At 31.6% G+C, this 72,089-nt stretch overlaps 2 protein-coding genes and 2 long non-coding RNA genes across 4 annotated transcripts; 1 reads left to right on the forward strand and 3 right to left on the reverse strand.

Moving 5' to 3' along the window:
* The first annotated feature begins 393 nt into the window (after positions 1 to 393).
* LOC657089 (serine protease HTRA2, mitochondrial) lies at positions 394 to 2,040 on the forward strand. Its single transcript, XM_008192637.3, has 3 exons — positions 394 to 570; positions 631 to 1,770; positions 1,831 to 2,040. Exons 2-3 carry the CDS (start codon positions 734 to 736, stop codon positions 2,000 to 2,002), a joined length of 1,209 nt encoding a protein of 402 aa, XP_008190859.2. The 5' UTR covers positions 394 to 570; positions 631 to 733; the 3' UTR covers positions 2,003 to 2,040.
* A 121-nt stretch (positions 2,041 to 2,161) lies between these two features.
* Positions 2,162 to 2,660, reverse strand: LOC103312308 (uncharacterized). Its single transcript, XR_511344.2, has 3 exons — positions 2,522 to 2,660; positions 2,341 to 2,474; positions 2,162 to 2,286 (listed from the first exon to the last, which is right to left on the reverse strand). It is a non-coding gene; the product is annotated as an uncharacterized LOC103312308 (long non-coding RNA).
* Positions 2,661 to 11,776: 9,116 nt separating this feature from the next.
* Positions 11,777 to 35,178, reverse strand: Kni (knirps). The gene is made up of 3 exons (NM_001128495.1): positions 34,778 to 35,178; positions 20,829 to 20,906; positions 11,777 to 12,738 (listed from the first exon to the last, which is right to left on the reverse strand). The coding sequence occupies exons 2-3, from the start codon at positions 20,904 to 20,906 to the stop codon at positions 11,824 to 11,826; spliced, it is 993 nt and encodes a 330-aa protein (NP_001121967.1). The 5' UTR covers positions 34,778 to 35,178; the 3' UTR covers positions 11,777 to 11,823.
* Positions 35,179 to 68,886: 33,708 nt separating this feature from the next.
* Positions 68,887 to 71,134, reverse strand: LOC107397539 (uncharacterized). Its single transcript, XR_001574625.2, has 3 exons — positions 69,996 to 71,134; positions 69,506 to 69,945; positions 68,887 to 69,448 (listed from the first exon to the last, which is right to left on the reverse strand). It is a non-coding gene; the product is annotated as an uncharacterized LOC107397539 (long non-coding RNA).
* Positions 71,135 to 72,089: the final 955 nt, after the last annotated feature.

Consider the following 72,089-nt stretch of genomic DNA (forward strand, 5'->3'; position numbering starts at 1 on the left):
TATTTTTTATTTACTATTCTATTTTTATTTTCTTTGTTTTTTTTTCGCTTTTGTCTTACTTTTTTTGTTGCCCCAGTCGACTCAAACTTTTTTATTTTTGCTTAAGAATCCGTAACCTATGGAATCGTTATATAAAAGCTTCTGTTTTTTTCCGCATATTCTTTAAAAAACAGTACTTTTACTATTTTTATTATTACTTTTTATTGATCAGGACAGTTACGAGTAGTGTCTTGAATAAAACAGTACGCTAATAAAGATAACTTTATTCACATTTTTTTCATCACTGTGTAAAACGAATTTGAATATTCCCCTCGTATATTTTTAAATTACTTTGAGTGTTATGTTACACCCACGTACAGGATTGTATTGTGGGTTGTCTATCTCAAATGTCAAAATACAGTGACATTTGATTCGCATTTTGACAGTTTTTTAAATAATTGTCACGTTTTTGTAAAAAAATTATGAAAACACACTTACATAAAATAAGCAGCTAGGAATTCGGTTATTTAACCAATTTGGGGTAGGAATAGAAGATTCAGAAGAATATTCAGATTAGACTTGGGCCAACAGGTATGAAGTGCTTTTATGAGGTTACAAACTGTTTGAAACTCTTATTATTACATAACGAAGAAATACCAAATAAGTTCTGTCAGGGCCCTGTGGTCAAACCATGCCTTTTACTCCAATGACGCAACTATAATGTTTTAAATTGGAGTTCAAATTTTAACTGAAAATGTCTCTATTCCGAAGAGTTTTTCTTCGTAAACACGCCTTGCGCACCCTTTTTGATAATAATTTCAACCACAAGCAAACAAGAGTTTTGTGTATTACACCAAATAGTCAAGAATCAAACTCAGAAAATGCAACGGAAAATCGCCTAAAATATCTCTTCCTGGTGGCAGCCGGCTACTTAACTTACAGATTATTTAACAAAGAACACTTGTTCCCCACCGCTTTAGCGGCCTCTAATTTAAAAAGTCGCAAAAAGGAGCTTAATTTCGTTGCTGACGTGGTTGAAACTTCCGCACCTGCTGTGGTCTACATCGAAATTAAGGACACCAGAAGGGTTGATTTCTTCACAGGAAGACCCACCACGATATCAAACGGGTCCGGTTTTATTATCAGGGAAGACGGTCTTATCTTAACAAATGCGCATGTTGTTGCCAATAAACCGCATTCTAAAGTCGAGGTGAAATTACACAATGGGGCGACTTATAACGGATACGTGGAAGATTTCGATATGAAAAGCGACTTAGCCACTGTTCGAATCCCTGCTAGAAACTTGCCCACAATGAAATTAGGCAATTCGTCTGAACTGAGGCCTGGAGAATTTGTCGTAGCTATAGGCAGCCCCCTAGCTTTGAGTAACACGGTGACTTTTGGGGTTATCAGCTCAACACACAGGGGCTCAGACGAGTTGGGGTTGAGGGGCAAAGACATGGTGTATTTGCAGACTGATGCCGCTATTACGTTTGGGAATTCAGGGGGGCCTTTGGTTAATTTGGACGGGGAGGCGATTGGTATAAACAGTATGAAAGTAACGGCTGGGATTTCATTCGCTATTCCTAGTGATTACGTGAAGGAATTTTTGAAAGAAAGTCTTAAAAAAGCGGGGAAAGTCAAACACTCGCGGAGATACATGGGCATTACAATGCTCACTTTGACGCCCGAAATTCTAAATGAGTTGCAACAAAGAAATCAGTTTGTGCCAGCTGATGTCAAGAGTGGAGTTCTAGTCTGGAAAGTTATATTAGGATCACCTGCTGACAAGTAAGATAAATCCCCGAGAGTGTAATGAATATTTTTGTTTAAATTTTGCATTATCTTCAGTGGAGGTTTGCAACCTGGTGATATTGTCACACATATTGATGGGAAAGTAATTACTGGTGCTAATGATGTGTATGGTGTTCTTAGTGGAACAACCAATCGGACTATATCTATGACTGTTAGTCGCCGTGGGAAAAAACTAGAAGTATACGTAACGCCCGAAAATTTAGAATAATGTAACTTGTACTGGAATAAATTAAGATTTACATTGCACTCGACAGTTTTTTATTTGAATACCAAAACCATGTTTTTGTTATCCTAGAAGGCAATGACTGTTTGACAGTGAAATTGTCACATCATCACAGCCTGCTAGCATTAATTCATTCATTCACTATTTTTTATTTGCAATATAAAAACTTTATTACTTTTTACATCTTTGTTTTAAGAATGGTAACTGCGTAACATTCCATTTCTTTATCGCCATTATTTGCGTAGGAATATGAAAATAACAGACTTCGCCTAAAATAAAACTGCAATTATTATGCGAATTAGTTAAGACACACACCACCCTACACTTAAATACGTTCAAAATGGGCTTTCTTTCGGGCATAGGCTCCAAGACAAGCCAAAATCCCGATGCTGCTGATAAAAAGGCCAAGAATTAAGGCCAGAGTGTCTCCGGAATCAAACATCTTATGCTCAGATACCTAAAAAATTCGTGGTTTATTGTAGTTCTGCTGGGGTTATTTTTTACCTCAAGTGATAAGACCTTTGATAAGTTTTTTTGGTTTGTTTGTTGATTTTTAACTTAACCTTTAAATTTTGACGTCTGTCAGCTCTGCTGTCAGGTTAAGTCGTTTTTCGTAGGGGGCGCCTCCCCAAATTTTTTTTAGAGACAACTTTAATAAAAATCAAGAGATTGAACATTGGTTCCAGCCAGAATTGGTGTTTTTACATTCTTTCTCGACGTTTTTGTGCGTGAGGTGAATTTGAGGTTACGTTATACATGTGGTACTGCTGCTGAAGGAATTTTATGATTATTTTTTCCACAATGGAAGAAGCCTTTGGTAGAGTTGTCCAACACATTTTTAGCAATTGGACTGCGCTTAAATTGGCTGTGGAATATTCAGAATCTGGGGGAAACCCTAAAGAGGTAAAGCCGCCTACAATGTAATATTTTAATGGGTTATATGATGAATAAATTTTAGGTCGTAAACGACTTTATCAATTATACAACACAGTACTGTTTATATGAGTCCAATGTAGACCCAGATGGGATTCAAGAGGCTTTAGACGATATTTTAGATCAGGAATTTGATACCATTTGTGAAGATGGGTCAACAAGAGGTTTATTTCGTATTAAAAGTGTTTTTATTTATTTATTTGGCTTTCCAGAAATCGCACTGGTTCTGTACCGCTTTGTGGATTTACTGAAACAAGGGAATACACAATTGTTTGAGGAAGAATATCAAAAATTGCCTATTGGTGCTATGAGTTCTGTTAAGAGTATAAAATCACCAAGTGAAGAAGTCACTGAAGTTTCTGAGCCAAACACAAGTGAGCCAGATAGTGAAAAGAGTTCACAAATACCAATGGAGGAAGATTCAGAGTGGACAGAAGTAAAATCAAGAAGGAAACGTTAAAAATAAAATACGTTATCAATTTGGAAAACAAATTATTTATGTATGAACACATTCTAAAGATACACTTTGTACGAGTAACTTACGAATAAATTATGTATTTGAAAAAAAAACTGTGTTTTTATTTACATTATAATATTGTCTGCCTAGAATTTGTAGTTTTTGAGTTTATTTCAGAATATAAAAATTACTACTTCCTTGAAAAATTGTGAAAAGTAGTGAAGACCTTGTTTGTAATCAGGTATCGTTACAAATAAGGAGCATATAAACAGTTTCCAGAATATGATACAAATTTTGATTAAAAGCGCCTGATTCTAGGCAACCAGTTTTACTTCTTATTTGGGGACTATTCGGAAAGTTCAGAAACTGTGAAATTGCTAAAATGGCCTGAAATTCAATAAATGCATTTTTTGTGAATTCGCTTTGTTACTAACAATGATTTTATTTATTTATTAAATAAAAAAAATAAAAACAATGCAATAATATTTAGTTCGTCATTAATATCGGAATTATTTTTAATGAGAATGGTTTTTTCTATTAATATTTTTTGTAGAATTAGGGCGAATCTGAAAAATTATCTTCGCACTATTTCACTGTATTGTTTCCAGTGATTTTACCGAATCGATTTTTACTTGCGTAAGCCTATTTTTTTATTTTTTTAAAAAAGTTATTTTGTTTGATTGTACTCATGTTTGTTTTGTAATATTTAATTTATTTGTATTGGAGTAGCAAATGACAAAAACAAGTTTTGTTTTTAATTTTTTGCGACTTGTTATAATTCTTGAGCCGCTTTCTTGGTTGATCGGAAAACGTTGATTTAGACTTTAATTTATCAAATTGTTATATTGTCCTATTATTATCTGTGTGTAGGTCCTAAAAAATATGGACCTACGAACTTGTAAACGTATAATAACTTAACCCGGTCATAAATTGTGTTGTAAGTCGTGGTGGGACTTAAATTTCGTTCTGTTAATCGTTAAATTGTTCTAAATGATGGGGTCGGAGTGGGAAATCTGTTTTCTGACCACAAATCATCGAGCAAAGTGTGAAATCGACCAGTTGGACGCAATTGTTCGCGACAAATGACGGGAACAGGCGCGAGACCCCTGCAGAGTCCATAAATTCCGCGCTCCACGTGAACTTCGGGTAATTACCGGACGTGATGTATGACGCGGGCCAGGCTGGGCCCACATGCCACCCTTAGAGGAGCATAGCGAGCGGTCACGGCCCCCATTTATTGCTCAGCACTTTGCAGGATGGAAAATCGCACTGAATTTTAATGCCCTTGCACTAAAGGTGGAAATTGTAACACCCTCTCATTAAAACAAAACACCTTGTGTAAGTGAGAACAAATCACTACGTTTTGATTCAAAGCCGTCTGTTATTTTTATTGGTTGCAATTACACAGATTGCTCTCTAATAAAATCAATTTTTTAATGAGGAGCATAAACTTGAATAGGTCTGTCTTATAAAGCACCATAAAATAACATTTTGTATGTTCCTGGGCAATTTGATGTGAGCGAAGATGAGAATTCAACAGTTAAATACTATAAAGTTTTATATAGACTATAAATTTCTAATGCGAAATTTGAAAACTTTAAAATCATCTCATGTGTATTTATTGTCCTTATTTAATTCAGTTTATGGTCCATCATAACTCATGCATTATACAAGGTTTAGGAGATTTTTCTTTGGTAACAGAATACCTCTGCTGCTTACGAAAGTTATACGATGCCATTATATTCACTTTTACAGTCTTTCAATTGTATTATGATCAATAATAAAGTACGAAACTATTTTTGAACAGCTAAATTTATTGACACTTTTTCAGATTATCCACTTACGCGTATTTTATGTCAGCTACACGCAGACATTTTTACTCACATTGAATTACAATTTATACGAAGCTAATTAGTTGTTTTGGCAATAAATTGTTAATCTTAAAGAAAATTTAGGGAAAATTTGAGCGTGTTCTAAAATATTTCATAACCCTAATTCTTAGAAAGAAGACATATTACTGTTGTAATACGAATAATAAAATTTGGCATTCAAAAAAAATCTACTGTAAATAGTTTAAAGAAGCGTCATTAGTCATTAAGTTAATTTTAATTGTTTGCAATGTTTTTGTTTAGTCGGTACAACTTTATATGTCATGTATTTTGGGTTGCATTTCAAATTCCGCCAGGCTCACTACTATTCGTGAAACACGCTGTATTTACTCCACAAAAAATGCTTAATTTTTTTTTAAATTGCTTGAAAATTTTTCAGGAGCAATTTTTAATGTTTTTTTTTTTGAATTTACCTAATTCCTTTTAATGAAGATTAGTCATTGACCTACGAATAAATAGGTCCAGTATGGTCCAGAACGGTCTAGACGTCCAGAACATTTAAAATTACTTTTAGTATAGCAGGGAATGAAACAATTTAATCTTCTGTATTTATGGTACAGTTTAAGAAATTCGTTTGTATAGGTTGTATAAGCTTTATTTCAAAAGTGTATTCAAAAATTTTTTGCTTTGTTATGTGGTTACTTTTGAAAAAAAATTAGTAACTTATTAAGTCGAATGCGATTTAAAAATTTGAATGCATATTTTAATATTTCGTAAACTAGCTCATAGTCTCAGATTTTTTTTGCATTTTTTGTGATAAATACTTTTTCGTTTTCTTTTTATTTGTGAAAATTTATAAAAAAAATTTTGGCCTTTTTCTGTGTAGGTTTTGTTCACATTTCACAGAGTGACTATTCAATGATGTTTTGTTGCTTTAGTTTAATATTAATTAACATTAATTGTTGTTGGACTAAAGTAATGCAGGAATAAATAACTAATAATAATTGGGCACATTAAACAAATATTATTTTACTTTCTAGGGGACAATAGACTGTCCATTAGCTGATAAATGATACTAGTAAAGAAAGTAGTAAATTCTTTGGTTTTAACTGGCGTATGAGGCAGTTTGACCTCATAATAATTATAATAAATTATTCAACTAAACTGTTGAAACAAATTTCGAAAAGAATGTATGTTTGTGCACTTTGAATGTAATAATTTTATTGATTGAAGGCATTAAGAACAGTAAATTGAGAATCTTATAAAAGTATCATTAGTAATGAATCTTCATCCGTATCCGTATAAGAGGATGTCTCTGAACATCTTCTATGCGAGAGAAGAGCTAAAGGTCATGACCTCTTGTATGTGGCACAACACCTCTAACTCAGGCACTCCCACTAACATCTCTCATATACATAAATGATATCAAATATCTAATTTTACTACAGACGCTTATTTGTGCGTAAATTAATTATTAAAAATTACGGTTTGTTTCATTCCCATGCTTTCTCAAAAATTTTTTGCCTAAAATCGTCCAGCGAAAGTCAAAATATTGGCAACTTGTACTAATTTATAGTGCGGCTTCTAACACCTAGACCAATTGACATATTTTAAAATTGCCGCAACTTTTTAATTTCTTTGGTCATTATTTCTGAAAAAATAAAAAGTTCAGGTTTGCATTTTTCACGCATTTACATACATATTTGAGATTCTAACAGTGATATAATTTACCATTGCTTAAAATCTGGTTTTAATGTTTGACATTATCTTTGAACGCCACAATAATAAAGTTTCACTTATCTGATTGTCGCTAACAAATAATTAAGAGAGTAGGCAGATAAAATGAGTCGAGCAAGCGAATAATACATTTATAAAAAAATATTTTATTTTCTTGTCTTGATATTAAGTTTAATTAAATTATGGCCGTCCCTCTAACGATTAAAATCTATTGTGCATTTTTGCCAATATTCTCTACTCACCTGTTCATTAAGCAAGCATAACGTCTTATGAAATTTGCATTAAAATTATTATTTTTTAAATAATGCAAAACGTGAATGAACCGTGCTTGAGCTTGATTCTCTGAAATTGCTTTCACATCCGAACATAATAATGTACCTAACCTGGATTAAAATACAAAAATGTTGACGTGACAATACTCTGTAGACATACGCCGTCCTAAATACATACGTGCCCAATTATCCGCTTCTTAAATTGTCAGTCATCATTAGCATCGCATGTGTAAAAAATATTTAAAACAGGTGAAGTAACACGAATTTGTGTAACATCGCCTCGTTTTCTCAATTTCTCTCGATTAAAAAAAATCGATATTTGTTGCGTTTTTGTTCACATGGAATTGTAAGTAGGCAAATTATAGGGGGTGGTTCATATCACATTATTTTGTTGTACTCGGTACTTTATTTTAACCTTTCGGACCGTAATTGTCAGTGAATTACCAATTATGGAAAATACATTACCTATTTGCATAATCAAAGAGATTGAAACAAGTGGAACTTATTGGAAAATTTTAGCCTGTGTCTTGGGAAGGTGATATAATTGATTTACCATTTTAAATTCGAGACTAATCAACGAGATGGTAATGATACATACGCACATCATTTGCTGATTGCAGGAGTCGTAATTCTCACACTAATGTGGCGATGCGAATGCCTACCGTACTTTACCCAACATTTTTTTCTTAAACTAATAATTTATTATTTTTTTATTGCAGTCTACATTTTTTCGTTTTTTTTTTAATATTTAATGTTAAATACTTTTTACAAAAAAATTGCATATCGTAGACGCATTTAGAGTAAATAACAGGATTTTCTATACCTATTCAAAAATTTAGTGCGGCAAAGTAAAATCAAGGGTGCTTTGAGCATTAGACCCCCTCAGCTCAAAGTAGTTCTCAACTAATTTAAATTTAAATTTAATTAGTTTACTAGAACTTGGAAGAAATAGAAAAGTTAAGCATTAATTAATTAATGCTTCGAAAAAGTGGTAAACATTTTTTTTTGCACAAATACAAGGAAAATATAACAAAAAAAGTTGTAGATAATTGAGTTTTTTGGTTTTTGATGTGTTATATGAAAGATTTTTCGTTTCAAAGCAAAGAATCTTTTGAAATATGCTGTTTTCAACCAAACTGTAACTCATTTTGTACTTTTGTGCCTGAATAAAGTGTTTTCAGTCTGTAATTACAAGTTTTCTCGCTTCTGACTAAAGAATCGTCCGAAATAAGCTGTTTTCAAACAAACTATAACATAATTTGTTTTTTTGAGCCAGAATATAGCGTTTACATTCTGTTTTGTAAAAGTTTATTTGTTTCTAAGCAAAAATCGCTAAAATAAGCCGTTTTCGTCTAAACTGAAACTTAAATAAGGCGTTTTCAGCCTGCTTGATGTAACTTTTTTTGTTTCAAAGCAAAGAATCGTCCGAAATAAGCTACTTTTCTCAAAATTACAATTTTATTGATTCTTTTGAGGTAGAATAAGGCGTTTTTCTGCAATTTTTATAAAGAAAAATTAAGCAAAAAAAGTTCAATATGATTATTTTTTTTCAAACTTGTGCATAAACCGAACTTTTAAGCAGAATAAGGCGTTCTTAAAGGCTTTTTATTTTTAAGAATCGCCTGAAATTAGCAGTTTTCGAAGAAAATACAACATACTTTGTTTTTTTGAGCCAAACTATAGCGTTTTTATTCTGTTTTGTAAAAGTTTATTCGTTTTTAAGCAAAGAATCACCAAACTAAGCAGTTTTCGTCTAAACTGAAATTTAATTCGTTTGAATTTCAGTCTGTTTGATGTAAGTTTTTTTGTTTCAAAGCAAAGAATCGTCCGAAATAAGCCATTTTTGTCAAAATTACATCATAATTGGTTCTTTTGAGACAGAATTAGGCGTTTTTTTGCAATTTAAAAAATAAAAAATTAAGCAAACTCGTGCATAAATCAAATTTTTAAGCAGAATAAGGCGTTTTTAAAAGTTTTTCATTTCTAAGAGTCGCCTGAAATAAACAGTTTTTGTCCTAAATGAAATTTAATTCGCTTTTTTTGTGTCTGAATAAGACGTTTTCAGTCTGTTGTAAGTTTGCTTGTTTCGAAGCAAAGAATTGTCCGAAATAAGCCGTTTTCGTCCACACTATAACATAATTCATTCTTTTGAAGCAGAATATAGCGTTTTCATTTACATTTTAAATGAAAAAAATTTTCATCTCTAAGCAAAGGATTGTCTGTAAATTGATGTTCTGACCAAAATAAGCCATTCTTAGGGTTTTAAGCAAGAAATGGTTCAAGATTAACCACTTTCTTCCAAACTGGTTCAAAAACCATATACTACGCGAAAGCTATAATCGGTTTTTAATAATATTATTATTAATATTGTGACAATAATGATCGATGTTTTCGGTTAGAATAATTAGTCAGAACAGCCAATACTTAAAATTATCTGGATTTTATTAGATTAAAATAGTAATAATAATAAAGAAAATCACATTTTAAATATTGTTAATAGTTTTTAGGCATTTCTCAATAATTTTTTTCGTTAACAAGCAGAACTTTGTTAAGCAGAATGGTAATAAGCAGAATGAATCTTTTCTTTCTAAGCTAATCTTTATTCGTCTGAACTAGAATAAAGCTTTTTTGTGTGTTTTGTGAGTGTTTTCTCATTTCTAAACTTTTCATAGGAAATTTATTTCTCTACAACTTTCTTTCAAACACTTTTGTGTACTTTCGATATATTTGTAGCGTTTTGAAAAATATGGAGCAAAGCGAATAATTGTTTTTTTAATTTAATTTTGGATTGTATTTGTGCATTGTTTTTATTTCTTATTACTTCGAATTTAAAACTCTACCTGAATGTCCTGCATTGTGTTGCTTCGGATTAAAAATGTCAAAAAAACGGATATGTTATTTGTAAAAAAAGTTGTTCGCTGAAAGTTTTCGTAAAAAATCTACACTTGTTTACAAAAAAAATCTTATAATTTATATGATACTAATACATTTTCTTTTTTTTCCAGGTAGGAAGACGTACTGTAGAGCATACATTTCCAGGTAAAAAGGATAAACCAACTATTTAAGCAATGAAAATTAATTATTGATTGAAAGTTGAATTCGGTAAGCTGATATTGCCTTATCATTCGATCTCCACTCTGTTGGTGGCACATTTAGCTTCGTTTCGTTTTTATTTTCCTTAGAAGCGATGCTGTTGCTTTTTGTATCAAAAGCAGAGTTTACAATCATTAATTAGCGTCGACATTAGTGAACATATAACAATTTATGTTATTAATAAAAATATCTATTAAAACTTAATGTCATACTGCGAAATAATTTTATGATGCGTATATTATGGTGTAGAATTGCAATTACCGAAGGAAGTAAACCGGTTATCCCATTATAAATTTAAATTTTCGCGTTCGAATAGGAATTACCACTTGGAAGATTTCGATTGATTTTGATTTATCTCGTTAACACCGTAAATCTTCCGACGTTACGAATCACCGCAAATAGGTGGAAAACAACGCTTTTATTAATCGATCGTTGGCGATGATGAAACACGAAGGAATGTTTTATGGTTTATTTAAAATTTTATACAACGGTTTTGTACACATGCACGCATGCCATTCGTTCCCGCACATTCAACTGGCCCAAGTCCCTGATCATCAAACAGGAATTGCAATCATCAAAAGATCAACAACGATAAATATATAAAATACAATTACGTTTTAAATGCCCATCTAACTGTGGCCTCTCCAAGTGAGTGAACTAGAAACGTAACAAAGTCGTATTAACTAATAGGCGCCGGGAGGCCGGCCCTCAATATAAATAAATTAAAAACAGATCAAGATAAACCCTAACATTGCACTGTTCGTTTAGACTATGTACACAATAATTACAAACAATTTCGCGTAAGCTTACAGGATACAACTACATACTGGCCAACTATATTCACATTTCGTTATTTTTAACCTAAAGTATCACTAGAAGGTTGATATTGGGGGAAGCTAGTATTTACAATTTTCTACAAGCATCAAGGTATAAAAGAGTGACAGTTGTGCCTTACAACTAGAGTAATATACTTCATGGTAACATAAGATTTTCGTTCGCGTTTGAACACGGATTGGGACGACAGTGGGCTTATTGGGGCCACCCAAAGATTTCGTCCTGCTAATGCAAAATACATTATGATGCAGTTAGGCGCACACGATCGACGCTAATAGCTGCCATCATCGGGGCAAGATTAATGGTCTACAGTCGGCTTAATAATTACGTTAACGATACGTTTAGATTGGAAGTTGATAGACGATTAGCGAGCTGCAAATAGGAGCGAATATGCGATGTTTTGTGCGATACACAGATAGCCAGCCCATCAATCAATGAAGGGGTCAACCCAATTGTGCGGCAGGTCAACACGTTGATTAAGTCTTGCACATTAATGCCGTATTGTTCCTGGTTGAGCTGGGGCATCCGTCAACGTCAGCGCATCTCCCAATTCCCACGCTGTGATTAGACCACTTCCAGCCATCGCCTTTTTTATTAAATCAATCAATACTCGAATGGAACACAGTGGTAATTTAGCAAAAACACTAGTTATCACACTTTTGTGGTCAAGTCCAACGGCGCGGGTCTGACTAACTTTATCCTCTTCAACTCCTTCTCCGACTCGCAATCGCTCTCCTCATCAGCTTCACTGCCTGCACCTTGCTCGGTTACAACCGAATCCGAGCGATCACTGTGAGCCGGTGAAGACCCCCGCTCACTCATAGTCTTCATACTCAAGTCTATGGGGTCCTCCTGCAGGGGCGACGCCACCGGCGGCGGCGCCTCCACCTCCGGGGTGGGAGACCTCTGCGATTGCAACACCGCGTCCAGGAACACCCGCTTGTTGAAAGCTTCAACTCCAGGGTTGTGGTTGCGCATCAGCCGGTTGTTGTTGTTGGTGGGCTGGAGGAGGCCGGGGTACAGGGGCGGGTACCCGGGGGGGAAGAGCAGGCCATGAGGAGGTAGAAACGTCGGCGGGAGGAGTCCCGGGAAGAGGGGTATTCTCCTAGCGTCGCTGATCTCGACCGAAGAGTCGGAGTTGTGCGATTCGGGAGAACTGACCGAAGGCGAAGCGGAGTTTTTGTATTCGTCGAGTCCAAGAAGCATGAGCTCTTCTTTGGTTTTGGTGATGTGGTGCATGAGGGGGTGGCCGAAGGGCTGGTTCAGGAGGCCGAGGCCGAGGTGTTGGTGCGGGGATGGGGTTTTCTGGGGGGGTTTCAGGCCGGTTTGGATGCCACCACCACCGGCTTGTTGCTGCTGTTGTTGTTCTTGCAGTAAACAGTGGATTTTGAACCAGTTTGATCTTCGGCCGTATCTTGAGCCACTTTTTGACATACCGACCATCAGACATTTCCGCAGTCGGCAGGCTTTGCAAGCCGTCCGATTCTTCTTATTGATGACACACTCGCCATTGTTTTTGCATTCCGAGATGGAGCTGAGGTTGTTGTACGACCTCCCGAAGAACGACTGCAACAAAAAGGCGTGGTGAGATTATTGTTTGACAGAGCTTCCGCAAAATAGACCAAAGGCATTTGGTTTAGATTTCAAATTTTCTCTCGGAAATTAGTCACAGCTCAACTCAAATTGTGCAGATTTCCTTTTGTGGTTTGATTTCCTCTCATTTCTTCTTCTAAATGATTTTTTCGTCTGTGTGCAGGTTGGAATTTAATGACTTTTTTAACTAAGTGCAAGTATAATGAAGTATGCCTATGTATAGGTATACCTACTGTGATTGATATCTTTACATGCTTAACCACTATATTTTGTTAAGAACTAAGGATTTGGGGTAAAAGTAATTTGTGATTACTGAAAAGTAATTATTAGCCAAAACATGCTGCTTTTGAATAAAGTTTGAGAGAACGAGACAAATTTTTTTCCTATCTCTCACAAAAATGGAACACGAGACAATAAATAACTACATATGTAATAACTGAAAATTATAAAAAAGGTCCGTCTTATTGGTGATGAATAGAAAAACAGTGCCATTTGTAAAGGAAGTCTAAACATAGCCACAAATCAGTGTAGATTTAAATAAAGAAAATGTTAAAGATGGATTTTTTTTATAAATCTTTTACAAATTGGATCTAGTCTCCATAGATAAATAGGTAGGAATTAGTTTGTGACAAAATTTAAATACTGATATAAAATAAAGAATTAAAACACTGTACATTTCTAACATTTATTATTGTAAATTCTATAGCTAGCTCCTTTATATTTTTATTTAAACGCGTCGTATTTAATATTTTATGTTTAATTGCAATAGTAGACAAATTATTGCTTAACAAAGACTGCAAATAAACTTTAATAATTTTTAATCTAGAAAAAGATTGTTTGCGAGATAAACTCAAAGGGTAGTAACAGTGAGATAATTCAGGATTTTAAAAATTTGTTTTGTTAAAAAATAAAAAAATTTGCAAAGTTGAAAAACATAATCGTTACTGAAGAATTGATACTAATCGCTTTCGGAAAAATTTAACAATGCAGTGGCTTCTGAACCACAAAAATTACTTGACGTTATTGTGAATCCATTATATTTTTATATATCTTTAAGTGTTATGTCTAAGCCTTTACAATTAAAAAAAATGTCTGAAGAATTAAACAAATCATTAAAAAATTCAAATTGATCATTAATTTTTTAAAGGCAAGTGTATAGAAGGCGAATTAAAATTAAATTCACTGTTAAAAATTAATTTCGAGAATGAGAGCAACTCATTCGGCCTGAGAAAGAATGGAATACAATTTCACTTTATCCATGATCATATGGCGTTAAAAATGTCAAAAAATATAAAACATAAAACGAAATTACACTTAAAAAAATACAGTTGCAAACAGAAAATATTCAAGCCTAACTAAAATAAATTTAATTAAACAATATATCACAAAACACCGAGTGACTGTTGGTAAATCTCATTTAGGGTATTTTATTTAGTATTATTTTGTTTAAATTTTTTCTGCCAATGGCTACTGTCTTGACATCGGAAGATGCTGCAAAATTTTAATAGCTAATTTTATTTTTTAAGCTTTTTTGGACTATTTTTAATTTTTTGTAGGATAGAGCAGTTACGTAGAAATTGCATTTCTTTAAAAAATTTCGGTTCTTTTCAATAAATAGATTTTTCAATAAATAGAATAAAGATGTTGTATTTTTTGTTGTACATGATGTTTGCAAGCTGATACCATTTCCATTTCTGTAGCGTTTTCTCAAAATATTTACATATAATTCCGTATTTGATGGTAGAATTTTCGTATAAGAGTTATAAGAGTATACTTATTAACGTTGTTCCTTAAGATGCGTAACTGGTTGCATAGAGAGCTTAATTTAGTGACAATTTTTTCAATATGTGAACCCCAGGTCAGTTTTTATCAAGAAAAACACCTAAGAACTTTACTGTGCCACTAGCATTTATTATACTTTATAATACAAAACTTGCTTTAAAATTCTGCAAAAAAATATTAAGATTATTTTTTTTGGCATTTAGCACTATTATATTATAATATTTTATACTATATTATTTATTATTGTTATTACTATTATTTATTAAAGTTTTATTTATAAAAATTTGATTTCTACATTCATTAAGTTCATTTGAGTAACTATTTTAATAATTGCTCAGTTAAGAATTTATCAAAGCGATCAACTTTTAACAGCGGTTTGAATTTTAATTGAGCTTTTTATATACCGATTTTTATAATACCACACTGCTTCAGTACTTAGTTTTCTAAAGGCATTTACATTATTTTTTAATAAAGTGATGTCATACCAGATTATGCTGGAGCTAGTAAATTTAGAATTTCATAAATTTAAAGCAAGATGGTTTTAAATATTTTCAGTAGAACATCAAAAATTTTTCAGAAATTTGTGCTTGACAGTTAATACAATACAAAAAACCATCTATCTAAGGGAATATTTTTATTTTTTTGTATTATAGCTGGGTATATTTTTCCATTGCCTTCATACCTATCACCAGAAAATTAATACTGTTTGCAGTTTTTTTGAAGTAATAATTTATAAATTATTTATTGAATTTGTTTTTGCAATTTTTTGTTGCCTGAGCAAATCAACACGTCTTTTAGAAAATATGTTACTGGCTCCGCGTTTTTTGACTTAGACGTCCTGGTAAACTAAAGGATCAGTCAAAATTTTGGTCCCAATCAATGGTTCTTGAATCACTACTTCCATAAATAAATAATCTGAGTATTGAAAAAATGAATGATAAAAACTCAAAATGCGTTGGTATTTTTGGAGATGTTTCTGGTGCTGTGGTAACCGGAGCGGAGGCAGTGCCTAATCGTTCCTTCCGGAGAATATATCGAAGCGAGTAATGGTACTTCCGGCCAAGGAGGTTGCGTAATGCTTGTTACAATGCCACAATAAAAGTGAAATTGTGCATGCATCAGGTATTGTAGTTGTAGGGCGGCATTGGCGGGCCGAATTGGCCCGTTGGGCATGTGGATCACTGGGTCGGAAGACGGATGACGTAAGGCTTGCTCGGGTTAGTTCGCATGCAACGCACTTAGCACTTTCCCCGCACCTAGCGCTCTACTACCCAACTGTGTAATCGTCGGTTAATTGTATGCAATTATATTCAAATTGAGACGGCCTGCTGTTATGCAAATGAAGAGTACGATTCAAACACTTTTCTGCACCCACTAGCAGATTTGGACTTGGCTCAGGCTCGTGGGCTGACCGTAAGGATGCTTCAAACTTATTATTGAGAGGTGCTTTCAGCGCTCTGGCCAGTCAACTGTTACAGCGCTTAATGAAGCTTTCAATAGCTCGAATCCAATTTTTTATTACAAACATACAATTTACATTATTAATGCGGCTCTCATTCAACTTATCTAACGTTTCAATGCCACGTTTCAGCGTTTAGAGTTTTATGTGATGCAGAAGAGTGCATTTCTGATTATTTTATACTGTTCTACTACCATTTTATATTATTTTAACCACTTTAAAACTGACGAGAATAAAATTATTTATTACTTTCTCATCAAGGATTTATTACGCATATTGATGTAGGAGTTTTTTCTTTTATGAATGCATTATTGTGACATTTATGTGACATGTTAATTATCTTGGGCTTAATTTTAATTTTTAATATAGTCAAAAATTTGTTAATTTTAAATATTCGTAAGTTGGTAACTTTACAACAATTAGGTACAATAGTTTAAAAATAATAAAATATTTTATTTTTGGATGAGTTTGCAAAAGTCAGGTATAAAAGTTGGTTGAAGGAATGAATTGACATATTTTAACGCGCTTTAGAATAAGAAGAAACAGTCTGTACATGAAAACAGGATGACAGTAATTAATGGTTTCATTTTTACAACAAAAATTTTGCTCATCTAAACAAATTGGGGACTACACTGATCTTTGAAAGTTTCTTAATTTTTAGGACAAGCTATTTTGTTTATCAATTTTTTTTGTCATGGTTTTGTTGTCAAATTAGAAATGATGAAGGTTTCAAAAAGAATACTAGTATTTCATTGATTTCAAAAACCTTATGTCTTAATTAAAGATTATAAATGAGAGAACTTGTGCTGAAAAATATGAAAATTGCTTGCTCAAATTTTTGTCTAATTAAATTGCTGTTTTTTTTAATAATTTATTATTATCTATATTAACATTACAGAAACATTGATCCTTGATTAAAGGTTTCAATTTTTAATTATTTCCTGAATAAAAATTCAATAAATCTACAAAAGATCTTACCTCACGTTGGAAACTCATCTACGCTCATTCGATCCAGAATAATTCCAGTTAAATATATGCTAAATAATTCTAGAACATCTTTACTTACGTAGTTTTATTAGACTCATCTTGTCATCTCGTACGTGTGTGCACGTGTGCTCCATAATACTGCATACAATCTTCATAAATTTCACGTTAATGAGTACTACAATTGTTCAATGGTCTTGAACTAATAATTTCACTAATAAAATGAGAGAAATAATATAATATCCATGTCTTGGTATACATTTTTTTATGTAATAGTAATTGAAATGTACATCGTAATTTAATTACACTCTACTGTTAAAAATAATTGAGCTAAAATGAGCAGACAGTTACAGGAAACATTCTCTTTGAAAAGGTAAAACTTTAGCAACAAATTTTGAAGTCCAAAATACCGATGCCAACAGTTTTTATGGCAACTTCGAGTACTATTACTATTTTTTCACTATTCTATGTTTTTTTTCTTTTAGAAGGTACTCACTTTTTTTTAAAATGAAGGAAAATAAAAAGTTCCGTTTGGTTTCAGTAGCAAATTCTGGGGGTCGCAAACTTAATTTTTATGGCAACTTCGATTACCATTACTATTTTTTAATATTCTATATTTTTTTCTATTAGAAGGTACTCACTTTTTGAAAAAATGAAGGAAAATAAAAAGTTCTGCTTGGTTTCAGCAGCAAATTTTGAAGTTTGCAAACTTAGTTTTTATAGCAACTTCGATTACTATTACTATTTTTTCACTATTCTCTATTTTTTTCTATTAGTATGTACTCACTTTTTTGAAATACAAAGAAGGGAAATAAAAAGTTCAGCTTGGTTTTAGCAGCAAATTATTATTACTATCCTTTCTATTCCATATTTTTTTCTATTAGAGGGTACTCACTTTTTCGAAAAAAATTAAGGAAAATAAAAAATTTAGCTTGGTTTCAGCAGCAAATTCTGAAGTTCGCAAACTTAAGTTTTATGGCAACTTCGATTACTATTACTATTTTTTCACTATTCTCTATTTTTTTCTATTAGAAGGTACTCACTTTTTTGAAATACAAAGAAGGGAAATAAAAAGTTCAGCTTGGTTTTAGCAGCAAATTCTGAAGTTTAAAAGGTCGACGCAAACTTAGTTTTTATGGCACTTCGATTATTATTATTATCTTTTCTATTCCATATTTTTTTCTATTACAAGGTACTCACTTTTTTGAAAAAAATGAAGGAAAACAAAAAATTTAGCTTGGTTTCAGCAGCAAATTCTGAAGTTCGCAAACTTAGGTTTTATGGCAACTTCGATTACTATTACTATTTTTTCACTATTCTATATTTTTTTCTATTGGAAGGTACTCACTTTTTTGAAATACAAAGAAGGGAAATAAAAAGTTCAGCTTGGTTTTAGCAGCAAATTCTGAAGTTTAAAAGGTCGACGCAAACTTACTTTTTATGGCACTTCGATTATTATTATTATCTTTTCTATTCCATATTTTTTTCTATTAGAAGGTACTCACTTTTTTGAAAAAAATGAAGGAAAATAAAAAATTTACCTTGGTTTCAGCAGCAAATTCTGAAGTTCGCAAACTTAGGTTTTATGGCAACTTCGATTACTATTACTATTTTTTCAATATTCTCTATTTTTTTCTATTAGTATGTACTCACTTTTTTGAAATACAAAGAAGGGAAATAAAAAGTTCAGCTTGGTTTTAGCAGCAAATTCTGAAGTTTAAAAGGTCGACGCAAACTTAGTTTTTATGGCAACTTCGATTACTATTACTGTTTTTTCACTATTCCATATTTTTTTCTATTAGAAGGTACTCACTTTTTTGAAAAAAATTAAGGAAAATAAAAAGTTCAGCTTGGTTTCAGCAGCAAATTTTGAAGTTCGCAAACTTAGTTTTTATGACAACTTCGATCACTATTACTATTTTTTCACTATTCTATATTTTTTTTCTATTAGAAGATACTCACTTTTTTAAAAAAAAAGTAGAGAAACAACAAGTTCAGCTTGGTTTTAGCAGCAAAATTCTAAAGTTCAAAATGTCGATACAAACTTGGTTTTTATCTCAATTTAAAATTTTTGCATATTTTTTAAGTAGGTATATCCTACATTTTTTCTATTACTCACTTTTTCAAAAAAAATGAGAAGTAAAAAATTCTGTATTTTGAAAATTTAGCTTAGATTCTCTCCGAATCCTAAGCTTTGGTGTTAAAAGCTGCTGTGCTTTATTCGGATACAGTTTGCATGTTAACTATTTGTAGTTTTGCGTTCGTCTGTTTATTTCCATAAACAAGTAGATAAAGGCGCTGATTTTTTAACACTCTGTTAACAAGCCGGGTTGAGGCTCTTTGAATGAGAGAAGCAAAAGTCAGTTGGTGTAAAACCGCAAGTTACATGCTCTAGTTCTTTCTTGCGATTCAGTAGTGCGCCGGACGCACGCACGTCCTGCCATCGCACGTGACGTATGTCCTCGCGTATTACGTCAGTCCCTCGATTTCAGACCCATTGTACCATGAAAACTCGGCCAGATTATTCGGTTCGTAATTCTCTATTGTCACCAAAATGGCTAGTCTTCATTGCAATTCTATTTATGTATAAGCTAGTTGCGTGCTTTGTTATGTAATATCTGTGATATAGGAAAAGTAATCGAAATTTTATAGTAGTCATTAATGGATTACCGTAGTTACTTTAATATGGTTGATATGTCTCGCAATAACAAAAACAGGTTAATGATAGTGATTTGATTTACTGTTAGGTTCAATGACGTATTTCAGCAAAACTATTGTTAAGACTGAAATACGATGCAACTGCGGATTATTCAAGTGGAATATTTTTTGAATTTTTTGCCAAATGGAAATTGAGAAACGCCCCACTAAAGCTAAAAACCGACATTAGAGGTTAACCGAGTTTGAGTAACAATATTTAGCCTTTTGTTGCCGTATTACAAAGCATCTCAAGGACTGAAGGATTTATGGCGACAATAAATTACTTTATGAATTCGTATCAAGACGTCCAGAAAGAGAACAATAACAATAACCCGTGCGGCTTTGTTTCTAATAATAAAACACAGTTTACTCAAGTTGACATGAATTTTTTAACACTGCATTGTGGCAAGAAGCAATGACATTTTCTTCTCATTCACTGATTTTACAATAAATTGTTGCCACTACCGGCTGACACTTTTGTAATCTAAACAATTAAAATGAGGTTAAAGTTGTGAGACAATATTGCAAGGTTTCACAAAAAGCTCGGCTGAAATACGCCAAACCTGCAAAAGAAACCAGGCTAAGATCACTTCGAAATTAAAATATTCGTAAGAATTTAATTTTTTTATTTGACAAAAGCTTCTATTTTTTGGCTGGTTTTGTAAGTCACTTGTGCGCAAAATATTAAGTGGGCAACGAAATTGCAAATAAATTTTTAATAAGTGCTTATTATTTTTTTCAGGCTTGATTGTCGTCGCCGTTAGTTAATATTCTTGCATCGGCCGAAGTTTACGTCACTTTACGTGACAAAAAACGAAAGTTATTCTTATCACTAAGTATTCCTAGTGCTTGGAGGACACTGCCGATGTCCTAACATTGTTGACTGACTTTAAATAGCACGCGGTATCGGACTTTATGCGGCCGTTGGTTTGCTAATTGAAAAAATAAATTGTATTTCAGGCGATACGTTTGTGTGCTCAAGAAATTAAATGATTTTTTTACTGCTTTGCGAGGTGTTAAAAATCCGGTGAGAGGAAGCGGCTCTTCAATTTACAAGTTATTCAATCATTCTGCTTCCACCTTTATTTGCTTTACATACTTATTCGGCTAATAATATAAGTACATTGCTCGACATACTGACCTTACATCCTTCGCACGTGAAAGCTCCAAAATGAAATCCTGCTGCTGGTTCGCCACATACTTTGCACGTTTGGTTCATCTGCAAAAATAAAAAATCAATTGGTGTGTCTGACAGCTTGATTAAAGTTGTAGTAATTAATTTACGATTCCTGTAAAAATAATTTTAATTGCGGATGAATTTCTACGATGTGTCTGTCATCTCATGTTGTTAAAAATCGAGTTGAAAGGTCATATAATTAGCGCCAAGTAGTACATGTCATATTTGAATTATGTCCGTTAATTATTTTGTCGTCTGCAATTTGGCCAATGAGCATTTTTGGGTCGTCCACATATTTTAGATGACGATCTTTATGAGATATTGAGGTCGCAAAGAGGTCACGACACGGATAACAGTGAGGATTAGTTTCATGATTTCATTAAGGACGAGCATCTTCAGGTTCGCTGTTAATAGTATATCTTATTGAGGCCATAAAATCAAGTACGTTTATAATAATACAACGCAAAAATGATAAATATTGAGGAAAATTGCTCTTTACCTGCTCGTGACTGTACACATTACAGGCAACGGATGAATTTTTTATTGCAGTGATATAATGAGGCTCAAAATCGTAGCCAAGTTTCCGACTATTGTGCGATTGTTCAGTCGAGCCGCGCAAAACAAAACTAATAAATTACTAATGATCCGGGCCTCAATAAAACGGCATTTGACCGTGATAAGTGTAACACAGAAAGTCTCTGTTGTGTAAATCCTGACACGGTAAAGCGACTGCGAAATCAAAAGTGCTGCTTTTTCTAGCGGAACTGCAAAATATTGTTTGATGCCGCACCACCCGCATCACGCCAATAAAATTCACAAATTCCTTCCAAAGCTGAACCCGTTATTGTGATTTATTTCACCATACAATTTGTGACAACAACCGCCTGTGTCATCATATAAATTATAAGCCCGTCATTCGGCGATGCTTTAACAATGGCAATTGCTCGCGATCTTACCCATAAATTCAAGCCGAATATCTTCTCTGGCAGAATGAGGGCGATCGCGCGTTTTGTCCAAGATTTACAATTACAAAAATTTCAAGGTGGTTATCAGTGCGGATGTTTTTTCAGTTTTAAATGTAACCGCCAAAGAAGAGACCAAATAAGAATTGATAACATTTATGCCCGATATTTCAGTGCTTGGTTAAAATCTAACCCTGAAAAAAAATTCGTAATCCAACACATTTTCTTCGGTAAAGATTTTAAACTTGGTTAAATCATAACCAAGCACTGAAATATACCAAACCAGGAAATAAATTGGTAACCAAAATATTTTTGGTTTAACCGTCAACTGAAATACTGGACGTAAAAATTTTAACCTTCGGTAAATTATAACCAACACTGAAAAACGCCAAACCAAAAAATAAATTGGTTGCCAGAATATTTTAGTTTAATCATCAACTGAAATACCGGGTGTTATTTGCTTTAAAATATCGTCTAGTGAATATATATATTATGCCCAAACAATTTTTGTTTTGTTTTTTGTACAATTATCCTAATAAATCCTAAGCGATCAAATGGTAAACGTTTTCATCAAGATTTAAAGTCTTCTATAAAGAGGTAACCAATGGTTAACTGATAACTGTTGGTTACAATAAGAAAAACTGGTGCTAATCATTGCAAAAAAATTAATCTGATAATTTTTAATTTTTCAAAAGTTTTGAATCAATCTTTTTTGTGATGTCTTTGGTATTCGTTATTGACGTGATTAACAAATTGTTAAATATTTTATTTGCTTTAAAATATCATCTGGTGAATGTAAATTAAGCCCAATCAACTTTTTCTAGGTTTGTGATTAAATTATTCAAACAAAACCTGAGAAGCTTAAGCGATGAACGTGTCAGACTTTGGGTTAACTTAACACAACAATTGCGCAAAATTAAAAAAAAAAAAATAAGCTAATACATCACAGAATTACGCCAAAAATTTCATTATTCTGAGGATTTAAACTCGGTTTTAGACCAAAAATAAAGTTTTTTTCCCTATTTTTATTAAACTAGAATTAAAAAATCACTAAATTTGGTCGAAAATGACCAAAAATTTACCTTTCTTAAGCGTGTATTTAACTAAATTATTTCACAAAATTTCTGAAAATGTGCCAATAAATATCAGAATTATATTAAAAATGACATTATTTTTGCAAGTTTTTAAGATTTACACAAGTTTTTAGACCAAACATCTAGTTTTTTTTCTGTTTTTATTAAACTTGAACGAAAAAATTATCAAACTTGGTGGAAAATGATAAAAAATTTACCATTTCCATGCGTTTATTTAGCAAAGACTTAATTATTGCGCCCAATTTCTTAAAATTCAAGCCGATAAATTTAAAAATTATGTCAAAAATTATATTATTTTTGTAAGTTTTGAGTATTTAAAAATTAAGCTTTTTCCCTCTGTTTTTATTAAACTTTAACAAAAAAAAAATAATTAGATTTCGTCGAAAATGGCCAAAAATGTAGCTTTTCTATGCGTTTATTTAGCAAAAACTTAATTATTCCACCCAATTTATTAAAATATAAGCCAATAACTTAACGAATTATGTGAAAAACTACATTATTTTTGCAAGTTCTGAGGATTTAAACAGGATTTTAGACTAAAAAACAATTTTTTACAGTTTTTATTAAACTATAACGAAAAAAATTAACAAATTTGGTTGAAAATGCCTAAAAATATACATTTTCTAAGCTTTTATTCAGCAAAAACTCAATTATTGCGCAAGATTTTTTAAAAAGCAAGCAGAGTTATGTCAAAAATGACATTGTTTTTGCAAGTTCTGATGATTTAAACACATTTTTTCTACTTTGGTTTCACAAATCGTTCATTTACAAAGAGAACTTTTGTGCAACTCCTTTTAGTACTCCTGGGTGTCATCAGTCATCACTGTTATTTAGTGTGTGGTCTGTCCACAGCGTCCAGTCGTTTATTGATAGAGCTCGAATTATTAACAAAATTAAGAAGAAATAATTTGAACAGATTTTGATAAGTTAAACTTAACACAAACAACAGAAAAAATGTTATATTACACTCGTTTTATAACACTTAATTGTGGCACTCCTTCGTCGTGCTCCAAAACCATCGTACCACAATAGAACGTCTTATAAAATTCGTATAATAATATACTATTTAGACCAGAAATCAAGTTTTTCTTTCTGTTTTTATTAAAATAGAACGAAAAAATCCCTAAATTTATTTATTTATTTAATCAGCAAAAACTGAATGATTGCGCAAAACTTCAAAAACCGTGGGCCAATAAATCACTGAATTATGTTATATTATACACATTGGTTTCATCTATTGGATAGTGTAACTATCCTTGCCGTAATCCATAAGGACTCTTGGTGGTTTTCAGCCAAGAGCGGCTTATCTATCGCAAAATCGGATCGAATATGCTAACAGGAATTGTGTTATTCGTTATTAGCATAAATTCAGTGTTTAATTGTTACCTTGTTTTTGTTTGTTAATTAAAACGTAATCTTGAGTTCTGATGCACTTCTTCCTTGCAATTAGGCTCAGGGTTAGTGCGATTATAAGCAGAAAATCAGTTAACATTATATAGCCATTGCAAAATATCATCACAATTGCGTGTTACTAAACGTGCATTGTAATGATACGTCTTGTCAATTTGCCGAATCTCGACTAGATAAAAGGTTTCCAAATTTGCTGAAAGTTAATGTCGCCAAAGTTGAAAAAAAGTCATACAAATAGTCGGTTGCACTTGTGCAATTACTATAAATAAACGACTTTAGTTTTGCAATCCTATGGATAGTTATTTAAACGATATATAAAACAAACTCAAGGAAAGTGAAAACAATTGTTTACTTAAAATAGTTTGGTTCTCATGACCTACCCATTTGCCGCGGTTAAAGTTTCATGCATGGTCTACCCAAATGCTATTATTTTCGTGTGTAATTAGGATATGTGAAACATGTCGTAGCCTTGTCTCTTCACTGAGTCGATTATTACGGCGGTTTCATAAATTTTTCGCTTTGATTGATTTTGCAAAGGCTTTTGTAACGTCTGGCTAATTAGATGGTAGATCGGGTCTTCCCGCCGCCGTTCTGATGACCCATTTACTTATGAATATTTCTCTCGTTAAGCAGGGTTACCGGGAAGTTACTTCATTTTCATAATTCACAACGAGGCCATCTTATGTTGATCTCTTTATGTGTTTAGAGCCATTTATAAGAGAGAAGAACGATTTCGAGATAATAAATTACGCCGAGATGCTTCATTATGAAACCAAATATCTTTTTAAATTTTAATTAACTCGGCTTTTATCCGGACGAACCATTTCGACGGGACAAAGTGAAAAGCATTCATTACCACCATAATTACATAATACTCGTTAATTCATGGAAAATAAAGTTTATCGGAACAATTCCACCATATATGAATTTTTATAATTAAAGTTACTGTCGCTAAATATGTATTTAACTGTAAAAAATGTTTTGCGCCGATATGAATATATTATACAAATATGGACCATGTTCTGAGCGATCAAAATGACAGTAGAAAAGACATAATACGGTGTATATGATAATGAGTCGTTTAAAAAACGAAATAAAATAGTCTTGATATTGCAATACAAAGAGCCGACTTATAAAATAAACCAAATAGGAATATTTATCATTCATGTGATATTTATTGTATTTGATATTGTATTTTTATTACCCAACCTAATTGGATAACTCTGTAGCTATAAAGTAATGTGTGGTCCTCATATGAAATGCTGATATTTAAAAAAATGTCAACAAATAATTACATTCTCCGGATGACACTCCTATATTAATTTATATTCAAAAAAATTTATTGCCCAATAAAAGTCCATACGTTTTATGTAATTCACCAAAAATGAATCTTCGCCATGAATTTTTTCGTGCAGATGGAGCTTCTAAAAAGCTTAAGGGCCGGTTTGCGTGATTAACTGGTCAGGTGACCAAATTGAACAAATTTGATTGGTTCATTCGCTTAACTTTTAATAACAAATTAAATTTAACAATGCTTTGTATAACCGGTCTTAAATGTTCTTTTTTGATTATACCTTCCACTACAATCATTTTTACAGTAACTTTAGAAAAAGTTTTAACTTAAAAATATAGTAACAATTTTCTTTAAAAACTATCAGAAAATAAAATTATAATGGGATTATTTATACAGGTTATGATTTTATTTTTATTTTTTAAAATTACAATTTTTTTTTAATATTATTTAGTGTTATTTTCAATATTTTTGTGCAAACAAAAAAAGAGTGCTTGCAAAATCTACAGGTACCTGCAAAAACTAGTGAGGACGTTTTAAAGTTAAAAATTTAGATGTATTTAGAACTTAAATATCTGATTCAGTAAGAAAGTATATTTTATTAAAAACCTAAACAGATAAGTTCTTTTATTAACAAAATGCTTTAGAAATAAACGGCAAAATGTAGGTATGAAAAAAAAAGAGAAATTATGGTAAACGTAAGAAGACAATTGTTATACAACGTGTTAAGTAACGGTTTAGCAAAAATTTAAAGGTAGATAGAAAATGGAAAGACACATCGATTAAGCAAAATTTATTTATATTTTCCCAAAAAACTGTTCTGAAATTAAAATCCCAAATTTTGAGAACCGCTGAACTAGAATTATAAAAATTAGCGTAAATTTTAATATTATTGACAAGACAGCAGAAGTAAATTAATTTCTTGGACCACTACGCTATTTTTCTATTTCAATTTGTGTTTTGTTATTAAATTTTACGAAAAAAAAAACCAAATTTTTTTTGACTGTATCGGGATTCGAACCTCTCACACAAATGAACACGTTAGCTACAATTTTGAAAAATTGTTAAAACGCCCATGCGCCACCATCTTCATTTTGTTTAATGAAAAAAAATACTGCTAATAAACCAACATAAGCAACACAGTGGCTCTCAACAGGTCGGTTAATAAAAATTTCTTAAGAAAGTACACACTTTTTGGAAAAATAATATAAGGGTTTTTAACTCGTCTGCTTATAACAAATTCACATACGTAATACTGCTAAGTCATTCTCTAACACCCTGTATATAATAATCCGATTTTAATGTGAATATTATTGCAAAAAAATCGCGATTTTCAAATTTTTTGTGCAATTCGGTATAATATTATTGGATAATTATTATCATAATCAAAAAGCTAAATCAGTTCCTAACTGGAATTTAAAAAAAAATATGTAAAATTGGTTGTGCAAAGTTAGGACAAACAGAAAATGGGAATGAAATAATAATTTTAAGTTCCTATAATTTTTTATACTTTTTTCTGTAATCTGAATACGTTTAACCCACTCGTTAATAATTTTAAATGGGTACCTAATTTCACTCTTTTAAATAATTCACCTTACTTTTGTTCAAATTAAGTATTGTTTTTCTTTTAGTAAAATGTGTTGTTAATGGTTGGTTGATAAGTTTAATTTCTATTTGTGTAAAGACGCTGAAAAAATTAGTGCCTGCAAATACACACACCTTTGGTAAATACATACTTAGTAGGTTTTTAATAACGGTTAAAGATGTTTTACATATTTTTTACTAAAGGAAAGCGTGTTGTGGGGAAATTAAGTGGAAACTACCGTATTTTGTGCCTTGACTATTTTTTAATGCAAGGTAGATATTACAAAGCCGTCAGTTTGATTCACTTAAAGAATGGGCAAAATAAATTATTCCCACAGCGAGCGTTTGGCGCTGAATGCATTTTTTAAGAATGAGCTCAAGTTCATAATCATTAAAATTTCAAGGCTAGACAGGAAAATGATCTATTTATTATTTCGCCGTTTGGGTTTTCAAACACATGTTTCGATCATGTCCATTATTTAAGAGCTCTATTGTAACTGCATCAACGCTGTTAAAGGAGATAAACGCTTTTCATCAAACTAGTAATTTAATGTGATTTATAGAAAGAGCACATTGTCAAGCATGATCGCTCGAAAAAAGTGTATCATCATGATAGCATCGCTCTGTAACAAGATAGGAGTGACGTCTCTTTGCAGCTTTTAACTTTTGTTGCTCCTGCCTTTAAATTTGAAGCACATTTCAAGTCGAACTATTAACACATTAATCTCGCGCTTCAATCATAACAGAACGTGATGGTTCGCATTTTATAATTACATATTTTTGGAATGCCTAGAAGAGATTGCTCGGCTAACATACCGTAACAAAGTTTTAATATTAAAAATGTTACTTTATGAAAAAACTCGTACAAGATCACGATGTTTCCACCTACTACATAATGAGAAGATTAAAACGCACCAGAGTGAAGATCGCGGGTTCGATCAAACGAAGAGGTGTTGAATTGAGGCTTCACGACGAGAAGGAGGAACCGTTTAGTGATGTTCTCCGACCCGCGTCCAGCCCATCAATCATTGCACACCTGATATTCTGATCCAGATCTCTTTGTAGATGCCGACAAGGTCCAGCATTAGTCTGGACAACGCTTCCTAGTTGTCAAAACACCAGCGCCTTGCAGGAAAATTTTGATTCGAGAGTGATTAGCAATTTCCTGCCCGCGCAGAAATGCCAACTATTTGGATTTCAGTGTAATAAAAGTACCGTAACTCAGTTTTCCTCTGAAATTGATCGAACGGCGACTTAATTTAGTACATAAAAATGTTATTAAATCAAGAGCGTTAACAAACTGAAAATTTAATTATGTTATCAATCAAATCACCATTAAAATCGCTTTTTGCTCGTAAAAATTAAGCAGATAGATGAGGCAAAAGTGACAACATAATAATTCGAGAGGTAATTTCGGAGAAAATAGCGATTCTCTCTAATTTCGAGGCGATGGGTTATTTTAAAAGTGGAGCTTGTGTTCGTGAACTATGCTTCTTTGACTAATTATATGTATCATCAAACCTGCCTACACTAATCACAGGCAATAAATGAAAGAGTTTAGATTTAAAACGTCGTGCGGCTTTTACATTCACTGATGGCAATTTAACTTTCTTCAAGTAATTTCAAATTATTTTTTGATTCGGATAAATAATGGCCTAATAAAACGTTTTATTTTCCGGTTTAAGTGTGTATGTAGCGAAACTACGACTCATCAGTAGTCAGGATTTTAGGTTTTTTGCTTTCGTGGATTATTTATCTTTTGCATGGAGGTTTCAGCTTATTTGATTTTCAACTAATGTCTAAATTACCTAAAGCAGGTTTCAAACGTACGTAAAACGAAAGATATCGAAAAATGCTTCAATCAAAACTGAAACCAAAAAATCTGAGATCGGTTTATGAAAGAAAAAATTGTAGCAAAAAAATAGAATCGACTGTAGTTTCATTGACCCAATAATACCATCATACTGCTTGGGAAGGACCTTGTTTTTCAAAATCATTTTTTTACTTATAAACGATTAAGTTTTAAGTCAAGAAAACTTAAAGCAATACATATGGGTAACTTTAATATTTTGGTAGCAAATTTAAATAATAGTATCTATCGAATAAAATTAGTATTTTATTAAGATAAGAAGTTTTGATGACGTGGTGGGTCTTTCTTGCCAGGTATTGAAATTTAAGACACGAAAATTTGTTTTTGACATGACTATTTCTTTGATATTTGTTTTTTGCTTTGATGACAGCGGCGGCATTCAAACCAACTTTTTTTCTGAATTCACTATGTTACCAACCTCTGGGAATTTTCTCTTTTTAAAAGCATTTTTTTTAATACTTTAATAAAAATTTTTTTAATCTAGGTGCAAAAAGGAACATTTTGAAGGGCTAGCAACACTGATTTATGTTAAGTGGCTTTTTTGGAAACAAGTTCGAATTAAATCAGATCGCACAAACATAATTAGGGAGAGTTAATAATAATAAGATTTCAAGATTTCTTGACAAAAAATGTTGATTTTTAATCACTGGCACGAATGCTAAGAATGTTTTTGATTTTCGTGTAACACTAGTCAAAATAATACCAGAAACTATACGTGATTTCTAAAATATTTACAGAATAAAAATAAATTTTTATGTATTAGCTAGCTACTGACCATGTCTGATAAAACGAATTATCTATATATTAACAGAAGCAAATCAAAATTAGGCCTAAAATATAGTATCCGGAATCTGTTTATGAAATTAGTAAAGATAAGATCCTGAGGAAGAACTAGAAGCGACTGTAGTTTAATGTGTAAATTATTTAAAATTTTGCAGAACAACATTATTTTTGACTGATAAACGACTCAGTTTTTTGTGAGAAAATTTAGAGCAGGACATTAGGGTAATTTTAGTAGTTATAGGTTAGTAAATTTTAATGGTAGTAACGATTAAAAAGAATATTTTATTAGGACAAAAAAAGATTTGTTTTTGACTTGTCTACTTCTTAGATATTCAATTTTTGTCTCGATGATAGACAACCTCGGAGAATTAATTGTTTTTTTTTTTGAATTTTTGAAATAAACTGAAAAGGAAATTTTACTTTAGGTGTTTAGGAAAACAATTGAAATTTTTAATATGTGTAAATGCAAACCAGTAAAATGTCACAAGAACTTCTTTTTATCCTCAAGTTAAAAGTTATATTGACTTGCTTTTGACTTTATTTATAACAAATAATTAATTAATTAATTAAAATATAACATTTAAACAATTCTTCCGAGTTGTACAAACAATTTGTTTTCAAAGAATTTTTAATTTGGATTTGGATATCAAAGGTTTTTTTCTCAAATCTAGGGGCAATATAACTAAAAAATTCTGGATAGCCTAAACCCTAGAGGTTTAAACAATTTTATTTAATTTTAAATTTCATTTCTGTCAATACGAATAAAACCAGAACGTACAAACATGATTAGGAAGAGCCATTATTTTAATATTTCAAGATTTTTTGGCAAGAAATATTGATTTTTTATCTCTGATACGAATAATAAGAACGTTTCTCGATTTTGGTGAAACACTCGTGAAAATAATAGGAGAAACTACAGTTCCTAAAACATAGAGGTTTCAGCCGCTGACCTTAGTTCTTTAAAATCCATTACTGCTTAAAAAATTTGTTAAACCTTGAAATAACAGTTAAAAAAAAGAAGTAAATTGTATGCGGTTGAAGATACTATAGATAGACTTGTCTTAAAAAGCAATACCTATACCTAAACACTAGAACAAAGTGTTCAAAAGAAGCAAACTTTAGATGGCTTTTTTACACATTTTCCGATTTAGAAATCGAGGTTGGACTCCCGTTTTGCAGAAATTAAACTGACATATTTGAAAAAATTGAAAAAATTAAGTTGAGCCATTTTTTTCTATAGATCTCAACTTGGTATCACCTCTTAAAATTGCAGCACAACAGTAGACATTTATTTTGTAAATATTTTGAAAATCAAAGTCTTTTTTGTGTGAAGACAGATTTAATAAAGTTCTGGCTTTACTTAACAGGATAGGCCTCCCGTTTTTGAATAAATCTACTTATTGATTTTGGTGTGCGTGTGGAATTTAGCTGGAATAGTTTTTGCATACATTTCGATTTCTTGGAGTCGTTATTAATTTCAAGTCAATATTTGAGTTTGAGCCAAAATATTGACTCAAAACGCTGGTTTATATTATCGACACGTAGCAGGTTATTTATGAAGGCTTAAGGTTGCTGACAAGGACTGTTTCATTGTATCTTTGGAAAATGTATTCAAAGAGGATGCGGAGTAAGTGCAAAAACTGAGCGCATGCATGTGGTGCTTTACATACAAAATGATACTTAATGAAGGTTTGCATTCGACTTGACTGGTCAAGTGTGTGTTTTTTCGGACATTTTTTTTAATTTTCGTTATTTATTAATTGTTGCCACATGTATCACGCCGTTAATTCAATTTGCATAACTTTGGCTAAAATGCTAGTAAAACGTATCATAATTCAGAAAATTGACACGGTATCCGAACCCGAAATTCTTTAAATAAAAACACCTAATAAATAAATCTGGATTAAAATAATCACAAAAGTGCGGAAGACAGGCTAAGGAGGCGTTTACACGTCAAATGTGGCTAAAGCTCCAAAGATAAGCCTGGGATTTTAAGGAGTAATAAAATTGTAGTTCAAAATTTTATAACACTCTTTTAACATATCTAGTGATTTATGGCTTCGCTTTTATATAATTCATGTTTTAATGTTTTTTCTATGGAAATGCCAACTTTATTGGAGTCGCGGTGTTTCTGGCCGTTGCAATATGGGTAAAGAGAATAATGAGGAAGATTATCCAGGTAATGATCTTTCAGACAATAATCGTAATGACTACGGTTTGTTGTCTTGCAATCATGTTCCATATTTGCCGCAAGAAGGCCATCACCCACACAGTTAGATTGATTGCTTTTCGTAATTGGTAATTTTCATTTTGATTCTTTTGTGTGCACTCTCAAAATTACCATAGCCATTAATGGTAATTAATTGGAAAATGGTTTAACATAAATTTTGTATTAAATAAAAACGCGAGTGCTTGCCCGGTGTTGCTCATTAATTTACTTCCATGGGTGGGTATCTCAAGTGTTTACGGCTGAATATATTCGTACCTAATTTATAATTACGCGTAATTACGTGAAAGTGATTTCTGCTCGTCTTCTGTTTTACTGCCCATTGTTCTCAGAACCCGGCTTTTTTGCAAAACTGGAGCCGGACACAATATGTTGCTGGATAATTAGGCTCCAATCATTAATTGTCATCAATAATGGATGTTTTACTTATAGTTAACAAATTTTTACGAGCACTTTCTCCCATTATCACAATTAGAGAGAAAATACGTTGAGCAAATGAACGGCTCAGCTCGAAAAACAATAAGAGGATGCGAGAAGATGTAAATCAAAATTGCCACACCGACAAACCAATTAAGAATTAACTAAACGTTTATTTGTCATTTTGTTGCGTTTCCGGCGACTTCTAATTGCACATTTTTCCAGCGTGACTTTGTTCCATTTCCACAGGATTTGAGAAATAAACCATTCCACACTGTAATTATCTATTGCTCGCCCAGGTATGACCGTATTACAATTTTCGTTCCAAAACCGGCCGAAATTAAAAGACTTAGATAATGGGCTTGCTAACGTGTCGCTGGAAAAGTTATGGCATAGCTGTGTAAAAATAAAGATTCAGTTAAAAGCATTTCTTAGATTATTACCTAGTTAATGATTCACACGTCAAGTTTTTATGTGATTCTCAAAATAATGCATAATTTCAATCGTGTTGTAAAAATACGCGCTGACATCATGTGGAGTAAAATCTGGGTGTTATTTCAAAGAATCGGTGAAAAACCGCAACAGGATCTCCACTGTGGGAATCTTGAATTTTACTTTCTCGATTTATTTATCTTAACTCAGCCTCAGGTTGTGTTCCGATAAAGTTAATGAAAACATGACTAATTTCTCAATGTGCTAATGTTCGGGACAAATGAAATTGTATTTTCACAACACACTTTTTTAGTGTGTCACATGGTGTTTATTGAAGCGAATTTCGTTACAAAAATACTCGTTTCAACAGACCGAGGTGGTGATTGATGGCAACTGTCACCAATTGTGAGACTCAAATTGGTTACATGGCGGTAGTGAAGGTGAAGACGCTGATTTCCGCATTTTTTATGCCAAATAATTTGTTTGTTTGAACGGTTCTCGGAAGTTTAATCAAACTAACTTCACCTTAATACCGGGTAATTCATGTTGTTAATAGCGCGGTTTTATGGAAATTTTGTTTTGTTACGATTTTTCTCCGGGAATTAATCGTGCTATATTATAGTAATTTATACAAGTGCATATGGGTAGGCTTTGCCTCGGTGCACATTGTTAGGTATAGGACAAACATTCCATACTGACAGATCCATATTTATTGCATATTAACTTACGTCCAACCAGACAATTACTTAGAGGGCACTAAATTTGAAAGATGTGCTTGTAATAAACGAGAGAGGTGTTTGCGGCGCAATTTTTCAAATACCTCTCGAAATAATCAAACACATTTTTACATTTACAAGCATATTTAAACATAAATTAATAAATTAATGATATTTTTAATCCAGAATTTTGGAAAATTTTTACAAAATAACTAAAGAGAACTTAACACAAAATTTGGCTTTGTTGTGGGCACAAAAATGCCGTAAAATTTATTTTGTTCTTTACGAGTAATTGGATAATTTAATAATTCTAGCTAGGTTTTGTTTAAATATTTTCCCGAAATTTGTTTCACATCACCGTCCTCTCACAGCGAGTTCTTGGCAGATGATGCAAGAGATGGCAGCAGGTTATAGAATCTCGAATTAAATTCAACGGTACATGAAATTATGAAGAGATGAGTCAATTAATGAATAACGAATTTTCTCCTAAATTAAAACAAACGACTTTGCTTATTTGTGATTTACAAAAACGTGACATACTTTCACGTTCGTGCCATAATTGTTAAGTCTATTGAGAATTTGTGTTTTTGGTGGAATAAAATGTTTGTTTCTTTTTTATTATAAGCTTGCAAATCGTAATAAATCGTTACATTTAAATCACAATGCGAGCGCGTGATCCTAACGAAATCTCCAAATATTTGCGGGTTTTTCAAGTGATCTAATTATAAGCGGTATGAGTAAGATACAACTTAATGTATTATTCATAGAATTAGTAGAAATCTAAATCCGACGGAACAATATTGACTCAAGAGAGCCATTCATTTGTTTATTAAATGGTGTTTTAGCCTAATAATGGTGCTTTTCAGCTTATTGTGCCCCTGACCACATTTTACTGCGGAATTGGGATTAGAGTCCTGGGGTTAAGTTTCTCGGTATTGGGACTAGAGAGTTAGGGGTTGTTAAAGTGACAATAAAATTTTGAGAATTGTTAATCTGTGGTTTGTGGGTGATATTTGCAGTTTCCGGCGGAAGGTTCGCCGCCTGATCGATCATTGCAGTCTCCTTGAGTTCGTCGCTTAATTGCGCATTGAAATCTCCGCCAAGTAGCGTAAATAAACAGAACATACCTTAGCTCGAAAAGTGAATAATTGTCTTAAAGTCCTTGCAAGGTCCTGTGACACACGCGACACTATCTCGCCGACATCACTTTGCACATGTCTCGAGCTTCGGAGTGCTCTAGTTTAATAAACGAAGATTTAACACTCGTTAATAATAAAAACAACCACACTTTCACTGGTGTTAATTTTGAAATCCCACAATTTAGGTGATGTTAATCTAATCACTTAACACTAAGATCGAGTCCATTTATTGAGCAAGGTCTAATGAGAAGAAGTGGAGTAATGACTTGAAGTGACGGCGATTGTTGTCGTTAATGTCGTAATGGGGTGTCCTCAGTTGTCCCCTACGGGTAACTTGATGCACCACAACGAAGATCAAACGAAGAATGACTATGGAAACTCCTCCAACTTGAGATACCGCTGCCGGGAGGGGATTCTCTACCTGTTGAAGATAGCCGTTCGTGCGAGTGGGGGCCATAGGAGGGGTAAAATATTGATGTTTGAATTAGTGTCGTACAGACAAGCAACTTCTTTTTTATATCATAAGTTTCAAGTCATTGGTGTGATTTCAATGGTGGGGAATGTTGTACGAACCTTACGGTCTATTTTTAAGCTCGCGGCTTTGGCTCAGTCTAACGTTGAAATCACCGGACGGACGCCGCGAGCTTTCAGTCCCGGGGCACATGATAACTGCTAAGTACACACTTTCAGTCAACTATTTTCTCAGTTTCTGACACTACCCAAATTTCATTACCTATTGTTTATTGGAAACTTAGATTTAGCAATAAAATTCAAATACACTCAGATTTTAATTTATTTATTTGTTTAAGGTGGGTACGGTAAATTTAATTAACAGTTTTTTAAACCTATTTTGTGCTAAACCTACTTAAATGTGAATTTACGTAGGAATTTGTAAAATAAGTTTGTTTACTAACAAATTATGACGCAAAAAATGATGCGGTTTTACTAATTCCAAATTAGTGATTTTTGCACATAACCGTTAGATTATCGCTAATTTCGTCAGCGGTAGACAACAAACAGGTTTTTTAAAAAAATATAACAGATTCTTCAGTTGCGCATTATTTTGCTCTAGTCAAGTAATAGTTATACTTGTTTTTTTATTTTTTTATTGTATTTAATTGAACACCACTCTGATATTTTCAAAATATGTTTTTTTTTCGGTTAGATTTATTTATTTTTATTATTTATAACTTTAAGAATATTTTAAGCATGACCTCATGGATTGTAGATTGAAGATACAAAATTTTCAAAAGACACCGAGTTTTCTTTCAAACTGATGAGCAATATAATTTAATTGATTGCATTTTCTTTGACTGAGTGACTTATTTATTTTTATTAATTTAAACTTAATTAATCTGTTGTTCAAACAATTGTCATTTAAATAAAAAATAATTTTGAAACGATGTGAAAAGAAAAGGTCCATCGATAAGGATTTTCAAAAAACAACGAAGTTTCTTTTAGGTAAATTATTTTTAAAATAAATTATAGATATTTCCGCTAGTTTTTTCTTCTATACTATACGTTGCCTTTGACTTTAATTGTTACTTTTTTGCATTTTTTTGATTTTTTAAACGGTAACTGACCAAAAAAAATACCATTGACAAGGATTGTTAAAGAAGGATTTTCAATAGGGTTTATACACTTTATTAGGAATCTTCAACAGTTTCTTTTTTCATGTTTTCTTCTTTTTCTTGATTTTGACTTGAGTTGTTACTATTTTAACAATATTTTTTAATTTTCAAACGATACTTGGCAGAAAAAATTCAACCGTTGACAAGGATTTTCAAAGAAGGTTTTTCTAGAGAACTTATAGGCATTTCCTCAAGTTATTTCCTGTGTTATCTTTTAACTTTGGCTGTTACCTTTATTTTTTTGTAAAATTTACCGCAAATATTTATTTTGCGAAATTTATTGCCGAAATTTTTTTAAAAAATTTAAAAAAGCTTCTTCTGAACGTTTTTCTGGTTTTTCTCCTATCTTATTTTTCGACTTTATATCTTTAAGTTTAGCTTATTTGATTCCGTTTTTTTATATTTTAAAACGATGACAAGGATTTTTAAAAAAGGTCTTTTTAGAGGGCTTATCTTTGCTTGTTTTTTCGCTGTGCTATTCAGTGATTTAGGTAATTTTTTTTGAAAGATTGTTTAAATTTTTAAATGATTATTGACAGAAGGATTGAATTTTCTTTAATTTTTTCTAATTGTTTTCTAATCTTTTTAATTATTTCTTTTTTTAATTATTTGGGTACTTTTAAACAATAGGTATACATATTCCTTCATGTCTGTAATTATTCTTTCTTATTAGGTCATTCTAGTAAAATTATTGTAATATACGTAAGGTACAAACGTTTTTGCTATCATATCCTAATTATTGAGGTTTACAATCAATTATTTGCACATTTTTAATCTTATAAAAAACGTGATTAGATTTAAGTTTTGGCACAAACTATTTACGAAAACATTCTTTAAAAAGCAAAAAATTTACAATCTGATGTCGTTGAAGTTGTTTTTTTATTTGACGAAACAACTTTCGCTTTTCTTCTTTACTTTATTGGCTTGACTACCTTTATTCAGAAACTGAAATAGCGGTTAGTTTAATTCACAAAACAAAAATCGTTGAGCTTTGAGCTTGAGCGTTTTTCTAAAAACGTCGTTTTTTTCTCGCTAATTTTTACGACTTTGATTTCATGCGAGACACAAGTCGATTTTCCCTCCGTGGGTGAATAAATTTCAGATTTAATTTCGCTGAAAAGCGTTCGAAGACATCGAATGCAAATGGTGATTTGAATGGTGGAGCAGACAAGAATTGCATTTGTTTCAAAGGCTATGGTAATGGTGTCTGTTATTCATAGGCATTTTCACAGAAATTTAGTTTAATAAAACACCATTGTTACGATCATCGTGCATTGTTTTCACTTTTAATTAAATTCCCACATTAAAACGAACCTGACATTGAACCAAATAAAATTACGTTATGACGCGTGCGGTTAACTGTGTGGATCAACCGCGACCATGAAGAAATAAAAACCATTGTTACTCATGAACAACGAATTACATGCCTAATTATGTAGAGCATGAATATTAAATAATTGGGTGATTACTCATTGACAAGAGGAAATTAAAAATTAGTCGTTGGCAAATTGCCAAATGTTGCAAACATGCCACGGAGATCGGGATTAGGCGCGTTAATGACACATTTTTTCCACAATTTTGAAACACTTTGCTCGATACGGCCTTCCCAAGCCCCCGAAAACTCATATCTTATGAGGGTTATCGTCAAACCAGACACACAATCATCTGCATTAATTAACAAATAAATTCGGCTAATGAGACGAATCTTGTCATCTGGGTTTCACAACGCATTCTTAGACCAAAATCGTTTTAAGCAGTATTGGCTAAAGAGGACGTGAAATCCTTACAATAATTTAATTAATTTGATTTATCGAAAGCGAAAACGGTAAATTACTTTTGTGTAGGTGTTGGAAAGTTTGGAAAATTTTAGAACGGGTATAGTGACTCTAAGTAAATAATGTAGTGTGAGAATAAAATTTAGGATGCGTGTTAAGGTGAAAAGAAAATAAGTGTTTATTCAATTACTCGTTAATCGGAAATATCGTAATTTAAAGTGTCAAGACTTTATTTAAGGTCTTACAGACGTGAGCTACTCTCCTAAAAATGTGTTTTTTGCTTTTTTGTATAAAAAATTCAGCTTAGAAAGCCGACCTTTGGGGTTTAGATCGCATTAAATACGTTGATAATCTTAATATGCAATAATGCTCTGATGCATGTTTATAGTGCATGTTACTAACTCTATAATGTGCACGCGCATGGCCGTAAACGAGCGTTTAGTCAAATGTATTGCAATTTCAGGTTACTTGGTTGTTTATAACTGGTGACTACAACCACTACACAGCAAAATATAATGTTCAAACTTATGGATGTCTTTATTCATAGTTTAGATATAAGTGCACCATTAGATAACTGAAAAATGAAGGTATTTCAGAGCCTCCACTTCTTGGGCAATTAATTGACGATCCGCTTACTTACCACAAAGTTGAATTTAGAGTCATGAATGGCGACTCTACACACAATGACAGCGGATCGAAAATTTATGTAAAACATGTAACTATTTTAATGTTTTCTCGCATTTTTGGCGAATTAAACCATTCCTATTTATAACTGACTGGCATATTTGTGGTAGCAGATGAACGGGAAATTTATCGAAGAGGATTTTAGAATTTGACCGGGTCACAGGTTATTTGACTTTTGCATAAATTTGGTTGGTAATTTTTTACGATAGCGGACAGATTTGTGAATAAATTTGGCTCATTCATATCCATTTATGTTGCGGGATATTAATTACAAAATTTGGAAAATCTTAACGAATGTTAATAAGATCGGTTTAACGGCAAAGGCGTCCATTGAAATGCTAATAAAATTTTGTTTAAAATTATAATAAAGGGTTTAAAAGCTGTTAACTATGTTTGCCTTTCCAATTGCCTGGAATGATTTATTGCCTGCACTTGGGGCTGACTTTAGCTTAATCCCCGATTAGGGCAAGGCCAACGTGCTGCCATTACAGGATTAAAGCTTTTGTGTGCTGGGACTTTGAGGAAAGTTTCAGACAATAAACCGGACCAAGAATTGAAATCGATTGAAGTGATTAACTACCAAGAAATTTTCTAGTAAAGTTAATTTTCCCAAATTAAAATCTGGTTTATTCTTGTTTACATCCACATGTGGCCAAATTTCTTGCTTTTAAAATTTTTTGTTGAAAAATATGATACAATCTTAATGAAATTTTATTGGCAAAAAACATCCAAAGCCTCTTAATTTGTATAATTGCATTTTTTGACAAATGATACGAAAATATGGCGCTAGGAAACTGGTTTTGGTAGGTGTTAGTTACAAACGAAGAAATATTTGAGTAAAAATAAATAAAAACTATCCGGTAACTTAAATAAATTATTTTTATAGATACTATAAATAAATTAAGTAGCTGAAGTTAAAATTTAGTGGGTCTCTATGAATTTATTTGAGCTGTGTTTTTTATTTTTATTGCATTAATGTTGCATTTTGAATAAATAAAAAATATCCAGTCAAACTGTTGTACAGTGGGTTAAAAAAGTCTTTACATCAACTCTTGCTGTGAAATTTTCATTATAGATATGTTGATTTGTTACGATTACTACATACGAAAATACTGACGTTGGAGGAAATCGTAAGTAGCACGTTTGACATTCAACAGAATAAAACAATAAAAATTTGGCAATCTAAATTCCACAGCAAGAGTTGATTTTAATTCTTAACTCTTAACTTAAACTAAATATAATATTAAGCATATTATGTAAGTTTTATTTTATCTCAATAGGTAGACCTGGGCTTCCCTGTGTTTGAAATGTCATAAACAATTTACAATAAGTTATTACAAACTCGTAAAATTGACTATAAAAGTCAATAATTTACAAAGGACTTTTCTAATATTTTGCTACAAATAAAGAAAGAATTGGAATTTTTAAACTTAAAAGTACACTTGAATTATAGTTATTTATTATACAAGACGATAAAATGTGTTTTTATCTTCGAGAGCGGTTTCAGCTCTCGACAAAGTTCTCTGTTGAAACGCTAGTGAAGATCTTGGTGAATTTTATCGTCGTGTGTATTACAGTCTTCTATTATTGCGATTGAATTACTTATGAATCAGAAAATTTAACAATGAAAAAAACGTTAAAAACAGAGAAACAACAATGGTTGTAAACTTTATTTTTCTAGAGGTTAAAATTTCGTTTTTCCATGAAGTAAATAGCTTTTGTCCTTGACGATGGAATTTTTTTTTTTCAAAATCTAACTTAGATTTTTTTGAAATTACATATTTTATTTTTGAAAGTTTTTAAGTAGCAATGGTCGGTCGCATCATGTGTTGCGTTTTATTTTAGCTGTGAATAATAAGTTTTAAAATTTTTGTGAAATTACAAAGCTTATAATGTATAATTTTCAGAATAAAATTTAGAACTCAATTTAAATAACTAATAGTTCTATTACTACAGCTATAAAAATACTATACTGTATCTAGGGAATGTATGCAGTTGTATTCTCATTCTTATTTCTTATTTCTTATTTCTTATTTCTTATTTCTTATTTCTTATTTCTTATTTCTTATTTCTTATTTCTTATTTCTTATTTCTTATTTCTTATTTCTTATTTCTTATTTCTTATTTCTTATTTCTTATTTCTTATTTCTTATTTCTTATTTCTTATTTCTTATTTCTTATTTCTTATTTCTTATTTCTTATTTCTTATTTCTTATTTCTTATTTCTTATTTCTTATTTCTTATTTCTTATTTCTTATTTCTTATTTCTTATTTCTTATTTCTTATTTCTTATTTCTTATTTCTTATTTCTTATTTCTTATTTCTTATTTCTTATTCTTAATTTTACAATTTTTACTTTTTTGAAAACAGAACTTGCTAAGTTGTAGTTCAATTTTTTTTTTCCTTACTGTAACTTATTGTACAAAGTACTTACTGTACTGTACAAAGGAGCAGACACCGAAAATGTGACTAAATTTAATACAGGTTGACCGTTTGAAGCCTCTTTTATTTAGAAGCGAGGCTACCTAATGATTCCTCCTGCAAGGAGTTGGGTTTAGAGCACTGATGGGCGTTTCGGCTGCATATTGTTAACGTCAGTTTTACAGCGAGGGTGTGGTAATGGGCAAATTAGTCGTCCTTAATTTTACGTAACAGGAGGTGGTGTAAAAATAGCGAGTGTTGAAAAATCCGTCGCGCTGCTAGCGGTAGAAATGTAGATCCGTGAATGCGCAGTATGCGCATAAATTAAGTTGATCGTAATGTGAATTTATATTAATGTTGGTATGACGAGTGGACCAATGAAAAAGAGCGTCCTGTGGCGTCGGGCGTGAACGTAACACGTGCGGCGTAGATACATGTACACAAACATTTTTACAACTTACGTAAGCTCGTTTAATTTTAATTACTATGCTATTACTCGTGATGGCACCATTTTCCGTGGTATTGTGTGCAAACCGAGTTTATGGCCAATTAAATTGTTTTCCAATCGAAAAATCTACCGCACCTGATGATGTGAAAACGGAACGCCAATGTGCAATTAAATTTTTATTAAATTAAGTACTCGTTGACTTGCCGAGACTTAGGTGTGTTGTTGCCGTTTCGTAACTTTCTTTAAGAATTCAATTTTCACTTAACGAGAAATTCAACGGTAATTGGAGCAATTTTTTCAAACATGCAGTGCCCGCGGTTGCGTTCACGTGGACTTTTGACAACTCGCAGACAGCATAATGGTACGTTTTGTATGTAATTTAATTAATTACCGACATTATTACGCACAGGTAGTTACATTTGTTTCGTACAAAATTTGTACTTTTTGTAATTTTAATTAGATTGGTCGGCAGTGTTTTACTTTATTTTAAATTGAGCTTGTGATAACAGGATTAATGCATAACGTGCATATTATTAACTGTCAGCTCTCCACATTTTGCAAGACGTGTTGAATTTTAAAAAGCTTTATTTTTAAAACCTGTACTTATATATCATTATACAGTTTAGTTACTTGGTACACTTTGTAAGGTTTAATTGAATACATTTTTTCCCAGAGTGAAACTACATACATTAAAAACACTTTACGATTTAGTGGAGTTTTGTGTAATTTTTCAAATAACGTTTTATTGGAAAAAAATCTAAAATAGAATTCTGTTTTAAAAATTTTGTGGAGAGAAATCAGTTTCAGGACGATTTTTTATATTTAAGTATTTTATTCTTCAACATTGCTGAAATTTCCGGTTTTTCTCCTTTCTAAGACAGTTTTACCAACTGATTGGCGTTTCTCAATACGAAATGTCCGATTATTTTTAACAGATTCAAAGCAACTTTAACACTTGCCAAGTCAAAATTCGAAAAATAAAATGTTGTATTCAACTCATTTTCGTGTAAATCGGTTCATTTATTTCTCCTCTCGTCTGATTTACACTCAAACTCATTAAATAAATAACTGTTCATTGAAGCAATCACTAATAGGAAGGAATAGTCTACATATTAGTAGTTTTAACTTTTTTAATTTTCTTGGTGAATAGCATTATTTTTCTAGATTTTTTTTTCAAAATTTGATTCTTCTAATTTTTACTATAGAGTTTTAACCATTATTGTCTGATATCATTACTTCAAATAAATTCCTAAGAACGAAGTGCAATAGCTGATAATTTTGTTCTAATTAATACAGTGCGTACAAAAAGTTTTTAGATCAACTCTTTGAACGTATGTTGATTTCTTACGACTACTACATACAAAAATACTGGCGTTGGAGAAAATCGCAAGTAGCGCGAATATCTGTCAATCTAAATTCCATAGCAAGAGTTGATGACTTTTTGAACCGTATTATTACAAGTAGGACTTTTTAGTTTATAAGTTTACTATGGCAGAAGTATCTAACCAGGAAAAATCTCTCATAACTTTATCGGATTTTTTTTAAATCGATTTATTTATTCTCCTTGAAAAAACAATAATTAAACCTTTATTAGTATGTTTTTAGAAAAATAAAATGACTATTTCTTATTATGTGTCAGAAATTGAATTTATAACTTCAGATCGTAAAAATAGTAATAAATCACGAAGAAATAAAGTATCCTTATGAAGTTGTAATAAACAGTACTTTAATATGTTTATTGAAAATTTATCAGACTCAGAAATAAAATGAAAAAATACTTTATTGGGACAGTCATTTTTTTGAAGCTTCATTGTTTTTGAATGTAAGATTATAATTTTTAATTATGATTTCTACTTGTTATAAAGTTCAAGTCGGTTGAATTTTAAAACACAAGATTATTTTTAAATCCATTTTTACTTAGTTAATCAATCTTTGTCTAAAAAATTTGTTTGCTTAATAATTAGTTTAATGTAATTATGTAGAGGTAGTATTTTTATTTGGTATTTAAAAATCACTTTATGCTTTGTGCGTGTTTGTTGCGTGAAAAAGTTAACTGTGCGAGACTAACGGATGTGAGCTTACATCTCGCGTGTGCTTTCAGAGTCCTGAATATCTCGATTTTAGATCGCAAAAACTTAAAGGAAAAAATCTTTTTTTACTTTTCTGTACTTTTTCTTCAAATGGGTTTATAACTGAATAAAAAAATAAAATGCTCTTCTTGAATCCTAAACTCTATTACAATTTGATCACTGTTTTTAAAACATTAGATAATGTGCACCTACATTTTTAATTCTGCTTCTTAATTATAAAATACAATTTAATAATATTTTGCAAGAATTAATTTGGCGCTAATTATGTCTAGATTTGGCGCACCTAATTTAAATAAAATAATTTAATGTAGTTAATTAATCGATTTTAGTTGCTAAAAGTTTAATTTGCCACTTTGCATTTGCATTGTAGGAATTATGCAAGACTACAAGGATTTTTCCATGGCTTTTTGGGGATTGATTCATCATTCGCACTTTTAATGCGATACATCACTATTGCGATAAATAGAAAAATTTGCCTAAAACCGCCACAAATTAAGAAAATTTATTTCCATTAAAGTGCGGTGTAAATTTTTGCGGTGATATATCACCCGTTATTTAATTTGTGACCTTTTTGAGCAATTCTACTTAACATTATTAGAAATTTGATATCGTTGGCCAATCACTTATTATAATATTTCCGACGCTTCTTTCAAATTGCGGGTAATGTGACAATAGATATGTGTCGGGTGACAAGCGGTGTTTACAAATGGAGTAATCGCATTTGTTCCCGGAGGAATTAACGTGATTTGGTCGAGATTGAGTTCGGCGTGAAAAATGTGGAACAATAGCAGGTTTGAAAATAGCCGCACTGGGAGATTTCTGGGATCGTGTGAGCGCAAACTTATGATTTAATAACGAATGCTGGTAAAAATTGAAAGGGGATAGAGTACAAGCGCGTGGGCAGATACATAAAACTAAGCTGTAATTATACGTATAAGTGTTTTAATTGTGGACGAATAGAGGTACGTGTCGTTCTATCCGGACAGTCGGAGACTTCTTATGAAAGCCGTCTCCAGATTGATCGAGGAGTGCAAGATATTTACCTGGTCCGGCGTTCCTCTGGCTATGGTAATGTGAGAGAGGGCAAGAGGTCAGCGTGAGTCAAGAGCCGCGTACACGCTAGGTGAAAAGTCTACATATAGTACGGTCAGGCATATGCCACAATGTTTTAGTCTACTTACACTTTATCGGATCTCATCAAGGAAGTTACTTTGAAAAGAGTTTTAGCTAATTTAATGAGGAATTGCGAAGGAATGCTCACGTCAAAGGACGATTCCCAAGACGGACAGCAATTCTTCAGTTTAAAAATATTTTCTCAAATTATCATAAGTCATGCTGTTCAGTTATGAGTTCGGAAATGAGAGCATGTAATTGTTCAGCTATTAATCGGCGGTTAACATACAAGTTAATTACAGGTTGGGTTTAACATTTAACTTCATTAATAATAATTAATGCTTTTTCGTGCCAACATTTTCTTTTTTACCCAAGGATATGATACAACAATTTGTTTCTTTGTTTTTTCTATTTTTTTCAAGAAGTTTTGATTTAATTTTTAGAACACTTTTTCTATAATAATAGAATTACTGAAGTTTTTCTTTTTTTCATATAAAATGTTTTTATACAGGGTGTTTCACATAATTTTACGAGACCTGCGCCACCAACAATACATATTCCAATATAAATTTTGAAAAATAGGGTAGTCTTTTCTAGTTTGTTCACCCCTTCGAAAAATTATAACATTTTTAGTTAGTTAGGAATTATGATGAATAGATTGGAATAACATCCATGCCGTCTCTTGATAGAACACATTATCATTGTTTGAGAAAAACATCAATTAATTATTTATGACTATCAATAAAACAGTTATTTGTCTGACAACTACTGACATGGGTTTCTAGAAATTAAATAATTAAATGTGTATTTTTTGTATCTAGTGTTATATTTGGCTGCGAACATTAGGCGCAAGCCTCGTAAAGTCATGTGAAATACCCTGTATTTAGATGCAGAAAAAATATTTTCTTGAAACACAGGAGACCTATCTACTGCCTTGGGTTTTAATAAAAATTAATGCTTTCTCGAGCCAACATTTTCTTTTTTTATCTAAGTTTAGTTTTATCTTAGTTTTTCCTACTCTCTGAAGAAGTTTTGATTCAATTTTAAGAACATCTCTATAATAGATTTTTTTTTATTAGAAAGTTTTACCTTTTGTGTTAAAGTTCTACAATAATTGTACACTTCAATGCATGTCTAATTTATCTCAACTGTCTTTTTGTTTCAAAAATATTTTTTCGAAACAAGAGACTTGTCTACTGTTTAGAAAATTGGTAAAAAGGTCTTCTAAAGCAAAAATTTTGCGCTTAATAAAATTTAACTGTTTGTGTTTTCCATTATTTTTGATCGAACATGATTGGAAATATGATTGCGTTTACATTTTTTTGGTAAGTGGCAAGTGTCACTTACCTGGGACATACCCTTTTTAGGACAAGCCTGGTCAAATAATTTTTTTTAAATTTCATAAATTTTCAGCTAAAATTTGGATTTTATTTTTAAATTTTTGAACGTCTATTTTGTAAATTAAAAATACACCAACACACGCAAATCCATAGGTAAACTATATCATTATTAATTCTATAATTATTAATAGTACCTGTAAAAATGTTTTGATTAATTTTTAATAAATAATCCGAAAACATTCGACGTCTTGTTTTTATATGAATGTATTAAACTTTCGACATTCAAATACATTAATTTTGTCTTTGGTAAACTAATGTTTTAATTAATCTAAAATTTTGTAAACTTTAACGGTATTTAAAAAAATAACTGACAACTTAAGAGATAACAATTTTACGTATTTGCCAAATTTACCTCACTTTGCTTTTATTTTTAGTTGGAAGAATATAACATTAACAAACGTATTCGCAAAACTGCATGTACCTACCTAGTTTTCTTATTATGGAAACGATACATAATAATTCGGAAGCTTTTACCTCATGATTTAAATAATAAAATTTTATGCTCAATATTTTGCTAGTTTGGTTTTCAGTACTTGGTTTTTACAATCGAAGTGAGTCTGCTATAAGTAGGTATATTTGTGCAGTAGATACCTCAAAAACTAAATACTGCCATTGGATAGGTACTTTATAATATTTTTCTCTAACCAATAAACTTTTCCAGAATTTTTGTACAATTTCTTATACTCAAAATTAATTAACTCGCTGCACAAAAAATAGGTACTACTTCTTATATCATTCTAAGACAATCATTGCTAGTGTTGTTTTGTGCAAAAAATACGTTAAAAAATTAACTACAAAAATTAGTTAATTAAATAAAAATTAAAAATTCAATTAAACGTATATGGACAGAGGAAAAATTGTATGATTCCTAGTTTCCCACCTGACATATCAAGAAAAATAAACGACTTTGTTTGCCACTGCGCCTTGAATCGGAAGTATTCTATTTATTTATTTAAATTGCCTTTCATTTACCAAGTCAAGCATTGCCGCCAATCATTGTCTTTCAAAATTAATCTCGCTGAAGTACGGTTGAGTGACGCAATCAAATCGCCTATGAAAGAATTTCCTGGTGGTGCATTGGCGTAAATCCCTTATATTTGGTGTATGTTATGTAAATTGAGCTGGTTTTGTGAATTTAACTGTCTTTCTAAGTCAACCGGCTGGTAGCTGGTAGATATTAATAATAATCAATTGGAACGTTAGTTAAATACACATTGACAAAACCATCACTTCGACCCAATTCCTATCATTTGAATAGATAACTGCATCATTAAGGTGATACGAGTGATTGCTTCATCGAAAACACAAATGCGAACGTTATGACAAAGTTCCACCTGATTGCCGTAATGAAAATGTTGCAGACAGACAGTACTTTCACACCTTCAATGGCTCCTCTCAATAAATAAATGTAATATTTTTATATTCCAATGTCACGAGTGTGACAGCACATAATCAATATTTGTACAGAATAAAAATGTTTGCTTTTAAATTTTATTAGGACATCTATTTCTTAACTACTGGTTTAACGAGTTGTTTGCAACGTATGAAATGTTCATCTTCTCTATTGTCAAGATTAGCGCATAAACAATCCCTCTATCTGGGAGTGGAAACTCGTAAAATAGATTTTCTATGGGCTACAGCCACCATTATGCTTTGCACATTGTTCTTAATAGTTACCTGCGGCTAGATTCGGAGGTTTTAATGTTGCATTGAACAATGAAATGACTACCGATCATTACAGTTACGTGCCAATAACTATTCCTAAATGATTAGACCCTAACTCGGCATTTTTCAAAATTTGCTCTTTATAGCTGAAAAACTCGCTTCTTTTTTCAGATTCTAATATCTTACCGTTAACGCACTAAACGTCAGGCGACAATGTTGCATTAATGCATCCCTAAATCAATCGGGGTAAATTATGAATGAGCGCTTTATATTACACAAGATTAAACATTTGAAACAATACCGGCTTCCATGAATTGTGTCAGCAATACATAATACTCAGACGTTTCTATTATATGCAAATAAATGTTGTTCAAATTGTAACATAGGATGCGACAACAACCATATGTTACTGTTACATGAAATCGTAACATTTTATTATATGAGATCTTTATAACCCAGTAATACAAACCATAACAATCCGTACCTTAGAAAGTTGGAACTCTAGGTGTGTTTAGGGAGAACTTTCTTTTATAATTCATTGACGTTATTTGTTAATTTTTATTTTTTTTTCATATAAAAGTAATAAATTAAGGAATGAATAATCTACGATTAACTAAATAAATTGGCCTAATGATTTCTTAACTTATACGAGAAAATATTCATTCAGTTAACGGCTTACCTAAAGAAAATCGAACTGGAAAAAGTGTAAACCAATATAGAATTTTTATTTTGTAGTTTATTATGTTTATTATCATTATTAATTAATTATTTAAAAAATAGTTACTTTCACATTTATCGATAATTAAGTTTTCTTAATCTCCGAAAATGCTTCAAAATCAGTTCGTTATATCCGAAGTCTGCTAAAAGCGGTAAATTAAAAAAAAGGACTTTTTTTTTGGTAGTTATTTTCACTTTACAGAATATGAAATTATACGTAATAAATAAGTATCTATTGTAAAAAAAAGAACATGAATTTTTTAGGAAACAGTAAAATGTAGACTGTGTTAATGTTATAGTTGTGCAAATATTATAGAGGGTGATTGAAGTAAGAATTACTCAACTTGCATTACTCGAATATTCATAATTTCTGAGGTAGGGAGTTTTTGTCAGCGAATAAATTTGAGACCAAGAAAAATTTTGAATCATTCTGGTCTCTGAGCTTAGTTTTTCAAAATCTATTACATTAAGATAAAATTACCAAACACAGTCACAGAAAAACAAATACTTTTCATAAAAAAAATATAAAAATGTACAAATTTTGCACCGATTTTTTGGCATAGATCTTATTTCTGAATTTAATTCGGTCAAATGTCACCGCCTACTAGTCATTTAAACTTTGAAAAAAGTACTCAAAAGACGCAAACCTGGTTGATATTGCGTTTTTTGGCGATTTTTTAGACGCTGAAGTGACGTTCAAAAAGTAGTAAAGTTCGGATAAAGCCAGGTAATTTATTTTGACTTTTTTGTGTTCTGCTACCATAAAATACTTTCACAACTAGAAAATTCGCATTCTAATTATATCTAAAAGTACACGGTTTTTTTTGTTAAAATATTTTTAGTTACTAATTTAATACTAATTTCATCAGTTTATCAACATATTTTTCAAAATTTGTTGAAAAGTTTGTTATAAACGGAAATTGCGTTACATTTTAAGTCAAATTTAGTTCGTTATATGCAGCAGTTTGTTATAAGCGGGTTTTACGGTAGTGTTATTTTCGAATATTATTTTTAAACTTTGTGCAGACTGATAACCTGCAAACTTAGCTACGTCAGTTGAACATGTGACAATTATAATTTTAAAAAGTTTTTCAGTTTTTTTTTATAGAAAAATGTCGTAGTCAAGGAATTAAGAGTTAAAACTCTTTTAAAGAATATGTTTTTTAAGGACCTTTAAGGATCTTATACTTCTATTTAAAAGAAAACTGAAGAACTTTTTACTTGACTTTGAAATTTAAGCTCATCTTTAATATTCACTGACTCTAACAATCAATTAGCAAGAAAATCTAGTAGAAAAATTGGAACAAAAATAAAAAAATTGCTTTAGTAAACGAAATAATTTTTTGGTAAAAGTGCACTAGAATTTATGTTCTTAATTTACAATTTAGAATACAATCCTTATTTGTAATCAAATTTTATGGCTTACAGTTTTATAGGAGCATAAACCTGTTACCACAAATTTGTTACAGCACCTTACACTAAAAATGGTCGTTTGTAATAATTAAGAACTATTAAATATAAATTTTTGTAAATAAATTATAAGTTTTCCGAGTAAATTAGTAAAATCAGAAACATGTGTTGAATTGTTGATGAGGAGCAGTAAATATTTTATTCATAAAATCATGTCGGACACCCACTTTCTTCTTCCACTTGCTAAAAAGTTTTGCAAAATCCTGCAGCGTTTCAGGAGAGCCTTGACACCTTTGAACGATAATTAGTGAAGATTTAAACTGTAATTAGTCTTAAACGAGAAGAATGTTGTATTTTTGCGTCCTGCTTGTGATTTATAGCAAAAGTCTTCAAATTAATACATCCGGTTGAATAAGTCAGTCAGCACCCGAAGAAAGCACCATTTGCGTTATTGGCTTATTACAAATCTCTTTGTCCTCACACCTCAAATGAACTATAAACGTCTTAGGCAAATTTACAGCCCAGCGTCGCCTCGCTGCGATGTCTTTGCAGCAGCAGCCGGTATAATTAAGTAGCAGGAAGGTTCAAGTTGGAAATGTTTACAAGGTAGCCAGCCCTGCAGTGATTGATATATTGTTTCCAGTTGGCATCGGACCATCACCTTTAATTGTCGGCGTCTGCAGCTTTGTTAATAAACGTTCGAATAGTCGACCTGCGGACATTGAATACGGTGCATGTAAGGTTGCTTGCTTCTATGACGTAATATATGGACCATTGTGTTGAGTATAAAAATGTAATGCACAGTAATAACACGTGTGATTGAAGTCCACTGCCTGACAAGAAAGCTACTTATTCAGCGGCCTCCTGAAGAACACTTTACTGCCGCAGCTGACAGGATCCTCTTCAATGCGACTAGTAATACGGATAAGATGCGAGCTGTGTGTTCTTTTCCTCTCCACGTTTTAACTGTATTCTGTCATATTGTATTCAATTAAGCGATTTTTAACCATAAATCTTGCCCCCTGTCAATTTATAACAAATACGCACGAGACAGAGAACGCGTCCTGTTTATTCTTAACCTTGATAAATTACTGTTATTCGGCGCAATCTGCCACTTTTTGAAGAACGAATTTTATACCGCCGTCTTATTCAGTGCAGTGGTAGAACCAGGGACTGATTCTGAATATTTTTTGGATGATTTTCCACCTTTTTTTAAAATATTATACGTCTAGAAAAGCCGTTTTACAAAAATAAGGATAATAATACAAGGATATTTTGAACAAATGAAAAGTCCTGATTTGGGCAGACCGTTTTGTCCTGTTTTATGTCCTGATTTGGCCCAATTTTTTATATTTGGACCAATTTGACCTAACTATTTTTTGTATTTAATTAACAATTTTAAGTTTTTTACTTTTAGAAGTTTTTCAAAAAATTGAAAATTCTGGCGATTTCTTGGTTGAGAATTCCGAGTATCTTCCCACAAAATTTTTAATTTGTTTTTTTAATGATTAGTCACACAGTCTTTAAATTAGAGTTACAGTTACAGTTACCAATTTTTTTTAATCAGTAAAACTTTTAATTACAGTCTTTAAGTTAGGTAAACAAAAAATCATTCCAATCTTCAAACTAGACTAGCTTTTATTTTATTGTCTTTAGGCCTAACTCCAACGGTTAGGCTTATGGGTAGGCTTACAGCTATAAGTGGAGTTTAACTAATAAATGCACTGTGACTTTTGTTAGTTAATTTAATCCGCCAAATTAGTTACAAATACGTGAAAATATTGGGGATGTTTTTAATTTTTCTTATCAAGAATTACTTTAACGAAATTAAAATTGGTGAGAACTTGCTTAAGTTTTCAACTTTAAAACAATAGTATTTAAAAAAGTTTTGCTGCTGGAATAACTGAAGCCAGAAAAAAGCTTGATATGTAAACTTTCTTTCTTAAATTGTAATGAATCAACAAAAAATTTATATTTAGGGTGTTGACGGTGGTAATTCCCTACCAAAAAGAAATAGAAAGTACACCTATTCATGGTTTTAATAAAAAAAACTTAAGAACTTTCGAAGACAAAAAGCATGTCTGAGAATTTTCATCTCGAAATTTTCAGTAAGTAAAGTTAAAAATGGACATTTCTGAATAACGGACACCTCTTCCCAACGGACATTTTTGTAGGAACGTAACAAAATCTATATTAAAGTTTTTCACCTCCCATTAGGGGACACCTCTCTACAACGGACAAATAAAAATTTCCTATCGGTGTTCGTTGTTAAGAGGTTTTACTGAAATAAAAGGCACTTAAAAGTTTTGAAGTTACAACATCAAAAAAAAACTATTACATATTTAGAATTCTAGAAGGAGAAAAAATAATTCGAGCTAATTAGAAGAATTGGAAGAATTCAAATTGATAAAAATGTCTTTGGCATTCGATATATTATTGAAAGAGTTAAGTTGAGTTGAAAAAAAAAATTAAATAATCGTCAAAATGGACTTTTGTTTAGTTATTTGATATTTTTGTTTTGTTTTTTATTTAATATAAAAATTAAAAACGATTAAACGAGCAAAATTTTATAATTTACGAGTAGCACGATAATTATTATAGCTATTGCAACCATTGCTACCAAAGAATTCTCAATTTTTAAACGACAGCAAGAACGAGAATTTTTTTACTATAGGTTCTGAAAGTGTATTGAATTTTATTTCGTCAAAATATTTTTTAAAGCAATTTTTTCATTATACAAATCAAGAATAACGCAATTTCTCATCGATTTCTTTTCAAATTGTGCATTTAAATTGCTTCTAAGCGCTATTTAAATGGCACTCTAGGTAGGTACGGTTTAGTTTAGATAGTTTAGAGAAATAAATTTAAATGTAAACGGGAAACCTCTAACCTATTAGTTTCTATTTTTAATAAAATATGCTTTTCAAAATACAAGGACATTATCATCAGTATCATCTGATAATAGGTTTCTTGTCTTATGACTTATGAGTTACAACGTTTCCAGATAAAAGTGGCATTTTCCTTCGATTTCTCGAACTTTTTTTTCAATTTTGCGGGAATTATTGCTTCAAGAAACCCTATACTTTTTTATGCAGAGATCGATTAAGAACATATTTAGCGATTACGAAAATTCCAACAAATCTTTCTTTATATTTTTCTCTTATTCTAAGCTCTGTACATAATAATGCCTTCATTTTGAATTTTTTGAATTTGTTGAGACATTATTTATTATTATTTTGATTATTTGATTCACTGCTTCACTGCTGATTGAAATTTTTTCCTATCTTGGTTAAGTTCAAACACAATACCAAGAATATGGATGCTTTATGCGGGACCTGCCAGCCCGGAACAAACCAATATCATTTCAATTAATCACAAGCTGCTTATTAAACCGTCACGGAGGTTCACCTCCAACTAGGTTTTCCAAACCAAATGTCCCATCTTCATAATATATTATAAAGAAGAAAGTGTCTATAGGATAACCATTTTAATAAATTTCCTTGACTCACTTTTGAATAAATTATCAAAAATGTGACCCAAAGAACTGCGAAGACGCAAAACAGCGCTGTAAATTATCTAACAATATGTGAAGATTTGGATGCCGTTAGTTGAAAATTACCGTGTGAGAGAGCTCGTTTTCTAGTATAATTACATTTCTTTGATTCAAGCGTTCGTGATACCATAAGCCATCATCGAATTGCGTGGTTTACGTAATTTTATCAAACAAAAATCAGGTTTATGTGCCTCTTTGTTGTTTTTAATCCTTGTTAGTAACGGACGGCTGTTACAAACAAGCATTATTAGGTGCTTTCAGGTGTTATTAAATGTTTCGAAAAATTTCTTATTATGGGCTTTCAGACCTGTGACATGACGGAGCTTTGTTGCCGCTCTTCTTTCTTCTAGCGGAGAAAAATCACGAAAATCTTTACAAAGATAATTAATAAAAAACGTGTTTCTCTATTGTCGGATTTTATCAAAAAATGGAAAAGTTGAATAGTGGCATATTAGGAGTATAAATTAAAATAATTTTTATCTTTTTTTAAAATAGAGCCCGAGTAATTAAGTTTGAAATCTAAATTTTTTCTGCATAAGTCTGATGGTTGAAGGTAATCTTTGTGATATTTTGTTTCGTATTTTTTATTAAAAAATTTGCATCTATTAATTTGTATCTTTCTAATTAACAAGATTAAGGTTTTTCGTTAAAAAGCTAGTCTAGAATAATTTGGCGAAATATTTTTTTCAGGTAACAGTAATGTAACTTTTTCTGTTTATTAACTAAATGGTTTTAAATAAATTACCTTATGAGCTCAGGGCAGCAGACAACTAACTACTGAACCACTGAAAGTAGAAACATGAAATTTAGTTTTCCAAAATCAATCTCAAAGGCAGAAAAAAAATTAGGATCTGAGTTTTCTTTTAAATAGTTGCAATAATGAAGACCACATTTGCTTCAATAGAAGATATCTGTTGGATAAAAAACGTGTTTAAATGCTATACTTAATTTAATCACAATATTATTGTGCTTCTGACTGAAAAACGGTCTAAAACTTTTGGAAAAAAAGGCAGAAATTATGGAGTGTGAAATTTTTAACTGGAATAAAATTCATAGGCAATTTTTGTTGAAATTTCAGAAACAGATCGCTTTTTGTTTTTTTTTGCACATCATTTGGTGTATGTGGTTTTATTTTCAAAAATGCCCAGCCACCTCTAACTTTTTTTTCAAATGTAACGGTATGCCAAGTGTCACCTCATGTGAAAGAGTATTTTGCAAGGAATACAACACACTTTTTGTTTTCTGAATATTTTCAAAGCCTACGCGATAAAAAAATTAAAATTAATTTAACCAATTGAAATTGGGCAAATCACACTAGAAATCTTGCAAAATGTTAGAAATTCATGTTACTATCGTTATATTAACTCCCAGGAGAAGAACGGTGCCCATTTTGAACAACTGTTCCGTTAAATATTGTTTAACTTATAAAATTGGTTTTTATTTTTTTTATCAAGTAGGTTTTGAAAAAATGCAAAAAACAAATAGTGCGTTGTAATGCTTGCGAAAAGGGCTTTGCAGAGGTGGCTGTGCATTTCAGATAAACAAAAACCATATGCACCAAATAGTAGGCGAGGAAAAATAAAAATTGACCTGTTTCGGTAATTGTTACCAAAAGTGGCTAAATCAAAGTTATGAACTTTATTCCAGTTAAAAGTTCCATGCTGTATGATTTCCGATTTAATTTTTAGAAAAATTTTGCGAAACGGCTGATTTTTAAGCTGAGAAATGTCCTTAATGTGTGGAATAAAGTTATGGACTTATTCAGTAAAAAACTGTGGGATGACGGAACAGTCTGCATGATCGTGTTTAACGTTTATGTATTTTTTTTCACTTTTGGACTGGAAAACTTTTCCAGTCTCTGCAAAACTCCGGTCATTATCATTCAGGTAGCTTTGCTTTATGGTAGTGCCGTCGGATGTGCTACATTCTGAATATTGAGAGGATTCAAGCATAGGTAGGTGCTCTCCGGGAAAATCAATAGTCTTGTACAAAATACACGAAAGAGATTTTTACGAGCATTCCTTTTGTTTCTTCTTCAGCAAGGTGAGTTTGACTTCTGTTGTAACCTCATAAAATCTAAACGTTAAAGTTATAGTAAGTCACAAACAAAAAAGCTAATTTAGTTTACGACTGATCTATGATGTTGTTGAAGCAACTAAAAATAAATTGAGGTGAAGGTGAGGTAATTACATTAAATTGTTTATGATGAAAGTAAGTGGTATATCGAATGAACTAATATAACTTATATGCGTCGCCTGAATGTATACACGCTACGATGATTTTAGCATCTTCATCAAATTGAGAAGTGAGAATAGGGTTCTTTACGATTCACGGTCGTTAAACCTAGGCGTTAAATTCGACAGCCTGTTCTCACATCATCACTCACTTTTCCAAAAAAGGATATCCAATTTTCCGTAAACCCGCATTTTTATTTCAACAGAAACAGAAAGGTAACTGTGAGTGAAAATTTAGCCATTTGTGTGGTCTTCATAAATCCAACGGTAATTTGTTCAAACCTGCCTAAAATTTGAAATTCTGCGAGAGAGTGTCATAATTTTTTTTTATTATATTACTGCCAAAAACACATACCCGGGGACGTAGAAATAGTAAAACGAGAGTAATAAAATTAAAATATAAGTGTCACTAGTATTAAATACGTTTACGTGATTTTAATATTTAATAACCCGTTGTGTTTAGAATTTATTATAATTAATAGGTAATAAAAGTATCCTGCTGAAAATATGTCTCTGCGTATTTTATCTGTTTTCGTTGTCAAAACACGACTTTGATGTCTCGACAGAAAAAGCCATTAAATAAAGCTGGAAACGAATTACATTTTGGGTCGTTTTTGTGTAAATCAGGTTAGTAATTTGTAATTTAAAACCGAGGTTTCCTGTTGCTCTGTAATGAATTTAATTTTCAGAAATGTTGAGCTACAGTGTCAGATATAGGCAGTATTTTAAAAATGCAATTATTTCGATCCCAAAAGTATCTGTGGGCAGATGTTTCGATGGTGTTATAGTCGTATATTTACAGATGTACATCTGACACGCGTTTTGTGTTCCAAATGCCGCCAAGGACTAAACACACAGGTAGTGATCGCGTTTCTTTGGTTAAGCCTAAGTGATAATGAAAAGAATAAAATAACATTACTGGCGGCAACTTAAAAGACCTACAACGAACTATTAAATGAATAAGTAATTATAGTTTCACTGTTGTTGTTTATTGCACTGCCTTAAATGTAGAACTCGGACCGACATTCTGCTGCTTACTAAATGAACCTAAAACGTCTTTCTTCGTAAAATATTAATATTAGTCGGATATTTTTAAAGTTGACTGTAATTAATTTCGTGTTCTTGGGTTTCCAGTTTTTTAGAGTGGTGCAAACAAGTTTGGTTGTTGATAACTTGATTGATAACTCTATCAGATTCCCGAAAATAGAAATATGTGGGCACTAGCTTAAGTGTTTTGCTCATTTTTAAAGGGGAATGTACTGGAGCACTATGTATTGGGTTTTGGACTAGAAATAGGATTAGACAGGATTTACCTCATGTCCAAGCCGTATTTAGTAAAGAAGGACGTCTCCAGTTATTTTTTGCAAGAACTGACAAAAATACCTAAAAATGTCAATTTTACGTTTACGCATTTCTAGGTTTCTAGGTTTATTGAGTCTATTATTTTATTGAAATATCAGAAAACTTGGTTATTAAATAAATAGTAGTACCTGTAGGTTTAATTTTTTCATGGGTTTCTTCAAACACATATTGATAGCAACTAAAAATTTATGTAGGTTTTAGTTGCTTAAAACAATAAGTTTCCAAATTTTGAACACAAAAAACATTTGAAACACTTTTCTTGGAGGACAGAGTTTTGAGATAAGCTTAGAAAATATACTAAGTTTAGCAGAGCTTGGTGAAAATCATCTGAAAAGGGTTGTAAGTTGTCGAATTTTTCAAAAATTAAATTTATTGTGAACAAACGTATTACGAGTTTCTATCTTTCTATCTACTTTTGCAATGCTCCACATGTTATGTAAATTGTCCTGTAGAAAGACAAGAAGGTTATATTGAAAATTTCTTCGAAAATTAAAATGATATTTTGTTTAAAGAGACTTTTGACAAAAAAATGAGATTTTTTTTGAGATCTTTAAGAGTTAATTTTTTTATTTTTTTTTTAATTTTGTTAACGGAAATGGCACACCTTGCAACGTTATTCCGATGTCTGTCGAAAAAAATCATCGATTAATGTCAGTCTATCAAAAACAATAAACAAATTTTACAACATTGGAAACAAAAAAGCAACAATAAAACGAAGTTGGTAAGAAACAAAAAGAAAAAATATATTAAAACGTAAAAATTAAATTGTTTTTAACCAAAGTCTGAATTTATTTTTATGTTTTTTGCATTTATCGCCATTTGAAAGTTGGTCCGACACTTTTGAATCACCGTCTGTATTTTAATTTAGTTGTAAAATTGACTACATTTTAACAAAAATTCAAAAACTTATCAGGGTAATTTATAAGTTATGTGTAATACAAATGCATAAAAAAAGAGTGAAGAACGTTTTTAAATCTTTGAAACTGTTAAGTTAGTAAGTCGTACGTTCTATAGATTATTTTTAAATGATCACAAAAACATTTGAAACACTTTTCTTAGAGGACAGAGTTTTAAGCTTTAAAAATATTCTCAATTTAGCAGAACTTGGTGAAAATCATCTGAAAAGGGCCTAAGATGCTCATTCCGTAAACTGTAGAGCTTTCAAAAAAATATATTGTTAAAAAAATTATCCAAAAATTTTATTACGAGCACTTTTTTGCAACGCTCCAGATTTGATGTAAATTGTCCTGTAGCAGAAAGCTAGCAAGTTATGTTTGAACATTTTCGGAAAACAATAAATCTAACCTTTGAAGATGTCGTGACAAAAGTCTCAAAGAATTTTTTTGTCAAAAGTTTTCTTAAACAAAATATTTGTTTTGTTTTTTTTTTCTTGAATTTAGTTAACAGAAATGGCACACCTTGCAACATTAATCAGATATCTGTTGGAAAATTCACCAATTTGTGTCAGAGTAGCAAAAACAATAAATAAATCCAACAACATTAGAAACAAAACAGCAATAATTAAGATAGTTGGTAAGAAAAAAAATAACAAAAAAACATTAAAAAGTGCACACATTTTTAGAAAATTAAGTACATTTTAACAAAAATTCCAAAATTTTTGAAACTTAAAGTACTGTCGTATTATTAAGTACGTTTAAAAAACAAAGGAGGAAGCTTGGAGAAGGTGAAAAAATCTATCACAAAATTAATGAAAAACTGTTTAGAAAAAAAGTAGGACATCTACACATCGAAATAAAACGTAGATTATAAACTTTGAAATTGTAGGACTTATAATAATATATCTTTCTGGGTAAACTGTGGCGTCAGCGCGACAATACCTGAAGTGCCATAATTTTGTGACTTTTCTGCTGCTGTCGATAAGATTGGATAATCGTTTCCACTTCACGTCGGCTTTTCAAAAAGAGGAAAATCAAATGCGGCTGCTATCAGGGTCATCTTTTATGCAGTAGTTGTGAATTCCGTGAAAATCACTTGCTAAGACAAGTTTGCGTGTCAATATTTGATAAATTCAAGGTTTGTGAGTCCTTGTTCAGCCCACGGTGCTCTATTTGAACTAAATAAGAGACTCACTAAAGTGGAATTGTCAATACATAAAACGATATGTTGACTTTAAAAAGAAAAACGAAAAACCAGTCTGTTGAACGAACTTTTAACACACGGACACCAGGTAGATTGTCGCAACGATTCGGGATTCCCCCCATCCATCGAGATGTGAATTTTTTAATTATGGAAAAATTAATAAATTTGATGTTAACAAGATGTCATAGATTTAACTGTGTGTGTCAGACAGTGAGGCAGTTGAGATGCATGCACAATATTGAATGTTCCGGTATGTTCACGGTTGTCAGGATAGTTTCAAACATGTCGGCCGAGTAAAGGTACAACCTCTACATCCGCGAGGCTTGATGTGAGATTTAATTAGCAAGTCACTGAGAACGTTTCATCTTAGTTATTATGTTAAGTTCTGACAGATGTTCACGTTTCCAGAACCGCCTTTTCCAGGGCTGCACGTCGTAATATTCTATGTTTAGAACTTCATCAAAATCAAGCGAGATCAAATGACTCAATGCCTCATTTCTACACACTCATCACCGGCTTGATAATTACGCCTAATGAAAAGCGATTAGTAAATATGATCGACTGTAAATAAAATTTAAAATAATAATGGACATGTAGGCAAATAGCATAAAACCCATATCTTTGTAATCTGATTTACAAGTGACTTTGGTAAATATATCAGCTGAAAGTTGAACACACATCCTTTAAAGACAGACCGTGAGATTGTTAAATATTGGATTGCAACTAAAACTCTCTATAATTAGCGTTTGCGAATATAGTACACATTACTCACTCCTATTAAAAATATTTGGACCATTCCTTCGTTTAAACAAATTGCTCATCTTTACTTTCTTTTATTTGATTACAACGTGTGCTAAACAGAGTAACTACCTGTGGTGATGAAGATGAACAGCTTTTGGTAAAAGGTCAACTTATTGACTAATTTGAAACTAATTATCGGCTGCAACATTTTGATTGATAAATAAAACAGCTCTGTTTTGAAACTTTTTCGTGCCAGTGGTTTTACGTTTCATATTAGAGAATTAACCATCAGAAGCTCAAGAATAGCAAATCTACAGTTAGTTCGGTCTTGAAAGAGCTTTATTAATCCAAGTTTTGCAATAACTGTAATATCTACAACTGTGGTTTTATAAACTAAAAATTTGGTACGACTAAACTATGGATATTAATGGAATAAAAAAAAAGCTGTAAGTATTTAAATAACGGTGAGCGCAAGGCAAACAAAAAAGTATGAGCACTAAGTTCTCAATAGTAATAACGGATAAAAATCATGTAAAATGCACGAATTTTAAAAACGATATCAATATATTTGAAGATACAAAAAACTATTTCGCGAGATCGTCTTCGGTAAAAATGAAACGAATTTTTCGGTTAACAGTCGCCTTTTTTGGGGTTAAACCGTTAAATGTAAAGCGATGGTCTTGCAGATTTTTTTGTAAAAAATAAATTTTCTACAACTGTTAAACATTTTTCTCGTATTTTTAATCGTATTCACAACGTTTTGAAAAAATGAAGGGAAGAGCCATTTTTTTTTAATATTTTTTCTAATGTTTGAGATGAAAATTTGAATCGGCAGTTTTCCTGGGGTTATTGAAAATTTGAGACTTAAACTTTCAGCTTTTTTTCTAAGCAATTAGTGAAGTACTAGTTGAATTAAAATTAATTTAAAGTGTAAAGCTCGAAGCTATTATTTCGTTTTAATTTTGCTTCATAATTTTTTGGGTACAGAATATCAACACTGAATCAAAAATAGCGCTCAAAATTTATGAGACATTTTTCAAAAATATCTTCAAACAGGTCGATTTTATTTTTTCAAATCCTATTATCCGTTCACGATTGTTTTAAATTCTCAGCAGGCGTTGATATATTTTTGTTAGGTTGGCCTCAGGTCCTGTCAGGTACTGTCTTTATGACGTTGTCTTGTCAAAAATTCGCTGTGTTGTCAGTTCTACTGCTTATTAATTTAAAATGTCGAAAATAATTTCTGTTGATAAGAAAGTGTGTATCAAAAGATGCTTTGAAAGATGCAAAAAAGACAGACCCGACTTTTTACCTAATGATAATGAGTAGAATAACAATAAAAACGTATTCAATTATTTATTTAAAAAACGAAGCATACTGACAACTTGGTTGTCATCAATTATAACCCAAAATAAATTTCTTATGACAACTCACAGTACTGCCAAATAAAATGTCAGATTTTCATAGATAGTCCGAATTTAAAACAATCGTGAACGGTGTATACAATACCTACATTTTGACACCATAATGACATTTCTAACATCATTTGTTTTTGAGTAATGATGTCATTTTTTGACAAGTGACATTTTTGATTAGCGCTTTACATAATGCACATTTTTATCTTTCAATAAAAAAAATCGACCTGTCTTTGTATTTTTTTGAAAAATGGCATAACAAAGATCTGAATTTTTTGCGTTACTTTTGGTTCAGTCTGTTTAATAATTTTCGTGGTCTTTAGTGCTTTTAGATTAATCTTTAGCTAAATCTTAATTGTTTAGTTGTTTCTGATTTAAATGGTTTAAATTTTATATTTTACATTGAAAGTATTGTTTTTTTGTTAGGGCCTTTAATGAGTTCTTAGTAAGATCGAAATTCTCAAAGACGTGGCAAAATTTTTACGATAACAGTATTTTTATTTTATTTGCATACTAAAAAGGTTTCTTGAAAAATTGTCGTAATTAAGAAAATGTACTCGTTGATAATCTTGATACCGGCTGAATATTCGCCGCACTTATTTCCATAAAAAGCTGTGTATAATTATTGCTACTTGGAAATATACGGGTATGAGACTACGGGCCACCATTTGTGAATGCAAGAGAAACTTTGTTCATGAATGTTGAAAATGTGTGACTATTATTTTTCCAATCTATTATTTATTTTTTTTATGTTACAATTTTACTATCAAAGCCAGTATGCAATTCATTAATTCTTGGTCTTTCTTTACAACTTTCTTTATATTATCTACCTAACTAAAGTTTCAAGTGCTTAGAGCCGGAATGAACCTGTGAATGCGTCGGAGCAAAGGCCACATACGTATCCATATCCAGACTTGCTATCAAATCCTATTAGAAGAACAGAGATTTAAAAATATAAGTTATTGTCTAAGTGTCCTGTATTTATGGAACAAGTCCTCTTGGTATTTGAGGTATGCGATAAAATTTAATTAAATTAATATGGGTCTTAGTCCGGTATGGTCGAGAAACCAGTTGGATAGACCGCTGTGCGTGCTAAAGAATATCCGATATTACCTCGAGATAAAGCTTGCATATTTACAATTTAGGCAGCGTCCAGGCGTTATGACCGACATAAGTCACGGTAGTAGTTTCCAATCGCTGTACGAAGTGGACCTGTTGTCTTTGCACAAACGAGGAAACTCACAATGTGTGTGTGGCTTGTAGTAACCGAGAACCGGTGTCAATAACCACCGCTATGTTATGAATGCAAATTTGATTGTGCTAGGGGTGAAAGGTCAGATATAGCGCAGACTCTTCAAGCTATTTGTCACTTTTCTTGACCATTAAAGATGGACCGCGACCTCGATGACATTTTCTGGAGACATTGTCACGAAACCGACGCTATTTAATTTTAATAGCTGGAACTTTACAAGCTATATAAAGATAAATAACGGAATGCTATGATGTATACTGCCTTGAACGCGAGACAAATAGAAGGTAATGTTACAGGGATATTTAATGATCTGTATAAGTTTTATGAGCGCAGGCATTTTTCAATATGCGGAAGGCTAATAAGTAGACACCGGGTTTTTAGGAAGTTAAAAACCTTTTTTAGGAAAAATAAAAACATTTTTTATTAGAATAAATTCCATTACAAAAATAAACAGCACGAACTAAGTTTAATCAAAAACCTAAAATTATCTGTTACACAAAAGAGCTATAAAGAAGTTAATTAACTGTTGAACCTAAATATTGTTCTGTAAATAAATATTGCTGTTGTAAAATTAGTTGTTTTTCTGTAAGAATTTATCTCAACCTAGAAAATGAATTCCCTGTATCGAAATGCATTATAAATATTTTGAAAAGTTAAATGGAACACTTTATCTTTTGTTCTTGCTTTCAAAGATTACGAAATTGTCTATATAAAAACATAATTCACATTTCAAATGACCAAGTTAATAACTGAAAACATATAAAGATTTTTTACCTAGTTTGGTACATTTTTGAGTTTTGTGATGTAATCTTTCGAATCAATTGGGTGTTTGCTGAAAAACTCTCGAAATGTTTGAGTTTGAACACGAATTAATTGCGAGAATCAATTTTTATCAAAAAAAATCAGTCCACAAGTGTAAAGAAAACTTGAAATTCTTTTAGAAAATAGCAGAATTCTAGATGATTTAGCTGACATTTAGAAATTAATCAAACAGCAATTTTTGTTCAGTTTTAAACGACTTATGATTGGTCTGTTTTACAGTTGGGAGTGCAATATTTCTCCGATATCCAATGACAAACGTTTCAATCATCTTGTAATTTTTTGTGCTTTAGATAAACAAGTAGTAGGTGATTTTTATTATTTTATTGGTTAATTACTCATTTCTGAGACAAATGAGACATTTCTGAGACAAATGAGACACCAGTGAACCGCCTTAAGGGTCGGTCTTTCTCACAGAACGGGATTTCGCCTTAGATACGAATAAAATGGTCGATTCTGCTTAGTTTTTAAAATAATTTGATTTTTTTGACAAAAACACACTTTTTTAAATTTATTACACAAAAAACAGGAATCCTAGAAAAGTAGGATTTTCACACAACTAATTAAAATCTTCACTGTCAGTTTGAAAAAATTAATAATTATAATATGGAATTAAAATAAACAAATTTTTAAAATTAACATTGACGAACACTGCAATTTTGACACTTTTACGTAAAGTATTTTTTTATCCCAGATACAAAAAATGATTTAATATAGCATTAGAGAATGTATATTTTTAAAAATGAAATGTTCAAAAACTGACCAAGGAACTTTAACGCTAGGAAACTAAAAACACAAAAAACTAAAAAATATTGAGACTGAAATTTTGAAGAATTAAGCGACTGAAAAAATAAAAAAACTGTTGCACTGGAAAAAAGAAACGTTAATAAATTGAAACATTAAATTCTGAATAAAAAACCAATACACTAAGAGACAGAAAAGCTCAAAAACTTAAAATCTGGAATACAAAACACTAAAAAAAGCAGTAAGATTAAAATTCTGTAAATTTAAGTGACTAAGGAACAAACATTAATAACTTAATAAGATAAGCTGGTAAAATCACGAAAAATTAAAAAATTGAGGGAATTAATAATAATGAAACTAAAAAGTTTAAGCCTGAGAAACAAAAAATTTTTGATGTAAAATAACTATTAAATTAAAAAAATTGGTGTATCTATTGTTTTTAAACCAATTACACGTACAAGGTAATAAATAAATTGAAAAAAGTATTTTAAATTTAAACACGTTGATTTTGAGGTTTAAGAAAGGTTCTGAAAAATTGCATGTTAGGACAGTTTTCCAAAAAAAAATTGGAGTTTGGCAATTTTTTGTGGAACAGTTCGTGTTTCGTTACTAACGAGTACCTATTACAATTTTTTTGCAATTTACGTGCGGTACCAATAGTGCATCATAATTAAAATGCCAGCAATCGAACCAATAAAAATCATTAATCATTGAAGGTTAAGCTGTAATTAATAAAAATAAAAATACCGACTCATCAGACAAATTAGTGTGAGGCTTGAGGAAAGTGATTGATGCGCCTTATCGGATCAGAAAAGCATTCTGATTTATCAGCGCATTTATTAAATCAGCTTAATTAGGTGCCTTGTAATGTGAATTAATTAGTGTCCATTGCGTGTAGCACAAGAAGCCTGCTGTAGGTATGGACACTAACTACTTGTACTCTTACACCTCACAGACCTATGCCGTTGGAATCAATGACTAGTAATGGATTGTCGATAAATAAAATTTAGTGCCACGGAGTTGATTTCAATTAATTGCTTGTACAACGAATGAGTGGAATCTAAAGCTGATACGGCCTAAAGTTTAACACACAACTTCCTTTCTCAGCTGACGCTCCGCGAATCCTTTATTTATGAAAAGCCCGCCTTCTGAATCGGATTATGACTGCCAGAGAGACTACCTAATTAATTAGCGTTTTTTAAAGCTTCAGCTTTCACAATGAACATGTATTTTTTGCAAGCGTGGAAGTTGGCAGGAACAAGAGTCTAAGCCGACAAAGCGGTTCCCTTTTCTGGACGTCCACATTTGGTGATCCAGTCGAACTACTCCTGAATTGTAATTTTATAAAACACAATTAACTTTTACTTGCGAATCCACTAAAAGGACAAACACAGCTGGTAACATGGCCACGAGTGGAGCAAAAAACTGCTTCAAAATTAATGAAAAAAGGATGAAGACATTGAGCTTTTTCCTCAAATTTGGTCTTTGGCTCGTAAATTAAAAAAGGTTCCTGGAATGGCTTCCTCATGTGTGTTTACCTTTACCTGTGGTAGCTAAAGGCGCGGCTAAGTTGATGTTGAGCGTGTCGCACGGCAATTAGATCACATCTCCGTGCTTGTAATATGAATAAAGGCATCGCCCACGAATGCTTGTTTATACTATCAAATCTTGCAGGTAGGTAAAGAGATCAGCGACTCGTCTATTGTTTAACTCGCTTGTCATCACAGATTTAATATAAATGAGATTAAATCATTCATTTGGACTTGCATGAATTATTAATAATTTGTTTTCCACAAGGGCTGCTGACAGGCTTTGACTTATGATGTTTCGTTACTTCCATTGTTCATACAGCTATCTAGTGCATAATACAGGAAACGTAATGTTAGCTGTCTCTAAACATTTCTCAAAAAATATCCCACGACTGCGAACAAAAAAATTGTTTTTTTTTTTTCATAGTGTGTTTGGCAGAAGAGAAGCAGCTTCGCCAAAAATAAGTTTTGTATACAGTGAAATCTCCTATAAGCGGACACTGACGGTGACGTGATTTTTGTCCGGTTAATGGAGGTGTCCTTTTACGAGAAACAATAATGTCTACATAAAAAGGAGATAGCTGCATGATTATAAGAACTGGTACTACAAGAATAGTTATAAACTATTTCTTGGGAAAGAAATAATATTTTTTTATAATTTACTATATCTTGTTCATCAACACTCAAGATGTCAGAAATGTCATTCTTCAGATGCTTTAAAAATTCGATTTTCTTATATCGTCGCCAACTCTTTAGTTTTTATCCCGATAATTAATTCAGAAAGTAAAATATAGACTGTTTATAAAGGAGTGTAGGATCTCAGGTGGTTCTGGAATTTGAATTTTCCGTATTTATTTATTTTATTTCTATGAAATTTCTGAAAAATACCAATTTTTATCTACCAAAGCAACCAGTAAAATCAATTTTTTCATATACCAACATTGTTTGTTTTTTCTTGAAAGATGCGACAAACTCTTAATACCTACTACGATCCTACCTACATTCATTTATGGACACTGTATTTTGATTAAGTAGGTTTATAAAGCAAATTAAGTTATTGGATCAATATTTTTAATTCTTTAGTTCTCAAAAAAACTTGGCTTTTCACAAACGTTTCCACTGCCAGTTCATCTTTATTTTTAACAATATATGCTGCTTGGGTTTCTTCTATTCCAAGTTTCTTTGCAAAAATTTTGTATACTCGGTACATTTTGTGTAAACTAACCCAGAATTTATGATTTTTCTTAATATTAACCTACGCTTTTTTAGTTTTATTTGCCATGATAACGCTGTATAAAAGAATAAAATGATGTAATTACTAACGGATACACGTAGACGCTGCAAGACTTAGTGTAAACAAGAACTAGTGCAATAAATAATGCACATAATTTAAACCTCTTCTGATGACTGAATTTGAATTAGTTCAATACTGAAATCGTTCATGTGATTCCCCGAATTTTCTGACGGATTGTCATAATAATAACTACTTAATAAGGCACGCGTTTATGACATAATGTCCGTTTAAAGGAGAGATTTTGTTTTTAAGCATCAGAATTACGTTGTCCTTGTCCGTTTATTGGAGAGTCTGCTCAAGAGAGACAATACCACTTAAAATACATTTGCTCAAAGTAGGGTCAACAAAAATATTCGCTTGTCAGAGGAGTCCGCTTATAGGAGGTGTCCTTTGAGAAAGATTTTACTGTATTTAAAAAAAATATATAAAAAATAAAACCATTACGCGAGTACTGAAATATTGAGGGGCCTGAAAAAAGCTACTTTTTTTAGTCATTCATTTCTGAAACGCTTTGAGACAGTGATTTTGGTTTTTTGTTTTCTAAGAATAATTAGAGAAATCAGTTGAACGGAATAATTTTGTTAAATTATACCAACATTTATTATTTAAAAAATAAAGGAATGGTGATTTTTTATCAAATTTTGTGTGATATGTGCAGTTATTTTAGTGACATTTAGTACTAATTTACTTTATTTCTCTTGTAAGAAGGGACCGGATTTTTGTAGAAACTATCGAACAGAGCGATTTATGCTAGTTGTTAGCCATATTTGCATTCAGAAACATATTTTAAAGTGTTTTTAATTTTAAGAAAAATTAGTAAATTTATACGAAATATTACCAAATTAACACCAAAGTAGCAAATAGTACTTATAACCCAGTTAAATTTAAAACTGTTAACAAAAGGTTGCTAGGATTTTAGTGGCTTATTAGATAAATGTATCGAAAATCGACCAAAATTAAAAAAATCAAATATTAAAAAATCCAACTAATTGACTTCTATTATACTTTTAACAACTCGAGAGGATTGTAAATGCATAGAAAAGTCTATAAAGCTTTGCTAGAGTAAGTTACGGTTTTTTTGTTGACGAATTAAGTATGTATTATATTGTTACAATGTGTTCAAAAATGATTGTTCATCAAGTCGACTGTGGAATTTAAATTCAATGTGCCGCTTTGTTCAAATGACTGTTGTAGTCTGAATAATGTCATTTCTGTCAAATTTTTGAATTCGCTTTTTACTCACTTTTTTGCATTTTTCACGTCTAGGGTTTGTCTTCATTTGTATTTTATGTTTCCGTGATTTTTGTTGTTATGTACTCTTTATAGTTTTTAGATTCGAAGCCTTTTTGCATCCTTTTGACGGATCTGTCACTTCTCATTTTAAATTAAGCGGAACATTACATTCAAACTTCATAGGTGACTTGATGAACAACCATTTTTGAACACATTGTATTAAATTTCTTTATGAAATGGTCAACTTAATTTTAAGCAAAAAATCCAAAAATGAAATGTTTTTTATATAATAGACGAAAAATTGGATTTAGGTGGGTGCTGTTGACAAATTTTTCTTTTTACTAGTGGTGTATTATGATATGAGAAACAAATTAGAACCTGTTTGACTGAGATTCGAGGAATCGGATGTAGAAGGAGAGTAAAATAATAAAAAAATGTATGCAGTTTATATGGTGCGATTTATTTATTATTCAAAAAAAAGTCTGGCACATTATATCACAATGTCAGCAATTTTGGTTGCATGTTTTTTCGGGCGTTTGGTGATTTAACGACAGTTTAAACGATTCGTTTAATTATCTTATAAGATAGTGGTTCCGAGTCACATTTTACAGTCCATCAGAATGGAAAATATGTCCGATTCGATCTGAAGCAATTAAGAATCATTTAGTTGGTGGGACAACTAGTCGCCTCCACCACGCTCTGATATCTGTAATCAGAAGAAGAGGTGCCAGCACACATCATCAGGGCAGGTGACGTTGCAAAGGTGTGCCTTATTGGGTGGCCCGGACCGCCGAGCATCTCACACGACGATCAAACATTCTCATTTACACCTGAAAAATGACAGACAAATCGTAAAGCCGTTTTTTGTGGAATTTGAAAAGTAACAGTTTTGCGGTTGTTTAATGTATGCAGAGTGCAGTTTCGATTTTATGGCACGCCACTAAATTAACGGAGCGCTTTGTCGGCGGTGCCGTCTAATGCCGGGCCCCAATTTGCATTTTATTCAGTAGAAATTTGGGTCAGTCGGTCCTAAAAAGTGAATTAGTCCGATGCATGCTGACGAAAACAGTAAACAGTCGTAAATACTAAAGGAGGTAGAAAAGGATGCCTCTCCGGAGCGAACCGATATAGTATCGTGGAAGTTGCCCATGCCATAAACAAGAGCCACGGCTATAGCACTAAAAACTCCAAGGAATTTAGTGTTGTCGCGTAGACGACGATCCTGTCTCAGATGTAGCCCTGTAAATTATTATGAAACGCGATTATAAACAACCAAAAAACATTGTCACATGTTTAAGTTTTGGAGATAGAATTGTTGGAATTTATTAATATTGGTGCGGGCAGATGCGGTTTTATAGACGCTGCTCCTTGTCCACATGAAATTTTTGATACAATCTTAATTTATTATTTTAGAGTACTGCCGTAAATAGATTCGCTCATGGGTGGAAGAAAATTTGATAGCCCATTTAATAACCACACGGCAATAAAAGAGCCTAATTTATTGTTTCCACGGAGAAATAATGAGTCTGGAGATTTTGGATCCAAAGCATATTATTATTTCGGATTAAATACTCACGATATATTTACTGCTGTCCCGAAATTGTGTCAAAGGTCATCGATCATTTTTGGCACCATTTATCAACACAAGTATCTGTTAATTCGTCATGAGGTGTGACGCACTGGTTTGCTATGATCGATCAGCCAAGTGCGAATCTGTAATCTTATTCGATTAATAGGGACGTACCGTTCCCATAGATTTAGTGTTCGGTATCGACCCGGACTCAGCAGGGAACCGGCCGTTAGCCCAAGATAGAGTTAAGCTGAAAAGCATCGTCGCCTTACACATTTGATGGGTCACATTTGCTCTTTGATCTTATCTTACTGTTATTTATATTAAAGCTCGCGCTCTGAAAGCTTACGGCTGAAATTAATGATAGTCGTACCGGATTTTAAAATGATAATATTTGTATCTATATCAAGGTATTTTTATATGGAAACAAAGTAGACGTAATTAAAATTTATTTGGCAGACCATATTTAATGCCTATGCAGCAAATATGAAAAACATTCATAATTTATGGACCACGGCTGCAGACTAGTTTTTAATTTTCTTGTTAATGATAGTTGGACAAAACTTGAGATAAAACAGTTTGTCACCGTTAAAAGTTTCATATTTTGCTTTTACCAATCAAGATTTTTTTATTTCTGCAAAAATTCTTAATAAACGAAAGAAGTACCACTAACGAATTTTTCTGTTAAAATAATAGTTTACGTGCTTTTTCCGAATATTATGCAAACATTTGTGTTCAATCTACACTATCCGATATACGTAGGCAGTTGTAAAATAGCGTGATAAAAGCCTGAAGTTTGAAAAACTTTTTGCCATTAATCATTGGACAAAGTAGGTGGTTTACGTTATTATTACACTCTTAAAATTATTAAATTTAGTGATTCAAATGCTGTTGCGCAAAATCAGCTAGGTCCTATTTCGCTAACAAATTTTTCAACTTTTCCTTTTAACTTTCACCGACTTTCCTATTTTGCAAAATTATTTTCAAATAAAAATAAGTTTTCAAAATGTTTGTGTTAGGTTTTCAAACATGGTATAAAATGTACTTAGAACTGATTCAAGAAATTATTACACTCAAGCGACAATTCTAGTGAAGATAAAATTCAAATAAACAGATTAAGAATAATTTGAGTAAATTTGTAAAAGTAAAAAAAAGCTTACACACAGGCACAGCTTTTACCAGTGACATTCATTTAGTCATAAAAGTTCTCACTTTTGCAACGTTTGAGAATAAAGCACATTCTATTCTCCCTCACAACAGCAAAATTGTTTAAAGAAAGAAATATACTAACAAAATTGCTGCTAGTATTAAAAAATGAAGAAAAAGATGCGCAAAATCGCTGAAAGTGCACAATTTGTGATATTTTATCAATTAATGAATTTTTTTTTCTATCTTTATCCTAACTTCTTTCTGTTAAAAGAAGAATTTTTGTAATTAAGTCTACAATGTTTTATTATATTTTATAGAAAATACATCGAGAAAAATAACACAATGACCCAATGCACGATAGAAATAAATAAATGTCTATTAATATACAGGATGTTTTTTTGTCAGGTAATGCACATTTTTAATCATGGATTAAGTATTAAAGATAAACCGACCCATATTTTTATTTTTTATTTATTTTTTTAAAGTTTTGTTATAGAATTATTAGTCTTCAAAAGTTACCCTAAAAACTCAGATTTTATTTGTTATTTTTGAAACTACTTTTCCAATTTTTATAAAATTTGGTATACAGTAGTAATCACAGATAATGCAAATTGTGAGGTTCGGAAACATTGTTAAAGGGAGCTAAGAGGGCTTCTTCGACATAAATTGTTTCATGACTTTGTGGCACAAATTAATTTGACTTTTTTGTTATTAGAGTTTGAAAGTTTTTTTTGTAATACGACCTTACCATTTCACATAAACTCAAAATACTGTGATCTTTGTGCTGGTATCGACTGCACTTTTTTACATTTTACTGTTTTACTGAAAAACAGTACATTTTCCAGAAATTATAAAAGATAAAAAAATTTTAAGTTGACTGGGCTTTCAGATTCTAGTAATACCAAAACTAAGTTGTTCTACAAAGTTATGAAACAATTTATGTTTGCAACA

Source organism: Tribolium castaneum, chromosome 1, assembly GCF_031307605.1.
Source record: "Tribolium castaneum strain GA2 chromosome 1, icTriCast1.1, whole genome shotgun sequence".
Taxonomy (NCBI): Eukaryota; Metazoa; Arthropoda; class Insecta; order Coleoptera; family Tenebrionidae; genus Tribolium; species Tribolium castaneum.

Excerpts from the sequence above, each read along its gene's own strand:
- Kni (NM_001128495.1), bottom strand. The coding sequence starts at position 20,906 with ATGAACCAAACGTGCAAAGTATGTGGCGAACCAGCAGCAGGATTTCAT. Across the intron at positions 12,739-20,828 it reads TCACGTGCGAAGGATGTAAG|TCGTTCTTCGGGAGGTCGTA; the intron begins GTCAGTATGTCG and ends TTTTTGTTGCAG.
- LOC657089 (XM_008192637.3), top strand. The coding sequence starts at position 734 with ATGTCTCTATTCCGAAGAGTTTTTCTTCGTAAACACGCCTTGCGCACC. Across the intron at positions 1,771-1,830 it reads TTAGGATCACCTGCTGACAA|TGGAGGTTTGCAACCTGGTG; the intron begins GTAAGATAAATC and ends CATTATCTTCAG.